At 37.2% G+C, this 72,089-nt stretch overlaps 3 protein-coding genes, 1 long non-coding RNA gene and 2 pseudogenes across 11 annotated transcripts; 5 read left to right on the top strand and 1 right to left on the bottom strand.

Annotated features, from left to right (window-relative positions):
- Positions 1 to 8,562: 8,562 nt before the first annotated feature.
- On the top strand, positions 8,563 to 10,108 carry LOC126602962 (uncharacterized; annotated as a pseudogene).
- A 16,038-nt stretch (positions 10,109 to 26,146) lies between these two features.
- LOC126603336 (uncharacterized) lies at positions 26,147 to 27,027 on the top strand. Of its 2 annotated transcripts, XR_007616245.1 has the most exons (3): positions 26,147 to 26,257; positions 26,440 to 26,582; positions 26,715 to 27,027. It is a non-coding gene; the product is annotated as an uncharacterized LOC126603336 (long non-coding RNA). The 2 variants fall into 2 exon arrangements; XR_007616244.1 differs by having other exon boundaries at positions 26,147 to 26,582.
- Positions 27,028 to 40,978: 13,951 nt separating this feature from the next.
- LOC126603332 (probable receptor-like protein kinase At1g11050) lies at positions 40,979 to 43,222 on the top strand. The gene has a single exon (XM_050270143.1). The coding sequence runs from the start codon at positions 41,082 to 41,084 to the stop codon at positions 42,918 to 42,920; it is 1,839 nt and encodes a 612-aa protein (XP_050126100.1). The 5' UTR covers positions 40,979 to 41,081; the 3' UTR covers positions 42,921 to 43,222.
- Positions 43,223 to 44,224: 1,002 nt separating this feature from the next.
- Positions 44,225 to 47,015, top strand: LOC126603333 (amino acid permease 3-like; annotated as a pseudogene).
- A 1,009-nt stretch (positions 47,016 to 48,024) lies between these two features.
- On the bottom strand, positions 48,025 to 50,496 carry LOC126603335 (uncharacterized). Of its 2 annotated transcripts, none has more exons than XM_050270144.1 (5): positions 50,371 to 50,496; positions 49,846 to 50,011; positions 49,691 to 49,742; positions 48,567 to 48,633; positions 48,025 to 48,310 (listed from the first exon to the last, which is right to left on the bottom strand). In XM_050270144.1, exons 2-5 carry the CDS (start codon positions 49,999 to 50,001, stop codon positions 48,220 to 48,222), a joined length of 366 nt encoding a protein of 121 aa, XP_050126101.1. In that variant the 5' UTR covers positions 50,002 to 50,011; positions 50,371 to 50,496; the 3' UTR covers positions 48,025 to 48,219. The 2 variants fall into 2 exon arrangements, with proteins under 2 accessions (XP_050126101.1, XP_050126102.1); XM_050270145.1 differs by having other exon boundaries at positions 49,846 to 50,007; positions 50,371 to 50,495.
- Positions 50,497 to 50,501: 5 nt separating this feature from the next.
- Positions 50,502 to 55,285, top strand: LOC126603331 (uncharacterized). 6 transcript variants are annotated; one of them, XM_050270141.1, is made up of 7 exons: positions 50,511 to 52,287; positions 52,896 to 52,951; positions 53,402 to 53,661; positions 53,852 to 54,002; positions 54,348 to 54,467; positions 54,589 to 54,717; positions 54,859 to 55,285. In XM_050270141.1, the coding sequence occupies exons 1-7, from the start codon at positions 50,571 to 50,573 to the stop codon at positions 54,877 to 54,879; spliced, it is 2,454 nt and encodes an 817-aa protein (XP_050126098.1). In that variant the 5' UTR covers positions 50,511 to 50,570; the 3' UTR covers positions 54,880 to 55,285. The 6 variants fall into 6 exon arrangements, 4 of the variants coding, with proteins under 4 accessions (XP_050126099.1, XP_050126098.1, XP_050126097.1 ...); XM_050270140.1 differs by having other exon boundaries at positions 53,846 to 54,002; XM_050270139.1 differs by having other exon boundaries at positions 50,514 to 52,287; positions 53,402 to 53,671; positions 53,766 to 54,002.
- The last annotated feature ends 16,804 nt before the right edge of the window (positions 55,286 to 72,089 follow it).

Below are 72,089 nucleotides of genomic sequence, written 5' to 3'. Positions count from 1 at the left end.
TGTCGAGATCTTCATTTTGATATAAAGAACGTTGAAAATAGTGAAGAATTGAGTGAGTTATGGTGATTTGAAAATAACCCAGAAACCGGCGACTTTTCCGTCGCCGACAAAACCAGTCCGGCGTCTGGACGAAGAAGATGACGCGCGTGGGGGCGCGTAGCACCGTGCCCCTCCCGGCGCATGGGGGCACGTGCGACGGTGAAAAATTAATTTAAAAATATCTCGACATTCGTGACGTCGAGTAGGTCACTGTGGTATATTCATATACCCAAATTGAGTATCGTATGAGAAGTTATTACGTATTGTTGGTTATGTGCTTTTAAATAACGTTTTTATAGTTGTTTCGCATATAGGTGAGACCTATCCCGAGGACGAGCGCATTCAAGGGTGTCACGGGGGTTACGACCCTTCGACATACCAGTGAGAGGGCAGTAATTTTCTGTATATACCTATATACTACTGATTTTTCCCAGAAATTGAATTTAAATGATAGTATGTTTTAAAATTCCATGCATATATATTATATGAAATAAATGAGTTAGTATTTAATGCATATATGTTAAATGGTGTTGTGGACGCACAGGTGAGTTTTATGTTGTTCATGTGATTTATGTTGAGAGCTCATAACCTGCACCCCTAGTGTTAGTGCTTATATTATTCACCCCGCACCACACGCTCACCTTGGATCCAAGTAGGTGCATGTCGTACAGATCACTAAAGGTGGTTCCAACATGTCGTACAGACCATTAAAGGTGGTTCCGACTTGTAGGTGACTTTAAATTATTATACAGCTGTTGATGAGAGAAGCACTAGAGCGTATTCTTACACCATTCTTGTCGTACAGACTACTTCAGATAGTTCTGACTTATGTGTAGAGTAGTGTCGTACAGGTCACAGTTGGTGACTCCGGCTGGATTGGATATTGAGCTATAGAATGAGCCATACAGGACAACTGCAGAGTCTCCGGTTGATTCCTTATTTCACCTATTATATTGATGCATCCTTATTATGTTTTGAAGCATAGCATGGCATATTTTTCCTGAAAAGTGTTAAAGACTTGTGATTTGAGTTTTGCTGTTATATATGGTTATATATATACTATTTTTTGGGAAAGTATACAGGTTTTAAAGCGAGGGGTTAGAAGTGTTATTAATTGAAATATTTTCGAAAAGCTTTGTTTTACTGACCCACTCAATCTTATTTTGCGCCCCTCCAGGTTCTAGTTAGCAGTGTTGGTGACTCACGAGGATTTCCACAGCGTTCTGACAGACTACTTAAATGTAGGACTCACCTTCGGGTGTTGTAATTTAGTAATGGTCCTACTTGACTGTACTTAGTACTTATGTTCTGATTATGTGTGTTTCACACTTAAACTCACTCTAGCATGTTAGTTGGATATTATTGCTAGTAGTTGGTTTTTATTCCTTCGTATTTCTTTTACCTTTTTGCTTCCGCGTCACACTTTTGATTACGTCATGCCCACGTGACGGCCAGCACGCCCTGGTTTTAGGGTCGGGGTGTGTCACCGAAACTAGTGCGTTTTTAAATTATTTGTATTAACTTCCTTTTGTTTTTCATATTTTGATTATGTTGTGAAATAGAGTTCGTGTTTTGTATTTTGACTAATATTATGCATAAATTGAAAATTGGTCTTTGTTTCTTGGATTCACGTTTATTAATAAGGAACATCTCAACGAAGAACTCGCGGACCAGCAATCCCAAAATGGGCAGGAAAACAACCTTGTTCATCTAATACATCCGGCAAATGCATTAGTTCAAATTCTGGTGATTTTTCAAAGTATATAGCATATGAGGTTAGAGATCCTAGAAATCTTCCTTTGACGAGGGATTGGCGCTTGGTTAAGGAAAAAGACAAGGATGTATTGTGGGATAGAATAAAGGTATATATATTTTGTTTTACTTAAAAATGGTTGAACTAGTAAATGACTACAAACATAATTAATTAGCTTGTATTTTTTTTATGAATTTAGGGAGGTATTCTTTTTCGAGAAGAAGATTTAGTGAAAATGCCCTTTATCCGCAATATGACGCTTGCTATTTCAGAGCATTCGCATAAAGAATACAGAAATAATATTATTCTAGTTATTAATTAATTATTATTAGTTAATTATTAGGGGTAAGGGATATTTGTCACATCCTGGCCCGGGTCCACCACATCCCAAGCCCGTTCCACCACCGTAGCACGATATTGTCCGCTTTGGGCTTACCATTCCCTCACGGTTTTGTTTTTGGGAACTCACAAGCAACTTCCCAATGGGTCACCCATCCTAGGAGTGCTCTGGCCTCCTTCTCGCTTAACTTTGAAGTTCCTACGGAACCCGAAGCCAGTGAGCTCCCAAAAGGCCTCGTGCTAGGTAGGGATGGGTATATACATTTAAGGATCACTTCCCTGGGTGATGTGGGATGTTACAATCCACCCCCCTTAGGGGCCCGACGTCCTCATCGGCACACTTCAGGCTAGGGATTGGGTCTGATACCATTTGTCACATCCTGGGCCTATTCCACCACCGTAGCACGATATTATCCGTTTTGGGCTTACCATTCCCTTACGGTTTTGTTTTTGGGAACTCACGAGCAATTGCCCAGTGGTTCACCCATCCTGGGAGTGCTCTGGCCTCCTTCTCGCTTAACTTCGAAGTTCCTACAGAACCCGAAGCCAGTGAGCTCCCAGAAGGCCTTGTGCTAGGTAGGGATGAGAATATACATTTAAGGATCACTCACCTGGGTGATGTGGGATGTTACAATATGGATATATAATATTATTTTTAGTTATTAATTAATTATTGTTATATTATATGTATATGGCATATAATTTTTTTAATTATTAATAGTGTTATGTCGTCAGGGGTGACACGATGTTGATTTATTTTGATCAGAATCTTCTCCTGACCCTTAAAAACTGAGCCTGCTGAGCAGGCAATCGTAACCGTTAAAATTTGATCCAACGGTTACAATTATTATAACTTTTAGAGGGCCCCCTGTTTTAAGGATTAGGAGAGGATCCTGATCCGATTTATTTGACGTAATTTATTATTTTATTCAATCAAGAAACTAAAATATATATTTTTTTATTATTCATGGTTAATGGCTTTGGTTATGGGCGACATAATATTTGTTTATTTTATTTATTCAAAATCTTAAATATGTTTTTTTTATATATTTTTTTATTATTAATGGTTAGTGGTGTTGTTTAGGGGTGACACAAATCTACTTTATCCGATAGGCTTTCTTAGTATTTAATGTCGCCTGTATCCAAAACTACTATCAATTTTTTTTTTTTAAACTATCTTGGCAGTTTAAGGGAACTAACCGACAACAGAAGTCTTTTCGTGACGCAAGCAATGCTTTTGGTTCTTTTATCCGCCATTACATGAATTTCTGTCGGATTTTTGCTAATATCTGACATAAATGGTTTTTCTTGTCCTTTTTTTTAAATGACACTACTTGGTGCCTTTGTAGTAGCGTTTTTTTATTTATCCCAATATCTCACCATCTTTACCCACTATGTATAATCCACATTAGGAGGAGGGTTGTAGTGCTCCTCCACTGCTCTTTCAGTATAATATTTTCTTTTTTATTTATTTTTGTATTCTTTGAGTGAATGCTCCGCAATAGCAAGCGTCATGTTGCCGATAAAAGGCATTTTCACTAAATCTTCTTCTCGAAAAAGAATACTTCCTAAATTAAAAAAAAAAAAATTACAAGCTAGTTAATTATTATTGTAGTCATTTACAATTTCCAAGTAAAAACAATTATAAACCTTTATTCTATTCCACAACACATCCTTGTCTTTTTCCTTAACGAAGCGCCAATTCCTAGTCAAAGGAAGATTTCTAGGATCTCCAACCTCTGGCGCTATATATTTAAAAAAATCACCAGAATTTGAACTAATGCATTTGCCGGACGAATTAAATGAACAAGGCTATTTTCCTGTCCATTTTGGGATTGCAAGTCTGCGAGTTCTCCGTTGAGATGTTCCTTATTAATACATAACAAACATTTGTGATGCATATTTAAAAATCAAAGGATACGTAACTCCAAGAAACAAAAACCAATTTTTAATTTAAGCATAATATTCTTACAAAACACAAACTGAAGATAATAAAAATAATTAAAAAAAGAAACAATTTCGTACTCTTCCTTTTAGAATTGTTGCTCCTCAGATTGTTGTTCTTCGAATTGTTCATCCATGGCGAAGGCTGCTAGAAGCAGAAGAAAATGGAGATGGAGAAAGAAAGAACTAAAGAAAAATAAACAGGGGAAGAAGAAAACGGGGAGGAAAAGGGGTGCACAGAGGAAATAGGGGAAGAAAGGTGTTTTTATTAAGGGTGAAAACCTAGCGTCGGTCAAAACTGCCAATAAAAGTAATTATGTCGGCAAAATCCAACACCAACTCTGAAAACTGACAAACCTGCATTATCCGTGCTGGAGAGAATATGAAGGATGTCTCATAAACTCATCCTTAGGACATTCATTTGCGTGCCAGCTCATATGTTCAGCCGTATGCTTCGACATAAAAAAACCACTGCAATCGTGGTTTTAAAGGAAAATATCACATAACCTTAGCTGCAATTGTTTTCCTTGAGCTATCATCTTCGTTGGTAATTTTATATCTTGATTTACCACAAACCGAGCACGCGGTCAACTCCAAATTGTCTTTCCAATTGATTATGCAATTATTGGGACATTCATCAATCTTCACATATGTCGGACCCAAATAAGTTATTTTGCCTTATAACAAGAGTCAAGCAAACAATCGCCTTTAGTCAACATTCTTTTAATTCAAGCAACCTAAAAAATGTCTCCACCTTTTTTGGATGCCCTTCCCCAACAGGGGGTTCAGTAGAAGGCCCAACACCTTCTTCTATTAATGGTTGACAAATACATCATTAAGAAAATCATGCATCCTGTTTCCTCTTCTCCAATTGCCACATTTTGCTTTCCAATGTTAGGCTCACCATGATGTTGCCTCTAAGCTTTTTCGTAATCTTTATCCGTATCATACAATACAAAATGTTCAACAATAGTTTTAGAAGATATCCTTGACACTTCTCTAGTGTTTGCGTGTAGGCACATTGTCGTATCTTGCCAAAAATTTGACAGCGAAGGAGATGTCAAGTTCAGTACATTGCACTAAGTATAATAAAGCGCTAATCACACTTAGTTATGGAACTTCACATCCCAAAATCTTTTCTTCATCCTCCTTAGGACGGAAATGATCTCGTTTAGCATCTAGCAGTCAAACAACCATAGAAGTACTCGAATGCTACGCTTTATCCTCATTAAAATGACCCAACACCTTTAGGTACGTGGCAGTTTTCCCAAGCTCTTCAAGAGTCCCAATGAAATTCATGTCGTCCACATCAACTACAACGATCGCAAATCCGGAATGTGACTTCTTAATAAACATGCAAGGGCATAGTTCATTGTTCACATATCCCTAACATCATCAATGGATCATCAATTATGATCTCACTTCTATTCCAAACATCATCCAAGCCAGCATAATGGACCGAAATCTCTCTATTCGCAGGATGTGTATTCGCCTCTCCTAGGACACTTCCATATTCTAGAATTTTCTCATGTGTAGAATAAAATTAAATAAGCGATGGTCGGGTTTATGGTAGGCTCATTGGCCTGTTTCGTGGTTTTCCTTTTCTGGGGTTGTGAATCCTTTAAACCAATAAGTCTGCCACGAGTCTAGGTTGGAGCTGATGATTGGCTAGCCACCGATGTATGAGAGTCTGCCATAGTGGTGTTCCAACCTTCCGGGATGAAGGTCCGTCATACATTTAGTACATCCATCTTTGTAGGCACATTTGCATCTGGTATATGTGATCTCGTCACTCTCGCTAGATCGGTGAAAGCACCTCGCTTACTCTAAGTAATGCTTTGAGGATCTAGGATGCATCGCACTTCAGTCTCAGACTAAGCGGTGCGAGGATCTAAATGGGAGTGTCCATAATAACTCGCATCGTTCGTTTGGAACATTGACGTTCTTATCTCCCCCTAACGACAAGAATACCGTTTTATAGAAGCAACAATCCGCGAAACGAGCGGTAAAGAGATTGCCTGTCAAATGTTCTAAGTAACAAAGGATAGAAGGAGAATCATAACTGGCATAAATTCCATCCTTCTCTGAGGACCCATTTTAGTACATAAGGACGGAGTAATCGGCACATAGACGACACAACCAAAGACGCACATATTAGACTTGATGATTTCTTACACGACATGTTAACACGACACGTAAATGACATGAAAATAACGAATTTCAGGTCAACACAATAACTTATTGGGTCACACGAAAAGTACCTGTTAAGAACGGGTCCTTAACAAGTTTATACGAGGGTGACACGCGGGTAACACATTTTAACACGTTAAAAAAAAGTTATTTTGATGATTTTAATTTTTTAAACTACTAAAAAAATTTACTATGAAATACAATAACCATAATTTAATGTAAATATTGTAATATTAAATATGTAGAACCTTAGGTCTAATTAATTAAATTAATTAGCTATTTATTGTTTTATTGGACTTCGGGCCAAATTAAGAAAATTGAGAGAATAATATAAAATGAAAACTAATGAAAAGTGCTTGAAAAGTTTTACTTTTAACCAAAAACCATGTTATAAGTTTGTTTAATAGTTAGTACAAGGCCCATATTAGAGCAGTGCTACTAAAAATGGCCCAGCTATAATAAACTATGATTTGTCAATTTTACCCCTAACTTTTTAGGTTGAGTTGTTTTAAATTTGTTCAGTTAGATTTTCTTCAAGGTTTAGCTTTTTTTTGCCGGAGTTGGTTGAAAGCTTTGAGAACCAGACTTTGGAATTCTTATCCATTTGAACATGATCGTCATTTCAACTTTTGAAGTGCTGATCAAATTGAATGTGATCATTGCTTTTCAGATCGTCTGTCATCATTCATACTATATCCGAGGTATTTTTTCTAGATTTTTGTCGTTAATGGTGTTCATCGCTGTTTTGCAGATTTTCTTCTTTTCCTTTGAAAAAAAAAATTAGATCCCCATGCTATTTAATTTATGTTTTGTATTATTTCATTGAAACGTGATTGTCGTCATTATTCATAGTGTATTCGAGGTACTATTTTTCAATTTTTTATCGTCAGTGGAGTTCATCATTTGTTTCTCCATAAAAAAAAATAAAAAAAATAAAAAAAAAGATAAATTTGAGATTTGCATGCTATTCAATTTGTGTTTCTTATTAAATTTTGAGATTTGCATGTTATTCAATTTCGTATTATTTCGTTGATAATTGTATATGAGTTGCAGAAGGTTTTTTTTTCATTTTGCAGATACATTGTTAGCTTTTGGTTCACTTTTATAATGAAATAATGTTAGCTTTTGGTTTAGTTTTTCCAGATACAGTGTTGTTTTTGCTCATTTTTTCATAAACAGTTTTAGTTTTTGTTTAGTTTTCCAAAAACACTGTTATCTTTTGGTTCGATTTTTTCAAAAACAGTTTGGTTTTTGTTCAATTTCTTCATAAACATCATTAGTTTGTTGTTCATTTTTTCAGAGATAATGTTAGTTTTTTTGTTCATTTTTCAGATATAGTGTTAGTTGTTGGTTAAACAGTTTGGTTTTTGTTCAGGTTTCTAGAAATAGTTTGGATTTAGTTTAGTTTTTCATAAATAGTGTTAGATTGTTGTTCATTTTTTTAGACGGTGTTAGCTTTTTGTTTATTTTTCAAAAACAGTGTGAGTTGTTGGTTCACTTTTCAAGAAACAATGTTATTTTTTTGTTCATTTTCACAGACAATGTTTGTTTTTTGTAGTCTTTACATTTTGTTGTAGGTTATTGTTATATATGTTGATTTAATATTTGTGTATTGGTTCTGTTTTTGTTTTCTTTTGTGTTATATAGTTATGGAGAATGGTAAACTAGCTTAGTTTACTTATGGTGGTTTATCCGTCATTAGTTCTATTTCATCAACATATACATTCGATCAGATTTGTGTTGATCTTTGCTCTAGGTTTAAAGGTTTGAGCCTAGGTTGTTTTGAGTTGAGATATTCTTTAAGTGAAGGTTTTACTTGTCTATTGGATTGTGATGCCGATGTTAACAACATGTTGTTAGTTTGTGGTGTTGTTGGAAAACCTCTGGTAGAAATATTGGTTTTTGATAAATTTGCAAGTGCTCTAGTTGAGTTACCTATGGATAGTGTATCTTCTTCGTGCTACACATCAGTTTCTACAACGCTTGTTAGTGAAAATTATCATTTAGGGAAGTATGGTCTTCATGGTAATCATAGCTACATGACTTTTGAATAGAAAAGCTATATTGAATCCGTGGATCAAGTTTTTTTAGGAAGTTGTGCCAATTTTCGTGATATGTTGAAGAAGTTCTCTGTTGAGTATGGGTTTGAGTTGAAATATTTGAAGAATGATAAGAGTCGGATTAGCACTGAGTGTTCTAGGCAACAATCTAACGATTGTGCTTATGAGCATCCAAGTGTTCGATTAATGATTCTTTTTGTTATTCAAAAATTACACAATGTGCATACATGTAAAGGAATGATCCGAAAGAATAAAAACAATGTTGTTGGTCGAAAGTTTGTTTCTTCTCTCATTAAGGACAAGGTTCAGTCAAATCCACTTATCAAACCGAAGGAAATCATTTCAAACCTAAAACAGTTGTACGGACTCGACATTGATCATTCTATTGCATACTTTGGTAAAGAGAAGGCAATTTCTGAGCTAAACAGCGGCGTTGTTAATTCTTACAAGTTGTTGCCTTGGTATATAGAATCTACCCTTGCAAGCAATCCTGGATATGTATTTAAGCTTGAAGTTGTACCAGAGTCCAACAAGTTTCTTCAATTGTTCATCGCTTACAATGCATGGATCAAAGGATTCATTTTTTGTCGGCCAACGTTATTCATTGATGGAACTTTTATCAAAAGCAAATACAAGGCACACTTCTGTCCTGATGTGCAAAAAATTACAAGATGGTGGGTTAATAGTCTGACTTTATATTTGATGTTATATTTTTATGTAAACAAAAATACATAAAAGTTTCATAAACAATTGTATCATATTTTAGGCTACATAAACAATTCAATGACAATTACATAAACAATTTCATTAGAGTAACAGAAACAATTTACACCTGACAGTATTTTATTCCTTTTCTGTTTTTGTAGAGATTTTCGAGGTTTCTTATGCTATTGTTGATTCAGAAATAATAACAAATTGGAGAGGATTTTTGTCAATATGATCTTGTATATTAAGGCCTCAAGAGATGGTGATCATATTTATGTCGGATAGACATGACGGTATTTTAAGGTGTATTCCTGAATTTTTCCCTGAATCTCCACATTCATATTGTATTGTTCATTTAAAACAGAATGTTAGTAGTTTATTTTCAAAGGTGCGAGTGAGGGACTAAAGAAGAAGATGAATTTTTTAGCAAACTGTGCTTATGCATGCACTGCATCTGATTTTGATGATTGCATTACTGAATTTATGGATAACGGGAAAAGGCATGTGAAGTATTTTTAGCTGATTTTCCTGAAGAGAACTATGCTATTACTCACTTTCCTGGTAAGAGATGGGGATCAATGTGTAATACATTTTCAGAGTCTTTTAATGCCATAGTGTCGAATAGCCGTTGTATGCTACTTATGGATATTCTTGAAGACATTAGAGTTTGGTTGATGGTTAGTATGGCTGAGAAGAAATTATTCGATCAGAACATTCATACGATTTTGTGTCCAAAGAAATAAAATGAGTTGAAGCTGCTGTTGAAAAAGGGCATGCATTGGAGGATTAGTCATTTGACATGGATGTTTTTGAAGTTAGGACGGAGTGGAATCATTTTGTTGTTCGTCTAAATGATAGGACATGCTCTTGTGTTCAATGGTAGGATAATCTTTTTCCATGTTCTCATGCATTGCAGGTGTTGCAACATGATAATCGTGATACATTTAAGTATGTTGAAGATTACTGGAAGGCAACTTTTAATCGAGAAACATACCAGTTTGTCATGAATCCAGTTACAGATTTGGATAAACCTAATGTTAATAATTTTACGAATGGTGTGAGGCTCCCCTATTACTAAGATTCTGTTTGGAAGACCAAAGAAGATTAGGATTAAATCTGCTGGTGAAATTAGTGGGACTAAGAAGATTGTGACTTCTAGCAGATGTGGAGGTTCGAGACATAATAAGGTTTCATGTAAAGTTGTTATCCAAGACGGTTGAATTTTTTTTGTTTTTTTTGTTTTATTAGATGGGAGCTATTCGTCATATGTAACATATTTGAATCTTTGGAGATTGCTTTTGTGTTTTCAATTGATGTTTCAGATTATATAATTTTTGGTTTATACCAATGTACTTCTTTCAGTGTTAGTTTGTGGTTTAGTTTTCCAAACACAATTTTAGTTTTTTTGTTAATTGCTCAAGAAACAGTGTTTAGTTTTGGTTCAATTGTTCAGATACAGTGTTCAATTTTGGTTTCTTTTTCAGAAACGGTGTTGGTTTTTAGACAAATCAAATTGTTTGTGGATCCAAATTGTAATATGTGCCACTATTTTCTACAAAGTTACCAAACAATCACATAGTTTGTTGGATCTAGTGTTGGTTTTTTACTCTGTTTTTAGACACAGTGTTATGTTTTGGTTTTTTTTTTTTTAGATACAGTGTAATGTCTTGATTCTATTTTTCCAGCGACACTGTTGGTCTTTACACAATGTAAGTTCACAAATAAAAGTATTATCCTGTTAGTTTGAGGCTTATTTGGAACTTGATTTTAATCTCACTTTGTTTTTTGTAGCTCAAAAGTCGCCACTTTACTCCCTAAAACTCAAAGTTCGGTCCACTTTGCCCCTGAAACTAGGGTTGGGCAAAATACTAATGGTTATGGGTAACCATGGTTACCCGTCCATTTAAAATTTACTGTTACGGTTATGGGTAACCGTTTAGATCAATAAACGGTTATGGGTATAAACGTTTACCCTTGAAATTTAAATGGGTGGCTATGAATATTAACCACTGACTGTTATAAACGGATAACCATTTACCCGTTTATTTTAATATATGTAAGATTAACATAAACCAAGTTCCCTGTCGGACAAAACTTAGATGAATGTTATTGACTATAGTGCATGGTTTATGTACCTAACAACATCAATGTTATTGACTATAGTGCATAGTTTATGTAGCTAATTATAATATAGTTTTCCTTAACCACTGGTCCAATATATATATTATGTTAATGCTTTATATTCTGGGTAAAATAACCCAAGAATACTGTCTTGTTGCATGATGTTTTCATCATATGGATATATATTAATCTAATTACTGCTTACTTAAGTACACATACAAGTTTGATATATATTGAATGCAATTTTAAATATGAATATTGTTTTTGAAGGTTACTTGAGTATAAATGTTCGAAATGTAATTTAGCCAGAGGGTGGATTTATGATTATCTTGGTTGTATGGAAAAAGAAATGAAACTTAGATAATTATCCATGATGTGGGGAGTAAAGTTGGATTGTCGGAAAGAAATTCGGGAATCTAAGGTAGTGACTATTAACTTTTGTGTAGTTGAGCCAAACTCTTAGTAGGTACCAGGTCTCAGGCTAGCCCACAGTGCACAGTTCTTTTAGGGTAATTTGGGACTAGAGACGAAGAGTTTAGGCAAGATGACTAACAAAAGGAGAGTTCTGGGATGTTTATGGATTGGGGTTAGTTCATATACTTAAAAAACTCGGGATCAAGTGGTATAAGTATGGAATGGGACGTACGAGGTATGGGTGTTTAGTTATGTTGATTAACGGGTATAGTCAAGGCGTTTGCATTGCATCCTTATGCATCATTCTTATTATGGTTTTAATTTTGCTATGTTAATTATACTCTATTATTTTAGTAATGAAGGTATAGGTCCCTATTGAGCTTTTTAAGCTCACCCTAACTAAATTTTGCAGGTACGGTACCATAAACCTAGAAGTCTACTTGACTTGTCTGTTGTGTAACTATGTATAAAGAAATAAAAAGATGAGCTTGTTGGCTTTTGCTTTCTTGTTTGAACTACTCTTGTGTGAACTCTGAGTAGTTCATAAGTTTTAATTTTGGTTGAAACTTTCAATATATGTTGTTCAGTTGAATTTTATTCCTATCAAGTTCTACATGCTTTTATTTTCTATTTCATGTCACATTCTTAATTATATTAGCTAAGCTTTATAACTAAGATGTGATTCACGTTCTAAACCGAGGTTTACATTAATCCTTGGGTTGGGGCGTGACAACTACATACCAGTGATATACAAATGCATGATTATATAGATATAAGCTATTAAGAAACATGATACTTGTTGAGTTTGCAATAGTGAGCCAGAAGTAAGCAATCAAAAAGCTATCAGTACTAGGGTTTGCAGTAATGAGTTTACTGCAGAAAAATGGTAAGGATGAAGCATTGTGTTCTTCTCTTCTCTAGGACTCGTGAGGTTCTACAATTGATGGGGATTGTATATAATGAACTAGTATCTGAGAAGAGAGACCATGCAGTAGTTTTGATCATATAACATAATTGCTCCACCCATCGTGGTCGCAATTATGTCACGATGAAGAGAGTTTGTAACCTACTCATCCTCTTGATTTTATGCAGTAGTGACTTCCATTTTAGTAAAGTGAATCCGGCGTGTTGTGTGACCGTCGTATGCCACTGAAGTTCAAGAAATTTTTTTATAGGACGGCAATAAGGCCAACAATGCTTTATGGCACGAAATATTGGGCGGTGAAGTATCAATACGTACATAAAACGGGTGTAGCGGAGATGAGAATGCTTCATTAGATGTGTGGGCACACGAGAAAGGATAAAATTAGGAATGAGGATATCTGAGGTAAAGTAGGAGTAGCCGAACTTGAATGAAAGATGAGAGAAAATCGGTTATGGTTGTTTGGACATGTGAAACAAGGGCCTATTGACGCTCAGATTAGAAGATGTGATTACAGGACAGAGGCTCATGGCCGAATAGGTAATGGAAGACCTAGGAATACTTTAGAAGAGACTCTAAGAAAAGACTTAGAGTACTTGGATCTAACAGAAGACGTGGCACAGAACCGAGCACAATGGTGTTCTAGGATTCATACAGCCGACCCCACTTAGTGGGAAAAGGCTTTGTTGTTGTTGTTGTAGTGAATTCCCTTTTGGTGTTTTGTCATGACTAAAACACATTTTCTAAACCCATTAATAATACAAGTCCATTAGGTTTTCATAACATATACTATAATATGGTTTTTGTTACAACTGACATTATTGAAAAAACCTTACATTCTCCCATATGAGTGTAATTAAAGCCATATGCAAATTATGTTAAGAAAAACAAGGTGATCACTAACTTGTATATACGAATTTCATAATGATTTTTACATCCAATTACCAACTTATCAGTTGAACTCAAGAAAATAATATATAAACATTGTATAAGTACTCTAGAATTACAAACTAATTGAAGTTAACACTGATGTTGTGAGTCAAGGAACTTTAGTAAGGAACTTTAATGGTACCAGCTATCCTCACACATATGGTTGGTCTCCTTTAATACATTTCTTTATCGTTTAGTGTTTCTACATTACCAAATATTTCATGAGTATTATGAAATAACAAAATATGCATACTGTAAGAAATGTTTGCAGCTATACCAAGCACCATTACTTTATAATTATGAATCATCATGAGTAAAAATATCGTACCTTACTCCCACATTTAAACATTATCTAAGCATGTTTGTAAACCCATGCTCATTACATGTCTTTGAAAAGCTGTAACATGTAGAGCCTTGGTTAGAGGATGTGGAATCATGCTGTAAGTACCAAGATTTTCTATTTCAATCATTTTCTCCCTTACTTTATCTTGGACCCTCAAATATTTGAAGTCCATTAACCTTGAAGCTTCTGATCTTCTGTTGTTGTTGGCAAAGAAGACTGCTGCTGCATTGTTACAATATATTTTCAAGGGTTTTTCAATGCTTTTCACCACTTGCATTTCATGGATTAAGTTTCTCAACCAATTGCTTTGTTTCATTGCTTCAAAACAGTCAATATATTCTGATTCCATTGTTGAGACAGCTCGTGTAGTTTGCTTTTTACTTCTCCATGATATTACTCCTCCATATATGATGAAAACATACCCACTGGTTGACATTTTGTCATCTACATGAAGGGAAAACTATGAGATTTCATGTGGGATTTCTAGTGACTAGCATGCATATACAATTCAAAATTTATATACGAAAGCAACGGAAGCATTTCAACATATATTATCAAAGCTTTAGTCATGTAAATCCCCTTCAAGATGCATAGGTTTATGTAAGATGCATCAAAAACAAATTTATATAAGAACAAAGTTTAGGAGTAGTTTTATACCTCTTGATCTAGATCTTAGACCAAGGATGGACCACCTCCAAGCCCTTTGCTTCTTGAACTCCTTGAGCCTAGCCTCCTTCCTTGCCTCCTCCACTTTGTTTAGTATGAGTGCTCCTAGGTTCTCTTCAAGTTTCCAAAATTGAAAACCTCTAAAGATCCTCACCCACTAGTGTAGTGAGAAGGATGAAGGAATAACCAAAGGGGTGAAAAGATGATTAGCTAAATCCACCTATGGTGGCCGGCCCTTTGAGTGTTAGAGAGATATTTTTCTTTTTCTCTTTTGTTCTTTTAACACTTCAAAAAACCCTAATGAAACATTTGCTATAAAGTTCCTTTTATAGCCAAAAAGAAACAAGTCAACATTTGACCTTTCTCTCCCTCCTTTGGCCGGCCCCCTTTGTGTTGTTTGGGCTTTGGGCTTTTATTTATTTCAAGTCATCCAATGCTTGAATAAAACCCAAATGGGTTTAGGCCCAATGGGCCCAATTAAACCCGAACGTTTCTTTAAGCCTAAAACAATCTTATATCGCTTTTATGATTTCTTTAGACTTTCTAATTAATCACAACACTTAATTAATCCAATTAATTATTTCCATCATCCATTAGTTACTCACTACAAGAGTGTATTGGTGAACAATCGTTTTAGGTTCTAATTAGCAAGGTAGTGAGGTGATTGGCACCAATCCAATTGATTATATTTAATCCAATCACTTAGCGAATTAAAACTTACTTTTAATTCACCTTCTTCTTTGACGACTACATTTAATCATCTAGAAGAACTCACAAGCCATGAGTGACATCTAACCATATATCATGGCTACCCAAGCTAATGTAGAAGTTGTTCGGAGAACCTATTCAGTTAGAATTACAATGTAATTCGATCCTTCTCTAAAACAATACTCTCAATCACATCACTAGGGTATGGATATATTATGTCAAACCCCTAATGTGATTATTCCTTCTTATATGATTCAATTGAGTCGTATAGGAACGCTTTCCTTTATTACGCTCGATATTTCGGCCGAAGATTCCAGAATCATATCTTAGAGTATTCATCCTCTCTTAACGAGGATTAGAGATTCCTTGTTGCGCATTCACTTGCCTTCATGACTAAGTGGCTTAACCCCGACTATGCCGTGGACACTCGCGGATGGAGTGACTTTGACATAATCAAAGATCAAGTACTTAACCACAAGACAACGATGATGCCTCAGGTCAAAGGACTACTTACATTATTCCAACTATTAGAGTTACTTGCTTGACATGTGAGTAGACCTCCATACAAGTACTCTCGTTCGATTGTGTTCAGTGAACTCATTCCCTTAATGAGCACCTACATACTTGTCTTAGTGTCACTACACGAATGGGATGAGACTTTCCATCCTTTTAATTGAAGCGGACATAGTATGTGCCAGTCTATGCATTGTCAGTATCCCTCCGACAATCCTATGACCAGGAACCTTTTGGACATGATGGTTATGTGAAGAAGGTCTCTGTAGTCTAACTTCATTAGATTACTTCTTCAATCGATCCATTGTCCATGGATTCACCATTTAGGACATATATCGTTTATACAGATAGTCCTAAATAGTATCTTTGCCATTTGATATATAAGAGTCATCTATACATCCATTTATTGTCCTGAAAGGTTTCTTCCAAAGATTGACTTTCAGGGCATATTTCCAACAATCTCCCACTTGCACTAAAGTCAATCACTAGGGTATCTTATACATGCTAGTTGAGAGAGCTTATGCTCATAGGTTAACTTGGTTATGTATTAATCCTTTTTATTTAAAAGGGATTCACTTATCAAATGTTTCCAAAACATTTGATGATGTCTCTTTCTTGTGTTCGAGTACTTTGATGAGACCTTGATTCCATGGCTTGAGCTATCGCCCCATTACGTCGTAGTGTCCTACTACCGACCTTATGGTTTGGATTCAATCATTGGTTCTAAAAGAACCCCTTCCATTCAAAACACCTTTTGAAGCAGTTTCTAAAACAATATCGTAATATATTTCGTTTGTATACTTTATACAAACTTTGCTCCAACCTTGAGACCATTGTAGTACAATACTTACAATCCATTCATATGATTAGTACTTCATCCATTATGAAGTTCCATTTGTTAAAATGGCTTATTTTCACTTTGGTTTATAACCTAAGTGAATTCACGCTTCCAGAGTCCCACTCTGATGTTCCTTTCTTAAAGGCAATAATACTCTATCAGTTGCTTTGGTTCTAATCCTGGGATATAGTAATATCTTAAAGTGACAACCACTGTGGTTCTTCACTTTTGGATATCTACTCACAAGTCCATACATGTGTCCCTTTTGTGATTTTGTGACACATTCATTATAAGGGTTACGAAAGTGATTTTCTATCATATAGGAAAATGCTTTCTTAAATCTTCAACATTTGAGATTTAATTTCCCCATTTAAACATTCTTGAGATAGCCTTGCTATATCATTAAGTCCAATTTCAAGTCTATACTTCAAAATTAACCGTGTCACAATTTTGTCATTTTTGAGTAACATCTATGTTTTATCAAGTCTATCAAATAGACTTTATTCATATCTTGTTGCTCAAATTATGATATCACTCCCACTGGCCTTGTTGTAACTTAGCATTCATTCAAAAACTTAACAATTATATTTTCTTGATTTGAATGCATATTGCTCCCACTAACTTGTCTTGGATCTATTGACAATCATTAAGATCCATTAGCTTATTGATGATGTCTCAACTATTTTGAGACTATCAACAACTCTAGCTAACACAAGTTATTTAAACGAATCATACACAAAAGAATTCCTTCTCAAGTAATTCCTTTTGAAATGTGTGACTTGCTTTGTCAAGTCTATTCATTTAAATTATATGGTGTCATACACCATACTACAAGTTTTAGTCATACTAAGACCTTTAATGTAGTCATATATGAATTATCCAAGTCTTTAGTGGAAGCATGGCTCCTACTAAGGATATAGAAACTCAACCATTCCTTCTAGGTGGTTGATATAATTCTTTATCAAAACTACATAGAGTGTTATAGTTACATAAGATGTCGAATTTGGATTGTCTTGTTGTTAAACTATATGTTGTGACTCATTTTGAAACTATTCCCTTTTGTTTCATCAAACTTGTCCATGGGCTTTGTTATTAGCTTGTTCTCATAAAAGAGAATGATGGACAACTCCCAACATATAACCATTTTATGTTAGGTTGACGAAACCAACATTCAAAGACTATTCTTTAGAATGTTACACAACATAGAATTTTAACGTTTGAAGAGCTTGAGTCCTTTAACAATTAAAATTACAAACTCTTAATAATAGTCAAGTACTATTATTCTTTAGACAACTATAAACCAATCATATTTAAGTTTATATCCATTTTCACACCTCCCACTATTTCTCATGACTTTAATGAGAAATCACTTCATACATTCAAAATGTATAAACGTGGAGTATACGGGTAGAGGACATTGTGTAGTAGCTTTAAAACCTTTCAAGCTCGTTTGTTTCAATCTTCACTAAGTTAATGTCTTGTTATTAAGTGACTAAAGTCTTTAAACATTTTATAGATTTAGACACTTCTTTCTTGGTTTAATCACTAACACAATTGACATTTTAAAACAATTTAAAGAATGCCCAATTGGTTGTTCAAAAACTACTAATTGAATCAAGAGTGATCTTGATGATTGTGTTTAAGTGATAACCATATAAGAAACGTTTTTCTTATCACTTATATCATTATAATGTGATCTTCCTTTTCTTCAAGAAAGGAATCTCTAGACTTTTGTCAATTCATATAGAACTCTTAGGTAGACAATTGGAACCAAATCTAAAGATTCATTGTATCCTTCTATGTCCAACATGTGAGATCTATCCATAATTGATAAGTCTAAAGTTTGGTTATCACATTACTAAAGTGATATATTTAAATCTTGTATCTCTACTAGGATACAACAAGACAATATTCAATTCATAACACTACTTTAAGGAAATAATATATTAGAAGGCATTCATCACATTACATTAATATGATAATTCAAACATTCATAATGTTTAATACAAAAAGAATTAGCTCTATACATTTAGAGACTAATTAAATACCTTCATACATTTAGGCACTAATAGTGGTCTTCCATCATATGAAGCCACTTAATAAGTTCTTAACAAAATAAGAAAGTTTAAAGACTATCTTTAAATGCCTAACAAACTTCCTAAGTAGTAAGCAAAAACATGGTGGCCGAACCCTTCTCCCCACTTTTCTTTGCTTGTTCCTCTTTTACTTGGCTCCTCCACCTATATACAATTATACAAGTGATTAGCCATTTATATAAAATATAAATTTTAGAAGATCTAACAATTAGAATTGACAATAAGAACATAAACCATACCTTGTGGCTTGTCCTTAAGAGTTGCAAGGTATAACCTGCAATTCCTCTTCCAATGCCCCTCCTTTCCATAGTGGTGGCAAGTCCCCTTGGGCTCCTTTGCCTTCTTTTTCCTCACTCCTCCTTGCGGCTTAGGAGTGGGAGACTTCTTCTCCTTCCCTTTGCCTTTGCCTTGCGGCTTGGCCTTGGAAGATGATGGCTTGTTGTAGGCTACTGCAGCAGTCCCTACAACGTTCTCTTTCTTCATAGTCTTCTCGGCAGTTACTAACATGTTTAGTAACTCAGAGAGAGTACTATCCATCTTATTCATATTGTAGTTCATTACGAACTGCGAGAATGAATCAGAAAGAGAAGCCAATATGAAGTCCTGGGCCAATTCCCCGTCAAGTGGAGTACCTAGGTTCTCCAATTGTTCAATGAGTCATATCATCTTCAGTACATGTTGATGCACTGGAGCCCCCTTGACCATCTTGGTCTTCACAAGTTCACTGACAGTGCTAAAGCGACGGTTGCGCGTCCCTTCACCATATAACTCCGTAAGATGGAGTATGATGGAAGATGCACTGTCCATGCCCTCGTGCTGTCTCTGTAGCTCCTCATTCATGGAAGCCAACAGATAGCACTTGGCTTGTGTATCATCCTCAACGTGCTTGTCATACTTAGCACGTTCATCCTCAGTGGCCTCAGGGCCGAGAGGTATGTGAGGTGGGGCCTTGTCTAGCACGTAAACAATCTTCTCCAATGTTAGGAGAATCTTGACATTACGATACCATGATGGGAAATTGTGCCCCTCTAGGCAATGTTTGTCGAGTATTTTCGCGAGTGTGCTTCCAACCATATCTAAATACATAAACAATAAAATAATTAGTTTGATTGTTGATTAAGTCAAACGATTCAGGTCTTTAAACCGAATGACACCACCCACCATTTTTGGCAAATTCCATATCCCTCAAGATGGAATCCGGGAGATTTCAAAGAAAGCTCCTAGCGGGTTACGGGAGGCTCACTATTACCAAGCCCACCTCACGATGATACGATGTCGGCTAGCAAAAATAATAATGAGAGGGTACACTTACCCATTCACAACAACCTCTTGTGATTACCCATCTATTTGGCCTCTAGAGAACAATGCCTCACGATGAGACGATGTTGGCACCATTTCTCTTAGTTAAGTTTCGATCCACCATGCCGGTTTAGATAAGGGTTCAAGTATGACCTCACGATGATACGATATTGACCACACTCGTTGCCTACCTTCACCTCATCAAATGTTTTAAATAAACTCCTCCTGAGTATAAGCATGCACTTTGCACTCCCCCATGATAGGGTGAAGGCGGTGTACAAGTTATAAACGATTGGAGCCTACCACGGTGGAAGGCCACGAAAAAGTGTTCAAAGCACTCTTACGCTTTCAACTTAATATTGTATGTTGGTTGAGGGATTTTAAGGTCTCATCAATTTTATTTATTTAATCACATTCAAATAAATTGTGTCCTATTATAACTACTAGTCCAAAGTTAATGAAATTAGTAGCATATGATATCCCCACTATTCGTTTTCATAAAACAAATCAATATCAAAACATTTTTCAAAATATTGGAGATATATATCACTACTAATTGTATTCATTATAGTTTAGTAGCGTATGATACTCTCACTATTTGTTTTAAGAAAAACAAATCAATATCAAAAACGAATTTTTCAAATATTGGAAGTAACTACTACTACTACGGTTTTTGCATTCCTTTGAATTTGGACTTTATAGTTATCTTAGGCTCTTGGATGACCATGGACTTATTAGGCTATTGCAACAACGAGCCAACATTGTTGAATAAGAACTCGGGGAGGTTGTGTCAATTTAATTACGTGCTTTTCAATCCAATTAAAACATTTTCATTGAGCCATTAGAAATGAAAGACGATCATTCATTGCTAATTAGGGCGTTTGACCCATTTAATCTTTAATCTCATGTCAAAACCCTCTTTTAATCATGTCACCTTACCAATAGTTAAAGAAACTCTAGTCTAGCACTAGAGGGAATCAACTAACTAAAAGAGATTAAGAAGTAATAAGAATTACAAACCGATTTGTACAAATTCCTACAAATTACACATACTAAGAGGGAGAGATAGATTAATGTCCAACGTGACAAGGTCCAATTGAAATAGTAATTAAAACACATTCCCAAGGTTCAAACAATTTGAGTTTAGCACCTTATCTCATAGCTCAATTATCGTTTAAGGCATAAGTCCATAGTCACCCATTTTTCTTACTACTTAATCACATTAAATAATCAATGGGAATGCAACATAAACAATTAGATTTAGTGCATATGGGCATAATAATATTATGAGTTTAATCAACTAACAAAATTAAAATCAAATATTTTAACTTTTTAGATAGATGGGGCCTATTATGCAAATATGAAAAGTTAGGGGTCAAACCGTAAATACTTGAAAGTAAATATCAACTTTTCAAAAATTACAAAATAGCCCCACAAGTGGGTAATCCACTAGGGTGGCCGGCCACATTAAGGTGAGATGGGAAGTCTCACCCATCATGCATTGAACCAACATAAAGTAGAAAAAAATTAAATTTTGCTTGTCACTTGGTTTTGCTTTAAGGACTTTAGTGAAAAGGGTGATGGAAATTTAACTAGACAAGTCTAGGTTTTATTAAATTTTGAGATGGCTATGGATGGTATGTACATCATCCAAAACCACAAAACAATGCATGAAATACAAATAAAACCATTTTCACCAAAAACCAAACCATGAACACCAAGAACAAAACTATGAACACATTTTCAAGATTTGTATATTCTTGGTGATTTTTCAAACCCAAAAATAAAAGTGACAAGATTTCTACTTTCTAGCTTTAAAGTGTGTGTGTGTGATTCAAAATAAAAACACAAACACTTAGCCAAAAACCCCTTTTTTTGCCGTGCCCTCCCTATGACTCAAAACCCCAAAATTAGTTCTAAACTCATTCTTCATTCATGCATCCAAAACACTTTTTGCATACATATCTTTCTCAACTATTGATTTACATTTTTCAACAATTGAAAAACAAAAGATAAACATACTTTGAATGAAGCAATAATATGTCATACATAAAATTAAAACCCATATGCATAAAATCCAAAAGGACACATCATACATAAACCTTTGGCTCTGATACCACTTGAAGGGAAAACTATGAGATTTCATGTGGGATTTCTAGTGACTAGCATGCATATACAATTCAAAATTTATATACGAAAGCAACGGAAGCATTTCAACATATATTATCAAAGCTTTAGTCATGTAAATCCCCTTCAAGATGCATAGGTTTATGTAAGATGCATCAAAAACAAATTTATATAAGAACAAAGTTTAGGAGTAGTTTTATACCTCTTGATCTAGATCTTAGACCAAGGATGGACCACCTCTAAGCCCTTTGCTCCTTGAACTCCTTGAGCCTAGCCTCCTTCCTTGCCTCCTCCACTTTGTTTAGTATGAGTGCTCCTAGGTTCTCTTCAAGTTTCCAAAATTGAAAACCTCTAAAGATCCTCACCCACTAGTGTAGTGAGAAGGATGAAGGAATAACCAAAAGGGTGAAAAGATGATTAGCTAAATCCACCTATGGTGGCCGGCCCTTTGAGTGTTAGAGAGATATTTTTCTTTTTCTCTTTTGTTCTTTTAACACTTCAAAAAACCCTAATGAAACATTTGCTATAAAGTTCCTTTTATAGCCAAAAAGAAACAAGTCAACATTTGACCTTTCTCTCCCTCCTTTGGCCGGCCCCCTTTGTGTTGTTTGGGCTTTGGGCTTTTATTTATTTCAAGTCATCCAATGCTTGAATAAAACCCCAATGGGTTTAGGCCCAATGGGCCCAATTAAACCCGAACGTTTCTTTAAGCCTAAAACAATCTTATATCGCTTTTATGATTTCTTTAGACTTTCTAATTAATCACAACACTTAATTAATCCAATTAATTATTTCCATCATCCATTAGTTACTCACTACAAGAGTGTATTGGTGAACAATCGTTTTAGGTTCTAATTAGCAAGGCAGTGAGGTGATTGGCACCAATCCAATTGATTATATTTAATCCAATCACTTAGCGAATTAAAACTTACTTTTAATTCACCTTCTTCTTTGACGACTACATTTAATCATCTAGAAGAACTCACAAGCCATGAGTGACATCTAACCATATATCATGGCTACCCAAGCTAATGTAGAAGTTGTTCGGAGAATCTATTCAGTTGGAATTACAATGTAATTCGATCCTTCTTTAAAACAATACTCTCAATCACATCACTAGGGTATGGATATATTATGTCAAACCCCTAATGTGATTATTCCTTCTTATATGATTCAATTGAGTCGTATAGGAACGCTTTCCTTTATTACGCTCGATACTTCGACCGAAGATTCCAGAATCATATCTTAGAGTATTCATCATCTCTTAACGAGGATTAGAGATTCCTTGTTGCGCATTCACTTGCCTTCATGACTAAGTGGCTTAACCCCGACTATGCCGTGGACACCCGCGGATGGAGTGACTTTGACATAATCAAAGATCAAGTACTTAACCACAAGACAACGATGATGCCTCAGGTCAAAGGACTACTTACATTATTCCAACTATTAGAGTTACTTGCTTGACATGTGAGTAGACCTCCATGCAAGTACTCTCGTTCGATTGTGTTCAGTGAACTCATTCCCTTAATGAGCACCTACATACTTGTCTTAGTGCCACTACACGAATGGGATGAGATTTTCCATCCTTCTAATTGAAGCGGACATAGTATGTACCGGTCTATGTATTGTCAGTATCCCTCCGACAATCCTATGACCAGGAACCTTTTGGACATGATGGTTATGTGAAGAAGGTCTCTGTAGTCTAACTTCATTAGATTACTTCTTCAATCGATCCATTGTCCATGGATTCACCATTTAGGACATATATCGTTCATAGAGATAGTCCTAAATAGTATCTTTGCCATTTGATGTATAAGAGTCATCTATACATCCATTTATTGTCCTGAAAGGTTTCTTTCAAAGATTGACTTTCAGGGCATATTTCCAACACTACACAGCCTCCCAAATCAGCATTAGTGTAACATACTAATAAATTCTCCACATGATGAACCCTAGCACATATGCTCAAGTTTTCTTCAAGCATCTCAGCACTTTTTGTCTTACATTCCAATGTGCTACCCCAAGATTCGATTGAAACCTTCTAAGTACACAATGCAAAAACCAAGTCTAGCCTAGTGCATACCTGTGCATACATTGTACTGCCTACAAGTGAAGCATAAGGTTTGTTCTTCATGGCTTCCGCTTCGAAGTCTGTCACTGGACACTGAGCCAAAGAAAGTTTGTCTCCCTTAGCTATAAGGACATCTCCACTACCACAATTGGACATGTTAAACCTTTTGAGTACCTTGTCAATGTAGTTCTTTGAAAGAACAATAGTGCCTTTGGATCGATCTCTCACGATTTCAGTCCCTAAAACAAAGTCTACCTCCCTAAATCCTTTATGTCAAAACTATTTGAAAGCATGCTCTTGGTTTCAACAAAAAGTTGAACACTGTAACTTTCCAAGAGTATGTCATCAACATATAATACCATGAAAATAAACCCTGATCTTGTTGACTTCAGATAAATACAATTGTCAATTTTGTTTTCACTGAAGCCAAATGAAGTTACCACTTGATCAAACTTATTGTACCATTGCTAAAAGCTTGTTTACGCCTATATATAGACGTGTTAAGCTTGCATACAAAACCTTCATTCCCCCTTTCAATGAATCCTTGTGGTTGTTCCATGTAAATTGTTTCATCAAGACTGCAATTCAAGAAGGCAGCCTTAACATCCATCTGATGCAGCTCAAGGTTAAAATGAGATGTAAGGGCAATGATTATCCTCAAAGAATCCTTGGTTGAGATTGGTGAAAATGTTTATGTGTAATCCAAATTTTCATTCTGTGTAAATCTCTTGGCTACTAATCGAGCTTTGTGCCTTTCAATAGTTCCCTTGGAATCTCTTTTGGTCTTAAAAACCCACTTATTCCTAATTGGTTTCATGTCATTGGCTCCTTCAATCAAACTCCAAACTGCATGTTGTGCCATTGAATTCAATTCTTCTTCCATTACAGCATACCATAATGAGGCATGTGAACTATTCATAGCTTCAGTAAAGGTTGTGTGGTCATCATCATCACCAAAATCTTATTCCACTTCATTAAGATATGTCACAGAATCACTTGATAATGCAGGTTTTCTTGTTTTCTATGATTTTCCTCAATTCAGTGGTGGAAGGTACATGTATGAGCCTACAACATTTTGGTTTGAAGTATGCTGCTGTGATGTAGAAGCTTCAATAATTGGGATAAGTGTAGTGTTCTGTGATGGAATTGGTTGATCAATGTTCTGAGCACTTGTTGAGATTGCTAAGTAAATGAAATGTTAGAGAGAATGGTTGTTGACAAGGACAAATTTGTTATGCCATTGTTACCAGATCGCTTCATTTCTTCAAATGCATAGCTGTTCTTTGGGTGAGAATGAAATGAACTACAATCCCCCACAAATTTTGCATTGTTGGTCTTAACCAATCTTGAGTAAGAGTGTGGACACTAAAATTTAAAACCCTTGGATTTTTCAGGATAGCCTACAAAATAACAACTTGTAGTTCTAAGATCCAACTTTCTATCCATTGGATTATATAACCATGCTTCACAAATGCATCCCCAGCTGTGTAAATGTGCAAGATTTGGTCTTCTTCCTATCCATATTTCAAAGGGTGTGGAAGTGATTGCTTTACTTGGCATCCTATTGAGAATATATTTTGCAGTTTTAATTGCTTCACCCCACAAGAATTCTGGAAGTTGTGATTGTGAAAGCATGCTTCTGACCATGTCTTTAAGGGTGCGGTTTCTTTTTTCAGCAACACCATTTTGAGATGGTGTTCCTGGTGTTGTAAACTGTGCTATGTTCCCTTCTTGCTACAAGAACAAAGCAAAGGGTCCCCTTTTGTTGTCCCATTTTTGGATACATTCCAAAATATTCACCTCCCTTATCTGATCTTACTACTTTAATTTGTTTCCCAGGTTGTTTTTCCACTTCTAATTTATAAATTTTAAAATAATTGAGCACTTGAGATTTTTTAGAGATTAAATACAAATTAGTTTACCTAGAGTAGTCATCTATGAAGAGCACAAAGGAACAATTGCGACAAATTGTCCTCATTGGAAATGGAGCACAAGCATCTGTGTAAATGACTTCTAATAGACCGACTTCTAGTGGAATTAGTCTTTTTAATAGATATAGTGGTTTTTTTTTTAACTAATGTTATAGAATCCATGTCCTATTGAGAAATACTAAGATGGAAAAGGTTACGGAAAAATTGTGGGGTAGAAATTTCATTATGAGTTCTCCGGCCGATTTGAGGTGAGTAATAACTTTTATGTTAAATTGATTTGTTTTGGTTTTTTGGGATGCTTAATTTCATCTAGAAACAAGGCTGAGCATCCAAAAGTTTCAGTTTTGTACCCATTATTCAATACTAGCTCAATAATCATAATGTTTCCTCTGATTTTGTTTATGAATTCTGATATATAATCATATTTTAGAGTTTTCTACTAGGAAAACGTTAGGACCCTATTGTCCTACATCGAAAAAATAGTTGCAGCGGATCCTATTTAGAATGAATCTAATTGAAGAGACTAAGGATTAGGCACCTTCTACAAACTGCAGTACTACTACTCTTGCTGAGGTCTATTTCATTTCTCTCTCAATCTTCATAACTTGCTTTTATGTGTATTTTTTGTTTGGTTCTTATTTAAAATGCATCTAATTGAATATTTATAACCAAAAGAATTGATTTTTCTATTGCCCAATTTTGCAGGTTTTGCATCATTGGAACATTAGGCCTATTTCATTGCTTTACCTAAGGTAGTTGAAATGTACATACAATATCTTAGCTTTTAGTTTTTTTCTTCTTTGGCTGCTTAGAGATTATGTGTCATGAGCTTGGCTTTTAATAGTATAGCAAAAATTTGCATCTTTTTGTAAGCTGCGAATTCAGCTTTTGGGTTCCTTGAACTCAGAATTTTTATATGTAACATTTTAAACATATGTTGGAATGAAATTGTAATTCCTCACCTGTCATTACATTTTTTGACAAGGATTTCAGCTCATAAAACATTAAACTGCATAAATCTGCAAAAGTCTACTTTTACAGATGGTAAAATCTTGTATTGCCAATTAAGGATATAGTTGCAATTTGAATTCAGTCTGCTTTCCGTGCACATGTGGTATGTATGTGTGCACTAAAATCTCCAAAATACAAGGGCTTATTTGGTATCCTATTTGAAATTTTTTATAATTTCTCAAAACATTTCTTAAGAATTTTTCTTGAAAACAATTTTCTTTAAGATTCAAAAACTTGTTTGCTATGCAATTTAAAATTTTTAAATCTTACAACTTAAACTGGACAAAAAGATCCATAAAAAGGGGGTCGAGAGAGAAAGAGGAGAGAGAAGGAAAGAAAATAAGAGATGATTGTAGGAAAGAGAAAGAAGTGAGAAGATAGGAGGAGATGGAGAGGAAAATGAGTGAGAGAAAGAACCGAGAGAATGAAGAGAGCAGATTGGAGAAGAGACGAAAAAGGTAAAATAAAAAAGAGAAGAGGGAGTGAGAAAGAAGAAAAGAGAGATAGATTTGGAGTGAGAGGGGAGGAGGGAGAGAAAAGAAAGGAGTGAGTTTAAGTTTAAAAACTCTAAAAACTCACTTTTTGTGTTTTTAGATAATAGACTATATTTTTGAGTTAGTCTTGGGTTCTGTTTTTTAAAATAGTCCTACCAAACAAATTTTTAAGGCCTAAAACTTGAAAATTGTTTTTTAGTTTAAAAAGTTGGATTCAAGTAGAGTACCAAACAGGCTCTAACCTTTCCCCACCAACCTAATCCCGTGAGCCGTTGGAAATGGGTTCCCAATCGGAGACCGAGAGAGAAAACTTGTGGGAAGGGAAAGCTTGCTTGTCTTGTTTTCTTTCTTTGTTTCTTTCCCATCGCAATTTCTTCAAATCGCCAAAACCCAGAAAGGAGAGAAAGCAAAAGAGGAGAGGAGACACAAAGCTCAATCACCGAAAGGTAAAATCATTTCCAATTTTTTTTGTAAACAACTAGTTTTCTAGATCTGGGTCACCATGGTTAATGCTCATTTCTTAAATTTTATCATTTTTTTCTTCTGGAAATTTCAATTCCATGGTTTTCTTCCCATTTTCTCTTTCTCCATTAATGCATAGCTAGCCCAATTTTTTATTTCTTCTATTCTTGGTGAATTTCAAGTGGGTTTTTGGTTTAGATTCAGAAATAATTTTTGTAATTTGAATTTGAATTCTCTTGAATCTTTGGCATGGTTAATTTCTCCATGGGCTTAGAATTTGCATCCCTTCACTATTGACCTTTAATCCAGTTCCAAAATTCTCTCTTAACATTTGAATTTTCTTCCAAAGGTTAGTTTCTTCATTTTCCCTATCTTCCTCATTTCTGTTTGGTTGCTGAGAAAATCATGGGCCAAAAAGAAAATAGGGGTTTTACTGTTTTGATGTTACTCATAGAAAATGGGGATCGGCGTGGGCTCTCATTTTTCTTTCTCAATCTCTGATTGAGACCCATTTCCGGCGACTCACGGGGTTGGGTCGGTGGGGAAAGGTTGGTGGTTCCTGAGTTCTCTCGGAATAGGGAGATAGATAGAGACGAAGATAGAGGAAGGATTTTCATGATGTAAGCAAGAATTTTAATGCACTCTTGAAAAATTTAAAGGTCTGTTTGGTATTCTATTTGAAATTTTTTATCATTTCTTAAGACCATTTCTTGAAAACAATTTTTTTTAAGACAAAAAAATTTGATTGGTTTGCGATTTAAATTTTTTAAATCTTATGACTTAAACTAGACAAATAGGTCTAAGAAGAGGGGGGTTGCAAGAGACGGAGAAAGAGGAGAGAGGAGGAAAGAAAGTAAGGGATAATTGAAGGAAAGAGAAAGAAGAGAGAGGATCGGACGAGATAGAGAGGAAGATGAGTGAGAAAAAGAACCGAGAAAATGAAGAGAGCAGATTGAAGGAAAGTTGAAAAAGGTTAAAAAAAAGAGAGAAGAAGAAAAGAGAGATAGATTTGGAGTGAGAGGGGAGAAGGAAGAGAAAAGAAAGGAGTGAGTTTAAGTTTATAAACTCTAAAAACTCACTTTTTATGTTTTTAGAGAATAGACTATATTTTTGAGTTAGTTTTGAGTCCAGTTTTTTAAAATAGTCCTACCAAACAAGTTTTTAAGGCCTAAAACTTGAAAATTATTTTTGAGTTTAAAAAGTTGGATTCAAGTAGAGTACCAAACAGGCCCTAAAATTCCAGTTTCATTCTCTCCCTTAAGAACGTTATTAATGACGAAATTAAAGAATATTTTCAGTTCAGAGTATGAGTGCTATATGTGTTTCTTTCATTGCTAAAAAGTATGAGACATAATTATGCAAAACTTAATTGATGACCGTATGGAAGCTATGAAAGAACTCTCTGTACAATTCTTTAAATCTGGTTCAGTTTTGTCTTAGATATGCATACAATCATTATTTGTGAGATAATTAGTTGCATGTCTGGCTTTTACCTATTTGTTTGTTGATAATTACATATGGTTCTTAAGGAATTATATATGATTTGTGAGGTTTGAGATCAATATCAATATCCATGGCTGCCACAATCCCTAATTGTACTATATGGGCATAAATTTTGGCAAAATTATGATTTATTCAACCACTACTTTTTGTCTTTGTTAGATTTTCTTTGTTTCACTATGTTTTGTAGCTCATGGAATACTCTTCCCAAACTTAGACTCTTAATCAGTAAGCAAGTGGACGACATAAGTTTCTAAATTAAAGGTTAGTTATCCATTTTTGAAAATCCTGTGCAGAGTAGTTCATCAATTTACATTATTTGAAAGTTCTTATTATTGTGATTGTTTTGTGCTTGCTATGTATTTGTTTAGCTTAATTATAAATTAGAGGTGGTAGAAAAATTAGAAATTTTATTCATGCATGTTTTTTCCTTTCTTCCCATCATTCAATTTGTTGTCCGGGGTTTTAGTTTTATTCATCTTAGCATCATTCACTGTATTTAATCTGGTTTCATTTTTTTAAATAGACTACCATTTTTGACATTGTGTTGTTTGTGCAGAGAGGAGATATCTCATTACAAAGAACTCAATCCAATAGAACATTTACTACTCTTAAAAGCATTATGTGAACTCTCATCGATATTTTTTAGGTACAAGTGAGGTTTGAAAGTTTTGAAGCACCAATTAGAGAAGAAAGATTTACCGCTGATTACTATAAATAGTATAGTTATGCCATGTTTATATGCTTCTAAAAGTTGCAAATATCTCCACCTTCCCTTGCTGAAAGTGATGTTGGTGTTGTATTACGAGGCATGGAACAAAGATTCTGCATACAGTTCTGAAGATTGATTTTGGTTGTTCTTTCATTTTGAATTTTTTAATAATGAGTAGTTAAAGAAATTATATTCTCTATCAAGTACGTTTTATATATAGTTGTGGTTGTTGCATGGAAATGAAATATTTATGCAGATGGTTGATGAGAGCATATTTATGCGATCTTGTTATCTTATTTCTTTGCATTTATGTAGTTAATTTCTATTTATTGTATGAATTTAAGTTATTTTCTTATTATTGTAGGTCAAGTTGGTAAAGATGACAATAAATAACTGAATGGAGCAATTTGGAGCAGTTTTGGACTTGGATTGGATAGCAGGCGTGAATAGCATATGGGCTCGACGTTTTTGGTGTTTAAAAGGTGTTAGACATGTGCTAAAATATGGAGAAATTAAAGTTGAGGCTTGGAAGGTAAGGAATTACACAAGAAAGAGGAATCCTAGTTGGAGAGAAACATTATCTTATCATATATTATCTTATCCTATCTTATCCAACATTATCGTATCTTATCTCCAGCTGCAAGGAGGAATCCTAATCACATTCCAGCATTTTCCACCTGTTTCTTAGAGTCCTAAAATAACACAAAACACCTAATCCCTTTTCCCCTTAGATTCAGTCGTTTCCCCCCCTATATATATGAAATCCTGCAGCGATTTAGGGGGTGCCGCGCCTATCATTCATCCATTGAAGTTGTTGGAATTTTTAGAGTTTTTACTATCTTTGTTTTAAGTTTCAATTTTTATTTTAGATTGTTTTTTAGTTATGATGAACATATGTAAATAAGGTTCTTTTTAACTAGAGGTGAATTCGAAGCCATGATCATATGTTTTATATAAATTGATTACATCCAGTTATTGTTTCATAAAACATGAATGCGATTTACTTCTGCTTTATAGAAAACTTATTCTTGTATGTTTATTAAGGATGCATACTTAGTTTGCATGCAAGGATTTGATGCTAGAATATAAGGGAATTTCACTTAATCGTTATGAACTTATATTTGTAAGTAGTAAAAGTCACTAGTCATAATTGAATTAAGTAAATTCTTTGCAGGAGTATCATGTTTTTCATAGTTACGAATTCTTTGTCAATGCTTATGATTTTCACATAACTTAATGTTCTTTGAGATGTATCTCTATCATGCTTTTCATAGTTAGGGAACTTGAGAATAATAATTTGGTTGCGTCATTGAGTCCAATTCAATGAACTTAGGAAAATTTAAGAGTTAATTAGTGTTGTTCACAGTTGATTTGGGGCATTGTCATTGATGGTTTATAGGAAGAATAACTGGAAATCGACTTGTATGCATATGATTCATGTGTGGAGAAGAATCCTTTAGCTATCATTTCCTCCATATTTCATTCATAACTTAATTTACTTGCTGCCTTTTACTTTTGTTTAAATTAAATTCATCCAAAATCCCCCCAGTCACTGTTTTGTTGTTAGTTTAACTTAGTTTTTAGTTTTATAAGTTTAATTTGTGTTGGTTAGCAACCCTTCTAATCCCCGGAATAGAACGATCCCTACTTACTCATACTACGATTGCATAATTTATACCGTTTAATTTGTTTGTTAGTTTCTACCAAATCAACGATTGGTATTTTAAATATATAGAAATAGAGAATAATTGTAAATGGAACACCTAAGATATTTAACATTGTTTTCTTTTCCATGTAATTTTTCTCATGTTTAACATCTTCTTTTGTTTATGCATATGATTCAAGTGCTTTTTTTATTAGTGTTAACTTTGGGTTGCATATGTAAAAAATTAGTTTTGTTGTTGATGCTGTACATTTAACAATTAATACTTCGTTTGGAATTTGGTTGTTTCTTTAATTTCATGATCACTCATTCTCACAACTTAATCTAAAATGTTCTGCATGTATAAGATTTGTGTTCATCAAGGTGATTTCAAACTGATTTCAAGCTGGGCTGCAGAGATTTGATTCAAATTGGAGGATTTGGGTAAGAAACCTTGATATTTCCTTGTAGTTTTAAGAGCTTAAGTGGTCATGCATGTCCTTTTCTTTGTGAGATATAAGAGATTAATAAATTTTTTGTTTATCACTCTAAACTGGTTTGCAGATTTAATTTGGTTTTGCGTATTTGTGGTTTTTGAAATTATAATTTGTTTTTGGGATTGGAAATTTTAAAGGGAAAATAGAAATTACAAGAAGAACACAACCAGTATAATATAGCTCTATGAATATATATATATATATATTATATACATTGAGTTATCTACAAAAATATGAAAATAATTATATCATTATGGTCGACTCTGTAAAAACATAATCAGTTCGAATAATCAACAAATAACTAACTATGGAATTCTCCCTTTGTGTTTGTTTGATTTTCTTTGTTTCATTGTATTTTGCAGCTCATGAAATTCTCTTCCGAAGTTAGATTCTTAATCAGTAAGAAAGTGAAGGACAAACTTTCTAAATTACAGGTTAGTTATCTATTTTTGAAATTTCTGTGCAAAGTAATTCATAAATATATGATGCTATTTTATAGTTCTTATTGTTATGATTGTATTGTGCTCGTTGTTTATTTGCTTAGCTTAATTATAAATTAGAGGCAGTTAGAAATTAAAAATTTATTCATGCACGTTTTTTCCTTTCTTCCCAGCTATCAATTTGTTGTCTGGGGTTTCAATTTCATTCATCTTAGCATCCTTCTCTTTATTTAATTTGGTTTCATTTTTTTAAATAGACTACCATTTTTGCCATTGTAATGTTTATGCAGAGTAGATATCTCATTACAAGGAACTCAAATCCAACACAACATTTACTACTCTTAAAACCATTCTGTTAACTCCAAGCTCAAGTCGATCCTTAATTTTCATCTACTTTTTATTTCTTTATACCTAGGTGGTTTATATGATTTTTTTTATTTTTAATCTTGGTATATATTATGTTATTTCATAGTTTTGGATGATGTTGGAATGAAAAGCTTTTCTATAAAACTTATGGTTATTTAAAATGTTTTATTCGTTCTTACATTTACTCTCATAAATTATATTTGATTTGTTAATCTCTTACCAAAATAAGCAAATCATTTTGTAAATTTGTTCTTATTCTAGCAGTGTATTCTTATTTTTTCAGCAGTGTAAATCCATTCATATGCAAAACTTATTCCATATCTCTTAACATTCCCTTTTTTTTTCCAATAACACAAACTCTGTTGTCTACAGCTACTGCTCCGAGAAATAAACATTTGGTACTGTACTGAACAATATTCTCATCCATTTTACAAACAAGAACAATGTTCCTTCATACTTTGTGCGTCTAAATAGCCCATCGTAACATCAATTCCCCATTTTTTTTGTATATATAAACAATCTCATCTTTTGAAATGTTTTATCCGCAAGTGGCAGTGTCAATAAAAAACTAGGATATTTACCAATGGGGAAGAGCAGGCTGACCATTTTTGTATGTAAATAGCAAGACATTTGATAATGTTCTGTGTATAAATTTGTTGAGTTTTGGTTTCAATATTTGTTGTATATTTCATTATGAATGTTACAAGAGAGTGAAGGCAACTCTTATAGAGAGCCAAAAGAAAGCTACAATAGATTATAGGATAACTACACAAACACAATCCCTAAAATCTGCCCTAACAAGTGGAAAAGCAAAAACCAAATTACAAGTAAAGAAGCTTTGACAAGCAACTAAGCAAGGTTGATGTAAGGTGAATGACAAGCTATGGAAAGGTTGATGTAAGGTGAATGACAAGCTATGGAAAGTGACTTTAGCCTGTGACCTAGCTAAAGTGAAGATAACAACTCATACATACAACCATCCATACAAACCGGTTTCAATACACCCCCTCAAGCTGGATCAAGGGGATTAATTGATCCAAGCTTGCATAACAAACGCTGAAACTGAGTAGAGTCTAGTGCTTTTGTGAATAAATCAGCAAGTTGATCGTGGCTGCGTGTGAACACGGTGTCTATCACCTTGGATTGAACTTGAGCATGAAGGAAGATTTTGTGAAAACATGTTCATTTAAGCAACATCATATAGCATGCAATTAACAATTAAAGGCGGAATCATGCTAGCATGCACTTAAAAACAAAACATTAACCAAGAAATTCAAAGCCTAGTAGATTGGTGAACCATTAATCAACTCAAAACAAAGTGAGTTGAGATTTATACCTTTGTAGATTCCTCTTTGCATAAGCAAAGGCTAATCACCCAAAGAGAGGGCCTTCATTCCTTGCATCTTAAATCTATATTTTTGGATGGAAGAATAGGTTTCTCCAAGTTCCCAAAGTAGGGAACCTCTAAGTCTCTTCACCAAGGAGAGATTGGAGAAGAAATGAGTGACCTTGGAGTAGTGGGATTGCAAGATGCACCCCCCAAGGGGCCGGCCTCCTAGAGAGAAAATGGAGAGACAAGTTCTCACCAATTTTCTCTAAAAGAAACCCTAATGAATAAAAGGCTATAAAGTCATATTTATACCTTTATTCATTTGAGTGGCAAACTTGTAATTAAAGCAAGTTCACTACCCTTCCTCTAAATGGCCGGCCATGGGGTGTTGTTTGGGCTTTTGGGTCTTAGTGAATCATTATTCATTAAGTTGTCATACAACTTAAGTCAATGGGCTTGACGTTCGAAGCCCATTGGGCCTTAAGGTCCAAAACCTATCCCGAGGTCTTTAACGAACTTATTCGTTTGATTAATTAACATATTAATTAATCCTTACCATAAATAAATGATTAAACCATTTAATCATTCTTACTCATCTCCGTTTAATCTCCAATCTCCACCTCTTATGGTGTGCGATCCATTAGGTTCCTTTTAGCGAGGCAGTGGGCGATTAAAACCATTTCAAATCGATTGTGAATTGAAACTTACTTTCAATTCTCCCTTTAGTGATTACACACGTTTAGGGCTTCCACAAACCATGAGTGACACCTTGCAGCATATCATGGTTTCCCAAGCTAATCAGAAGAGGTAGAGAAAACCTATTCAGTTTGGGATTACAAATGCAATACGGTCTTTCTCTAATCTAATACTCCTGACCACATTGTTTGGTTTGATAGTTTATTTATTCATGTCTACTATCCAATGTGATTCGTGTGCGTATATGATTTCATTGAATGTGATTTAGAACGACTTTTCTAAATCTCATTCATACTCTGGCCAGAGATTCTAAATCATATCATAGAGTATTCTCCCTCAAACGGTTTGAAGGTTAGAGATCCCTTGTTGCGCATTCACTTGCCTCCATGACTAAGTGGCTTAACCCCAACGATGCCGTGGACACCTCGATGGGGTGACTTTGACATAATCAAAGATCAAGGACTTAACCACAAGACAACTGTGATGCCTCAGGTCAAAGGACTAATTTGCATTATCCCAAACATGAGTTCTCATGTGACATGAGTATGAGAACTCTTCGTTGATCACGTTCAGTGAACTCATTCTCTACTGAGCACCTACGTACTTGTCTTGATGTCACACACACCAATGACTCGAGACTAGTCACTCTCCCTGAGAGAAGACATAGCACGTACCGATCTTGACGGACTGTCAATGCCCAATTGGCAATCCTATGATCAGGAACATTTAGGATGTGTCTACGAAAGAATGGTCTCATGAATCTAACTTCATTAGATTACATTCTTCCAATCACATATTCCTTGGACTTTATCGTTTAAGCATATAACATTTATATGAGACGGCTCAAACAATAATCTTTGCCCTTTATATTAAACTAGATTAGTTTAACATGTAAAATGTTCGTAAAGTATCATCATATGATTGGCTTTAGGGCACATTTCCAACAGAGCACGAATATAATGGCAGTCAACTTCAATATGTTTGGTCTTTTCATAGAATACTGGATTAGAGGCAATGTGCATGGCAGCTTGGTTATCACAATACAAGGACATAGTTGCCATGCTTGTGAATTCGAGCTTGGAAAAAAGACCTTTCAACCATATGAGTTCACAGGCTGTTGCTGCCATAGCCCTATACTCAGCTTTGGCACTAGATCAAGCAATAACAGTTTGTTTCTTGCTCTTCCAAGTGACAAGGTTCCCTCCAACAAATGTACAAAAACCTGTTGTGGATTTTCGATCAAGGGCATTTCCAGCCCAGTCAGCATCTGTGTAGGCCAAGATGTGATTTGATCCATTGTTCTTCATAATTATCCCCCTTCCTACTGAGCCCTTGAGATATCGAAGTATTCTCTTGACGATTTCCCAGTGAACTAGAGTAGGAGAGTGCATGAACTGACTGGCTAGGCTAACTGAATATGAGATATCAGGCCTAGTAATGGTGAGATAAATAAGTTTCCCAACCATTCACTGATAAACACTAGGGTCCGAGAGAGGTTCACCTTTTTCATGCCACTGAAGTTTGCTAGCTAAGGGTGTCCGAGCTGGTTTACATTCCATCATGTTAGCTTCATCTAGAAGATCTAGAACACACTTTCTTTGATTCAAGAACAATCCCTTTGAAGAGGTAGCCACCTTAATTCCAAAAAAGTATTTCAAGGGCCCCAAGTCTTTAATGGAAAATTTTTGGTGAAGTGACTGCTTAAGCATCTTGATTTCACTTATATTGTCACCTGTAATAATTAGGTCGTCAACATATATAAGCACAACCAATTTGCCAGCAATACTACTTCAAACAAACAAAGAAAAGTCAGCATGACTCCTTTTGAACCCTGCAGCTTCAAGGACTAAACTAAGCTTCGAATACCAAGCTCGAAGGGACTGTTTGAGACCATCTATGGCTTTGTGAAGTCTGCAGACCTTGTTGGGTTCATTTTCTCTTGGATGACCAGGAGGTAACTTCATGTACACTTCTTCTTCAAGATCCCCATGAAGAAATGCATTCTTCACATCCATTTGGAATAAGGGCCATGCATTATTGACTGCCATAGACAACAATACCCTCACCGTGTTCATTTTGGTAATAGGAGCAAAGGTCTCCTTATAGTCAATGCCATAGGTTTGAGTAAAGCCTTGAGCTACTAACCGTGCCTTATGTCTTTCAATGCTTCCATTGGAGTTGAATTTGGTCTTATATATCCACTTACTTCCCACGACCTTCTTGCCATTTGGAAGATCCACCACACTCCATGTCTGGTTGTCATTCAGAGCTTGAAGCTCTTTAGTCATAGCATCTTGCCACTCAGGCATGCATGTGGCTTCATGAAAATTCCTTGGTTTGAAAGTGTGGGACACTTTGTTAAGGAAAGAAGTATGAGAAGATGAGAATATGTGATAAGAAATGGCTCCAGAGATAGGATGCCTTGCAGTGTAAGTAAAATACTCTTGTAACCTCACTGGTGGATGTCTATCTCGTGTAGGATTTCTTCTTGGTGCACTTATAGCTTGCTAATTTGGTTGAGCTTCTGATGGTTCAGATGAGCTTGGCATTGCATCAGTTACACTCTTAGTGAGTTGAGAATTATCAGTGCTGATATGAGCAGGAGTGACTTCATGAATTTCTGCTGGAATAGGTAGTGGAAATAGGTCTATAAGATCTTCCATTATAGCATTAGTCTCCAACCCTTTTGTGGAAATAAGGTGAATATTCATCAAATCGCACATCTTTAGAGACTGCCAGTTTCCCCGTGTTAGGGTTGTACACTTTGTAACCCTTTTGAGAACTGGCGTATCCCATAAACACACATTTGACAGCTCGAGGGTCGAGTTTGTCACGATGGAGAGCTTGAATGTGCACATAACAAGTACAATCAAAGGTCCTGAGGTGAGACAAGCTTATAGACATGCCCTTCATGACTTTAAAAGGAGATTTAGTATTCAACACCCGAGTTGGCAGTCTATTAATGATGTACGTGGCAGTGAGTAGAGCTTGAGACCAAAATTTCTTAGGAACATTCATTTGAATCATAAGTGATCGAGTCTTCTCCAATAAGTCTCGATTCTTTCTCTCTGCCACACCATTTTGTTTTGGTGTACCAACACAGCTAGTTTGATGCAAAATGCCATGATTGCTCAAGTAATTACTCATGTTATTGGAAGTGTACTCGGTACCATTATCTGATCTTAACATATATAACTTAGATGAAAATTGATTGGTGATTAGGTTGTGAAAGTCCTTAAAAGCATCAAACAAATCACTTTTAAGTTTTAAAAGATACAACTAGGTTACTCTAGAATAGTCATCAATAAATGTAACATAATATGTATACCCATCAAAGGATTCTACACGAGAAGGACCCCAAATATCATAATGAACAAGCTCAAAAAGTTTACTAGTTCTAGAATTAGAGGAAACAAAAGGAAGTCTAGTGGCTTTTGACATTTGACAAGTTTCACACTTCATTGTGTTTTTACAAAAAAATGGAGACAACTTGGTCATCACATGTTCTGATGGATGGGCAAGGCGTTGATGCCAGAGTTGGTGTTCCTGAACTTGACATAAGTTGACACTGAGCTTTTTGACAAAATTGGACTCCTTTAAGAGATAGTAGAGTCCATTCAAGAAGAACCCTTCACCAATCTTCTTCTGAGTAACTCGGTCCTGAAACACAACATTGTGAGGGAAAAATATGGCAAGACAGTCTAAGGTTTTTGTGATTTTTCCTATTGACAAGAGCTGAAAAGGAAAAGAAGGTACATAGAGAGTAGTGGAATCAGTATGCTTACTTAGCAATCTAATTTTTCCTTTCCCTAGAATAGGTTCCCCTTTCCCATTTGCAACAGATACATGAATTGGATCAATAGTTCTTTGAAAATTGTGGAGACTAGAGGGTTTATTAGTTATATGATCAGTGGCACCAGAGTCAATAATCCAAAAATCATGTGTAGCATTTGCATTAAGAGCAGTGGAAATGGCACTGATAATACCTGGAATATTGCCTTTCGATGTGTTCTCCAAGTCAGCCAAGAATCCAGCAAATTTCCTTAGCATTGTAATAGGGTTTTCAGGTGTCATTTCATCAGGTTCAGTGCTTCCTTGCTTTTTTTGAAGAAAAGCAGTTGATCAAGGACACATGATTTGTTGAGAAATTGGCCATCCCATCAGTTGAGGAACAAGCTGAATGAAATACTTTTGGAGTGACTCCACCCTTCCCACCTTTGATCATCCTGCCTTCCCTATCAAAATTAGGCTTTAACTCCGGATGAAGAATCCAACATTTTTCTCTCAAATGTCTATTCATGTTGCAATAAGAACATTTCCAGTCTGCTTTCTTGCCAAGCACCCTATCACCAGTTGCTTTGTGATTTGTCGTGAAAACCCTAGCTTCAGAGTTAGATTTGGGCTCAACGTTCATCATTCTTCGTCGAGTTTCTTCTCTTTGGACTGCATGACACACAGTGGTAAAGGAGGGCAACTCTTGAGTCATTAACAAGTGACTACGCATATCTTCATACTTCGCTCCCAAGCTTGCTAAGATTTGAAAAACCTTGTCTTCATCAGCCCTCTTCAATAGCACAGCGGAATCAGTCGTGTGTGGATGATACATATCGAGTTCATTCCACATGGATTTCATACTTCCAAGGTGCTGAACAAATGAGTGATCACCTTGCTTTAAACTAGCCACACTCTTCTTCAGTTGAAAGATGCGAATTGAGTTGTTTTGGCTGCCATACATGTCTTTGACAAACTCCCATAGGAGAAAGGAAGACTCTATGTAGCTGAAAAGCTCAGACAGTTTTGGCTCCATAGAGTTAAGTAACCAGGACATGACCAGCTGATCAGTAGTATGCCATGCATCGTAAGTTGGTGAAGTGGATTCTGAGGGCTCAGAGCTTCCATTGATAAACCCTAGCTTCGATCTTCCTCCTAGAGCAAGTGACACAGCTTTTGACCAAGGAAGGTAGTTGAACTTGTTCAGTAGCACCAAGCAGAGTCGTTGATTTGGATTGTTCTCAACCCCTTGGGTTAAGTTTGGAGAGGAGGATGAGGCACTGTCGGCACTAGACACATTTTCTTCTGCCATCTTTATCGATGATGAGCAAATGAAGAAGTAAAAAAAAAAAAGAACAGAGTCAGGACCCTATGGTTCCTGCTCTGATACCATGTTGAGTTTTGGTTTCAATATTTGTTGTATATTTCATTATGAATGTTACAAGAGAGTGAAGGCAACTCTTATAGAGAGCCAAAAGAAAGCTACAATAGATTGCAGGATAACTACACAAACACAATCCCTAAAATCTGCCCTAACAAGTGGAAAATCAAAAACCAAATTACAAGTAAAGAAGCTTTTACAAACAACTAAGCAAGTTTGATGTAAGGTGAATGACAAGCTATGGAAAGTGAGGTTGATGTAAGGTGAATGACAAGCTATGGAAAGTGACTTTAGTCTATGACTTAGCTAAAGTGAGGATGACAACTCATACATACAACTCATCCATACAAACCGGTTTCAATAAAATTGTATAAATTTAGACATTACTCTCGCTCTGCAGTCTCCATTTTAATTTCTCTATGTTTGAATATGTGTGTTTGTGTTTACAAGATAATTTAAAGTTGAATTTTCGATCCGTAACTGGTAAAATTTTCTAGTATCTTTCCACATATGAAAAACATGTCGAGTTGTCGACTAATACTAGTCTACTTAAAATGAGGAGTTTGGTCTGCACATTGACCCATCGCCTGCCATTCTTGACTACGCGTTACTCAAACCCCCAAAAACTCTATTTGTTTCACCAACCCCCCCGTTAATCTGTTCTAAATTACTCGAAATAACATTCGAACTCGGGTGTAAATTGACTTAATCCGTTATTAAACATCCAACTGTCCCAACACCACAATTATCAGAAATCACAGGAAATCAAGATGAGTAAGGCCTTCCCATATTCCCTAGTCTTCCTCCTATTCATAATCCCCATCACCTCCTCCTCCACCTCCACCTCCTCCTCCTCCTCTTCATGTCCCATAGATTTCAGCTACGTTGACACTCTACCGTGGGACCATTCAGTGTGCATAGATCCCCTCGGAAAATCCTGCTGCCAAACCCTCCTAAGCTTCGTAGGCATAGGCCTTGCCCAACACCTCAGAGAAACCTCACTCTTCCAACTCCCCAACTCAAACTCCTTATCCTCCTGCCTCTTGAATCTGCAGACCAAACTCGAACCCCTCGCGCTTGCATCTCGAGTCCCCATGTGCTTTAACTCAACACAGTTTGTGGGCAGCCCTTCTCATTGTGCCGGGATAATAACAGTCCAGGACTGGATAGCGAGGGTCGGGCTACTGACCCCCCTGAACACTGCCTGCAAAGGAGACTTGGAGGGACTGACAGAATGTCAATCTTGTGTTGAGGCCGGCAAGTTGGTGGATGAGCAGTTGCATGGTCTCGACCCAAACGGCAAGAAATGCTTTGGCTTCATTGTGTTGTATGCTGCTGGGATTGTTAACCAGTTGGGCCCGAGTGATCGCGGAACGGCTACTTGCATTCTCGGGTTGCCTCTTTATGGCTCCGCGCGCGAAAAGGAGATGAATGAGATGAGCGGGAAGAGTTTGATGATATGGGGTTTTGGGGTGTCGGGTGCTGTCATTGGTGTTTTGGTTTCCGTTGGGATTATAGTTCTGTACAAGAGATGGGATAAGAAGGAGAAGCAAAATGCACTTCATGAGGATTATGTAACTACTTTCAGAGCAAACTATCTGCCCAATTTAGGAGCAAAATGGTTTGCTGTATCCGAGCTTGAAAGAGCCACTGGTGGATTTGCTCAAAAGAACATGATTGGGCAAGGTGGATATGGGGTTGTGTACAAGGGAACACTTTCTGATGGGAGTTTTGTTGCGGTGAAGCATGTTGTTGATTTGGACTCAAAAGGAGATGAAGATTTTTTGAATGAGGTTGAAATCATAAGTAAAATAAGGCACCGGCATCTTCTTTCACTTCGAGGCTGTTGTGTAACAAGTGATGATTTGAAGGGCAAAAGAAGGTTCTTGGTGTATGATCTTATGCCGAATGGGAATCTCAGTGATCAATTGAGCAGCAAGCAGAGATTAAATTGGCCTCAACGAAAGAACATAATCCTAGATGTGGCGAAGGGGCTTGCTTACTTACATTATGGGATCAAGCCTGCCATTTATCACAGAGACATAAAAGCCACAAACATACTATTGGATTCGGAAATGAAGGCGAAAGTTGCGGACTTTGGATTGGCAAAACAAAGTTCAGAGGGACAATCTCATGTCACAACAAGGGTTGCTGGCACGCGTGGCTATTTGGCACCAGAATATGCCCTCTATGGACAGCTGACGGAGAAGAGTGATGTTTATAGCTTCGGCATTGTGATTCTTGAAATCATGAGTGGAAGGAAAGTACTGGACTCACCAAATTCTGATTCAAATTCTTCGTTTATTTTGATCTCAGATTGGGCATGGATGGTTCTGAAATCAGGGAATGTGGATGAAATTTTTGATGAGGCAATAAGGGAGGGTGGACCAAAGGGTGTGATGGAGAGGTTTGTGCTTGTTGGACTTCTTTGTGCTCATGTCATGGTCGCTTTTCGGCCCACAATTTCTGAGGCCCTCAAGATGTTGGAGGGTGATATTGATATTCCCAATTTACCAGACAGACCAATGACACTTGGTAATGAGTCACATAAAACTTCTTTTGGTTTTCTAGGTTCTTGCCAAGTGAAAGATCAAGATGGGAACTTCTAACAAATGAGTAGAGCACTAGGAGTTTGACTCTTACAAATTCCTCAAGTACTCACTGCTCATGGCCGGTGAAAACTATTTTGCATCTCTAGAGGGTCTGTAGTAGCTAGGGCTCAGATGGTTTTGGGCTGCTATGTCGGTTCCCAATCAGGTTTAGCTCTCCTTTATCTTGTGTTACTGTGTTTTGTCTTTCTCAGAATGGTTGAATGCTTCATCGTCTGTAAATCACCGAGGAATGTTCATATTCTTTCTCACTCATACACAATGAATATATACAAATACAAACATTAACATCTTGATCCGAATCCTTTGTTGATTGCTAATTTGGTGTCTAAAGCGACTTGGAATGACATATATGATCAGTGTCATGTTTGCGCTTTAATTTTGAGGCTCATAATGGAAATAAAGGAAATATGCGGATTTTTCATGATAATTTCCAGTTGCCTTTAGTTCCTAGGAAGACTATTTAGGGTTGCCTTTAATTTTGTGGCACATAGGCATGAACCTTATGAAGCCTATAAGCTGAAACCGTTAGAGAGTTCAAACTCGTCTTTGCTGTATAAGCGAAATGTTGATGGTTCGAGAAGAAGTGTTTCAAGTAGAACGGGGGATGGTAATTCTAGGTTCAAATGTGAGAGCTGCTTGAAAAGTAACAGATTAGTCTATATCCAAAAAGTGGGGGATCTGGAGGCGAAGTGAACTTTCAGTCCAATTGGTCAGGACGAGCTGAGGAAGTGAAATTCATGAATTTTAGCCGTTGCAGCAGTGTGGTCAGATGTTGCAGGCAGTGCATGTCCTCCACACCTGAGCTCCAACCTCTTACAACATAAGCTGCTACTGCATAACAGTGCAACTTCTCATGCTTCTATTCGTGTAACAGGTGTTTTTAAGAAGCAAAAGTAGGCTGCATCTTTCGGTTTTAAAGCGATTGAGTTGGATAGTTAAAAGGGCATCATTTACTGAACTGCCATTGATCATTGCTACATGGTTTTGGCATTTAACTGAATGCGTACTGCAATCTGATGAAGTTGTTTGGTTTTGTACGACAGTACAGAATACTGTTAGATTACTAGTAGTATACTAGTATTGCTTATATAGGTATGTATATATGGATCTGCAAATGTAATTAATCTAATCTAAATAAGAAAATGTTTGATTACTAGTAGTATACTAGTATTGCTTATGAGGCACAACCATGCGCTAAATTAGAAGTCAATATTATTTTAGCGTGCGATAATCCGTTCAACTTGTCTACTAACTTGAAGTACTTAGTAGCGACACACTCACTCAGTCAATCACTTGACCTATTTCCAAGGATAAGGCGATTTAGGAGGTAAGCAATATCCCAACATCAATGGATAATATGGTGTAATTTGGAAACACCATATTTGTATCTGTGCGTGTGTATCTATTCATGAAGTTAAACTATATAAATACATATAAATCAGGATAAATAGATAATTACACCACGTGGCAGTATAAGAGACATGCCAAAATATTTTCACGTAATGGATAATGTAGTCAATAAACAGCATATTTTTTTTAGGCGAACAAATAGCATATATTGGTTAGTATCAAATTTATCACGAATACTAATGCCATTGAACGTTAAACTACACTTGGATGCATTAAAGAATAACACTAAAGAATTGTTTGGCACTGAGACTTGCATAATTGCATTTTAATTTTATGGGTGACAACACTGCCGCAAGGAAGCAGCTGCACCTTCATCACAACCCAGTTATTGATGTCTCACTCAATGTGCAAGGAGGCTCCAACTACATCGATGACGATGGCCGTCCCAAACGAACCGGTAAATTACACTTGTCTAGTTGTTTTTTTCTTTTCTTTTTTTGTTCATGTTGAATTGTTAGTCATTTTAATTTTGCGTTGTTTGTGGTACAAGGAACTGTCTGGACTGCAAGTTCACACATAATCACTGCTGTGGTTGGGTCTGGAGTTCTGTCCTTGACTTGGGCCATAGCTCAGCTAGGATGGATTGCTGGTCCTGTTGTGATGGTCATGTTCTCCATCATCACCTACCACACTTCAACTCTTCTCGTTTCCTGCTATCGGGATCCCGTCACTGGGAAGAGAAACTGCACCTACTCGGATGCTGTTCGATCCCACCTTGGTGAATTTTGCGTAATACTTTGATTTTTTTGGACATATGAAACAAGTGATTTTCTTTTCCTCCTTTTCTCCAAAGGTCTTTATCCCCATTTTGTTTGTGTTAATTTGAATTTCTCAGGTAAACTTGGGAGTCAAAATGTGTGGCTTTATTCAGCAATTGACCCTTTTTGGAGCTACTACTGGCTATACTGTAACAGCCTCTATAAGCATGGTGTAAGTCTCGAGTGTTTAAACTCAATTAAGAAATTGATAATGTTTGATCACATAATATTTGCTGGGTTCATGAGTTTCGTGTTGATTAAACAGGGCAATAAAGAGGTCTAATTGCTTCCACAATAGTGGTGGAAAAGATCCATGTCATGCCAGCTACTATCCCTATATGCTAGCATTTGGAATCCCAGAAATTATATTGTCTCAAATTCCAAACTTTGATAAGTTGTCTTGGTTCTCCATTGTTGCTGCAGTCATGTCCTTCACTTACTCAGGAATTGGACTAGCCCTTGGAGTTGCTAAAGTAGCTGGTACACATAGTTTCCTCTATTACTGCTACGTTGAATGGAGAAATGTTCTCGCCATCACCAGGTGATGAAGAAATGCATGGTCACTCACTTTTAAATTTGATATCAATAGTTGAGATTAATACATTAAAATCGCCTCCATTTATTCTCCCTGCTTGATATCAAATTCAAATGTGAGTTACCGTAAACTCTAGGTCGACATGAGACTCGAATGTCAAACGATGCCTTAAAATTTGAACTTGGTTTTCAGGATTAAAATGGTTCTTGTAAATTTAGTTCAGTCTTATTTTTTGTGCATGTACCAGAAAATGGAAAAATCAAGGGAAGTATGACTGGAATGAGTACTGGGGCCGTGACTCCTGCCCAGAAGATGTGGAGGACCTTCCAAGCACTTGGTAACATAGCTTTTGCATACTCTTACTCAATCATCCTCATTGAAATTCAGGTTTATATCTTCTTCAAATTAAATTATCAATGTTTAAACTTTCGTGATGATTTCGTGTAATTAATCCAACCATATAAATGTAACAAAACACAGTTAAATCCCCGCCATCTGAAATGAAGACAATGAAGAAGGCCACTCGATTTAGTTTGGCAGTGACATCCATTTTCTACATTCTATGTGGCTGCACGGGCTACGCTGCTTTCGGAGACATAGCTCCCGGAAACCTCCTCACTGACAGAGGCTTATCTAAACCCATTGTGGCTCATCGACGTAGCCAACGCCGCCATTGTGATCCACCTTGTTGGTGCATACCAAGTTTTCGCCCAACCCATTTTCGCGTTAGTCTAAAATACAGCAGCAAAAAAGTTTCCCAAACACAACTTGTAGAACCCTAATTGTGTTCACTGCAATGGATGTTGAAAGTTTGAAACAAAATTTGAGTGAGATTATCATCTTTCTGGAAAATTGATGGAAAAAGAAAACAATTCCGTTTCGGATTGCTTCCATATATAGTAGAGAAGGAGCAAGGATTTTTCTGTTAAAGTGACGACCGAAATAGCTGTGTGTATTCCAGGACGGGAGAACTCCGCTGGATCTGGGTTTAAGTTATGGCAAAAGCTTCAAGTCCTATGACCTCACCAAGCTACTGAAGACGGCGCCAATGGACAGAGAGTTTTAGAATAAACGGTCGATTGCCTGTTTTCAATATGTGGAGCTACTACGTTCCAACTCTCCTTCACATGGATGAAATATTTGTGGACGTAGATGGAGATGGATATGTTGGATGCAGAGTACTCATAGGCATATATGCATTTCAGTATAGGGCGTAGGGGTAATAGATGCATCCCCTGATTTTAAGGTTTATCTCTTGTATGAGACTACAGGAGGCTACGAGTAAATTTCCCTCTGCACGATATTGCATTATTGTATCGAGACATCACGCATTTCTGTTTTATGCATCTTCTCTCTCTCGTAAATGAGCAAATTCAAGTTGAATACTAATGTACATTCTTCCAAGACCGCAAATTTGCAACAGGGGCAAAATGGCATGTGGGGTTATCTCAAACGACATCCAAGTATCCAGTTCGTACGCCGCGTTTCATAGGTCGAGAAGCTGAGAAATACTCACAGCGCCTGGAAGCCAGCACTCAACTCGCAGTGCCTGGAGCTGTCCCGCCAAAACGCCGACATCTACACTACTTCCAAGCAACTCACACAACTTTCAAAGTACGTTTGCTTAGCGCTTTATACGTTTGCTTGCTGAGTGCTTTGTGTAAGTCTAAGAATGTGAGAACGCTCAGGAGGTTTCTGATAAGATGAAGGGTCGGTTTGAGCCAGACACAAAGACTTGAAGTATATTGATTGACGGATGGGGGAGGGATCCGAACTTGCCTAAGGCGAGGGAGGTTTTTAGAGAAAAGATTGATGTGGATTGTAATCCTGATATAGTAACTTATGGTATCGTGGTTGAAGTTCTTTGCAAGGCAGGGAGGGTGAAGATGCTGTTGATGCATTCTTGAAGATGGAAGAAATGGAGTCAGGGCTAATGTGGTTGTGTACAATGCCTTGATCGACGCTTTTTGTAAGGCTAACAAGTTCAAGAACGTCCATAGGGTCTCAAACGATACGAATTCTAAAGGTTTACCCCAGGAGACTGAGGAGGTATTTAGTGTCTTTCATAAAGTCTGGAAGTACATGAAGTTGAAGCAGTTTGTACCGAGCATGCACACGTCAAAGTATTGGTGAATTTTCATGCAGCAAGTGTTTGCTGTCTGTTGTTGAGAAACTAGATGGTCTTAGGGTTTCACACAATTGCACAATTGCACAATTGCACAATTGTGAGATGATTAAACCATCCCTACTGAAAAGTGAAAAACACATGCTTGTTTGAAATTTTTTTGTTGACAACATGCAGACAGATAAAACTACGAGAAATATATGGAACACTAGCTTATGTAATTCGACGAAGAAACCATAAGGCATAAAGCAGAAAAGTAACCAAGCAAGGAAGTGATGGTAGGTGGATGATCCTGTAACAAGCAGCTAAGCAACAGATAACATCTTTCGGGTTTGTAGGGTAGAAAAATATCTGAAACATATCAAAATGATACTCCTTTTTGCTCTCTCAAAATTATACCTCATTAGGAAAGTAAACAACAAAATTCCAGAACGGCAGACCATCATATCCTAAACTGTAGAATTCCGCTTAGTACCTTTTCGTTTTAGATTCACTTTTGGTTAGCATTATCCCTGAAAGCTTGTTGACCTCATAGAGTAAGCCGGCAGAAAACAAGAAACTGCATGGTAAAATTGGATCGTTAGCATTGTCGTCAATATACATCTCCAAGACAACTTAACGGCATGTCCAAGAGTCTAGACACTCAAAAAAGTTGTGCAGTCAATCATATGGCACGTTGGCTTTGGTGTCAAATATTTTGAATTCAAATCCCCCCTCTTTCTTTTTGTTTTTTTTTTGGTTTGAAAATGCACTCAGGATCAGGAGTACAAGACGCAAGAATATTTTTCACAGAATACTTGATTACATGCCCTTACCATGTTGTGATGCAAACTCGATGCACAGTGCCAGCAGCAATAAGAGCAATTACTTCTGCTATAATGACTGCAGAAAGGAAAAATAAATAATTTTGGTGAATACATTCTGATTAGAAACTCGGGCACTGAGATTCATGCACAGATACACTTCTCAGAAGCTACTACAAATACATTAAATAGAAATAACGCAAAGATTGAGTTTGAAAACTTTAATACTCATACGTGCTACGCTTGCACAACCAACTGAAGCGAGGTCAGATTATTTATGATCATTACAACAAAAATCATTTACAAAACTTCAATATGAAACATTTTGAGTCTTGCAAGAAACTTTCATGCAGCTTTATGTTTCATCCATCTCCTTTTTCCTTCCTCACAACGAAAGCCAAACACTAGAAAATTGGTATAATAGGTTCCTAGAATAAAAGAGTTGCATTATCGCTGTAATTTTGATTTTAATTTTCCCCAACACTAGAAAATCCTTTTTCTTTTTCCTTCGTCCTACAAACTTCAAAGAAACATGTAATAAGTGTTGGGTTTTCCACCCTATGATGAGTTGTCCTAAGTGTATTAGGATTTATAGTGTTAGAGAATTAACTTGTTTTTCCAATTGGGGTTTTCCTAATTGGTCTTGGTTTCTCAATTGGAGAATGATTCATAACTAAATTCCAATTAGGATGAGTATTCCTTAATGAAGACGACCTTAATTATGTCTATAAGTTGTATTGAAGCAAAACAATAAGTTGTATGCCACTCAAGGAGTACCGAGAGAAAATAAAAGAGATAAGAGTGTATTTCTTGTTCTTGTTCTTTCAGGTTTTATATTGTCAAGTACTAATCCTAGAGGCTTGGCAACCTAGAGATGTCATGGAGCAAGCCATTATGAGAGTTGACAAATAGGTTACCAAGATGCAGAAACCTAGGTTGTGCGCAAAGTTCTGTGTGTCCCCGGTGGCTCATTTACATAAAAAATTCAATGTGTTTCAACAACTTTAGATATGTTGTCAAATCCAACAAACTGCAAGCATGAATCTTCCTTGACATGTACAGAATTTCAGAAGATTCCAGTTCACATCGACTCTCAAAGAATTAAATAAATAAAAACGAAATGAACAGACACTCACCGGCACCCCAGCCAGTCCTTATACCACTTGTTTCTTGGAAATTGCCAATGAACTGCAATAGCAGAAACCAACGCCGATAAGTATAACTGTATAAACTTGACATATAAGAGAACAAATCATACAATCTCTTTGAAACGATGAGGTTTAGAACTTACGGTGAGCAGCGCAAGAAATAGGAGAGAACTAATGAAACCCCCAAGAATGGTAAACAACTCCGTTGATGCTAACTTCCCTCTGTACATCTGTTGAAGTGATAGAATCACAGTAAACAGAAGGATGGAATACAGCATCGAACTGCCGGACCCCGCCATGGCCTCCTAGCTGCCCACATGAAACAATATCAACAGCACCACCAACAAAAACCCCAGAAATGCTCAATTGCAGAAATATAAATAAATAAATGAAAAAAAAAATTCACATAATTCAAAAGAAAGGGAAAAAGGGTTTGCAACCCACCAGATCTCTTTGCTTTGTATACTTAAGGATCAAATCTTCACCGTTAAAATCGAATAAAATTACTGAATTTTCGATCCCAAAACAATAATTTGAGTACAGATTTCTAAAGTATGTCAGAATTTCCGATGTGATCCACCAGAAGTTGAAAAAAAAAAAAGAAATAAATAATCAACGCTCGTTTGGGCGCGAATTAAATTTTCTCGGCAACCAAACAGAAAACGTACCTCGGACTTCCTTACAAAAGCGTAGCTACTGCTGAGCTCTTTAGATCCCCCTTCCGTCACGACGCGAACAGCAGACACGAGTTTGTGCGGAGAGAGATATTTATATATGTGTGAAGGGTAGTTTCGATAATATGACAAAACTAAGAGGAATAAAAGGTCCAACAAAAAGAAAAATCCAAACGTGTAATAATCTCGAAACGATGTCGTTGGCTTGTGGAGGAGACATGGAGTCGATGGAGTCGCCGGAGTTGCCGGAGTGTCCGGTGTGTTTGCAGAACTACGACAGCGAGTCCACAATTCCGCGCGTACTCGCGTGCGGCCACTCGGCGTGCGAGGCCTGCTTGGTCAGGCTGCCCGAGCGGTACCCCGAGACGATTCGCTGCCCGGCGTGCACCCAGCTCGTCAAGTACCCTCCGCAGGGACCCACAGCTCTGCCCAAGAACATCGACCTCCTCTCTTTCTCCCTCTCACTACACCCTAACCCTAATTCCGGTATTTCCCAAACACCCCATAAACAATCGGCCGATGGAGTTGGTAGTTTCTTGCCGTGCATTTGGTCCGACGAGTTTTACATCAAGTGGAAGGACTGGGTGCTTCCAAGCGACGCCGTTTCGGTGGAAACCGAGGTTGATGATGGAACGAGAGATGAGCTTTGTACTGTGTTGAAAGGAAGAACTGGTTCTGGTTTCGGGTCGGGTCGGGTTTGGTTTAGAGAGGACGAGAGTGTCAGCCTTTTTCGGGTCGGTTCGTTACCGGGTTCGGATAGTTCTGGGTTTGAATTCAGTTACACTGCAAGGGTTTTGAAGTGTTTGAGTGGAATGAGAGAGGAAGAGAGGAACGAAATGGGATTGCTGCTGAGAGTTTCTTTGAGGCATTGTAGGAGAGTGTGTAAAGTTTATGGCTTTTGGGGAAATTTGGAAGATGGGTTTCTGTATTTGGGGTGTGAGAGGCGAAATCGGAGTTTTTCGGGGAAGTTGGGAGCTGGGGAGGATGGTTTTACTAAAGATGGGTTGCCTGCATTTGCAATGATTGCTATGGAGGTGTGTGAGGTGGTGTCTGGTTTGAATTCAGAGGGGTTTGTTGCTGGATGTTTTGGTTTTTCGTGCTTTAGTTTCGATGATTTTGGTCACGTTGAGGTGGATTTGAATGAGGTGATAGTGACAGGAAGGAAGGTATGGAGAAGTGTTGTAGATTCTGTTTCTGGTGGAATAGGAACTGAATCAACTGATGCTGAAGTATTGAAACTGGCATTTTGGAATTTGTTTAAAGATGGTGATTTTGTTAGCCCGGAGGTGCTGATTGAGCTGTTGCAGAAACAGGGCTTTGCAGTAGAATGTGATAGCTCGAGATATCCGGTTGGATGTGGCTCGGATGTTTGGTCATTAGCCTGTGTGTTTCTAAGACTGTTACTTGGAAAAGAGTTTGATGAAGAGCTTGTGAAGAATTGTGGAATCTCTTTTTTTGACCATGTAACTTATGCAAGCTGGATTGAAAGAGTCCGTGCTTTGATCGAAGGGAGATTGGGTCAGGAATATGCATCCCTAAGGGAAAACCTCTGCAAATGTTTGAATTATGATCCAGCAAGTCGCCCACTTGTGATGGACCTGATGAAATGCATCAGGGAACTGATTATTAAGCCTCAATGTGATATCATGGCCAGTTTGGAGGGGGTGATTAAGGAAGATGGTAGAAGCTTTTGCTTGATTCTGGGGCAACTCTGTGGGACAAGCAAGGAAATATTAGAAACACCGAAAGAAAATGGACTGCAAGGAAGTGAAATCAGTGGAGGATCAGATTTTGATCAAGTTGGGGATGAGAGGGCTGACAGTGATTTTGTTGATGGCCTAGCAGGGGGAAAGGTCAAGTTTAAAATTCTGCAGGGTCATCGCGACGCTATTACAGCGTTAGCTGTTGGAGGTATAATCATTACACAGTACTTTTTAGATAGCACATCTCATGTTGTTTTGGTTAAGCAGTGTTTATGCTGCAGTAGAGTCTGCCCATTTTGTTTATTAGGTTCTAAGAATTCCAACAGACGGCTGAAACTAAAATAGAAGCATTCCCTTTTTGGGTGACACAAGGTGAGGGAAATATCAACCAGTAAGGTGGAGGGGGCGTTGTTCGATTAGGGAAGAAAGAATTTGTGGATATGACTTGTAAAACGAAGAATGATGGAAGGGCAGGTTTGAGACTAAAATGTTCAATAAACTTATCAAACAATTAAATTTTAACAAAAGCAAACAAAATGTGTGTGTGCGTGTATGTATATATCTTTTTATCTAAAAAACATCTTAAGATGATTAAACAAGCCTAAAGCATCTTAGAACTTACGTTAAGATGTGTTAAGTGATTTGTGTGAAACAACAAACATCCCCTCAGTTTGGCATCTTCCTTTTCCAATGGTGCATAACTCTCCGACAGCCAAGAGAAGAATATGTAAACTGAACATTAGTCATGCTCAATGCGTACTTTTTTCTATACATTAAGTATGTGAGATTTAATATGGATTTTACTTCTTTTTGTAGGGGACTTTCTATTTAGCTCCTCATTCGATAAAACTATCCACGTATGGTCGTTGCAGGTACAGACTGAAATGGTTGTCTTTTATGGAGTTAGTCTTTTCATGTAATTAATTGTGTGTGTGCGTGTGCACGTGAGAGCACATGGATGAGTGTATTAGCATTTTACCTTCACTGTTGCTAATAATAATTTTGTTTGAAATGCACAAACATGAGTGCCTGCTACCACATCTACCATATAATTTCTTCTGATGTCATAACTTATAAATGCAGCTTTGTTTCGATTAATCTGTTTATTGCATGCTTGATATCATAAATGATTTGACGAGCGGGCACTGTTGATTATGTTGTTTGTGTCTTCCTAATATTCACACAAGAAGCCAACCTTTTGGAGTTTGGCCTCTCCAGAGAATAAGTTGGACTTCATATAGTTTGAATTTGGTGGTTTATATCAATTTAATTTTCTCCATGTTTCCCTTTCGCTAAGTTTTGTCGGTGCAACTTTCATGTAGGACTTCTCTCATGTACATACATTTAAAGGTCATGAACATACCATCAAGGCTCTAATTTATGTAGATGAAGAGCAACCCTTGTGCATTAGTGGTGACAGTGGAGGTGGTATATTTGTCTGGGGCACATGTACCCCTCTCCGGCAAGAGCCTTTAAAGACATTCCACGAGGATAAAGATTGGCGCTTTAGTGGCATTCATGCCTTGGCCTGCCGAAATGGATATGTCTATACTGGCAGCGGAGATAGAACAGTAAAGGCATGGTCAGTGCGGGTGAGGGGTTTGCATTATTTATGTTGTCTGTTATTTTCTACTGGCATGCATCTCTTTTTTATGTGGAAGAAACTCTCTTTTGAAAAAAATTCAGGATGGCACCTTGTCATGCACTATGTCTGGTCATAGATCAGTAGTTTCAACGCTTGCAGTTTGTGATGGTGTTCTTTATAGCGGCAGTTGGGATGGAACCATCAGATTATGGAGTCTTAGCGATCACAGTCCTTTGACAGTACTAGGCGAAGACACATCAGGAACCGTGGCCTCTGTCTTATCTCTTGCTGTTGACAGGCACATGCTTATTGCAACTCATGACAATGGATGTGTAAAGGTGTTCTTTTTACCCCTATTCTTACTTGATCCGGGCTAGAATTATGTGTTCATTTGGGCATTTAAGGATCGCATCTCAAGTCAGTCTTTTGATATCCTACCACGTATAGTTAAGATATGACTCCTGCTGTATGGGGTAAATTCCATGCTGAGGATGAACATACATGAATCCATTCAGGACCCTAAAACCAGTTAAGGTTATATACTAAGTTTTGTCCCTAAGGTTTTGATCGCCGTAGCATTCAAGTTTTCAAGTTGGCATTGTAGAATGGACTAATCAACCTGACCATTGTCATTCTGATGAACTTTTCTTTTAAATTGCCTTTTCTTTTTTGGATCTCTTCAGGTCTGGAGGAATGATGTGTTCATGAAATCCATTAAAATGCACAACGGTGCGGTATTTGCTTCTGGCATTGAGGGAAAATGGCTTTTCACAGGAGGGTTGGATAAAACTGTCAATGTACAGGTACATGTGCAAAATATGGTTTCATCCTATTTTATTTTATTTCCAGTATTTTTATGTGATGAAGCTGGTTTGCTATGTTATCAAACTTTTGAACTCATGCAAATTCATTTGCGTGTCACAGGAATTGTCTGGCGACGAGTTTCAAATAGATTCGAGGCTTATTGGATCCATCCCCTGTGATTCTGTCATAACAACTTTGTTAGGTTGGCAAGGAAAGATTTTTGTTGGATGTGCTAATAGGAATATCGTGGTATGTTTCATATTTTTCCATTGCGGTAACCAGTTACACAATATGCTCTCTTCTTATCACTTCTTTTTCAACGATGATTATGTTCCATTCCCTTTTTATTTATGACACGGTAAATTGGATATCTTAATTTGGTTGCTACAGGTATCTTACTATGGTAAATGACCAACCATGGGTATGCTGTCGTGCTGGGTTTGTTTTCGTCTGTGGAAAGCTTAGCCATAGCCAATGCCAAGTGCTTGTTGAGCCAGGAAATCTAACACCGGATTTGTGTATCCTCGATGGTACAAGTTTAAAGTCCCACCCAGAGAGTGGCATGGAGTCATATACAAGCATTGTGCTACTAAGAATGTTTGCAGCTTTGCACCCTAGCAGTCCAGCAGATACACAATTTCGTGTAGAGCGTGACACAATATATTTGTCAAAATGTTGGTCATATAAATACGATACAAGAGTTCACGACAGAGAAACATTTGATACAAATATGATTATATATGTATAGTTTTCTGATAAGAAGAAATGATGATTGTACATACTAATACGAGTCGTAACGATGCGAGTTTTGCCTGAAGTATTGCACCTTGTTTACCTACATGATTAAACGATGGACATGTAAGAAATTCCTGACGTCCCGTTAAGAATTAGGGCTGGGTCGACATCCAAAACAACCGTGCAAACCGGTCAACCTGAACCAATTTGGTGGTTTTGTATATCAGTTCAATTTGAGACTGAATTGATATTCTATACTATACTGAACCAATTTAAATCGTAGTGATGAGATTCGAATATAATTATATAAGGGAGCATGTGTGCTTTAACCAATGCAATTACGCTAACGTTTGATCTCAAATTGTTTATATGTTCAAGCATACAATTTGAGGCCTAAAACCCACCAACTTGAACTCAAATATGATTTTTTTTTTATTTTTTTTTTATTTTTACAGATTTGGCTATTGTTGGGGTACTTTTAGGTTAAGGTGGACTTGAGCTTTGAGAATGTCCTCTTATCTCCTTAGGTACGGTTTCGTAACAAGTTCCGGGATATCTTGAACGAGTTAGCTTGTCTTAGGAAATACTCGAGTAACATCAACAGCTCGAAGATAGCATGAAAGATCAAGATAATGACTTGCTCAAGTGAAGCGTGGTGTGGAAGTTAGAAGATTAATAGTTTACATGAGAGAGAGGAGGTTGGCATGGTTGCATGAATGGTTGAGATGTTTGATAGAAGGCTTGTGGAAATTGTCAAGGTTGCATGAATGGTGATGTCCGAGACTTGAAGTATGCTTCTGGACTAAAATAGACCTTTCTGGGCTTCTTCCTGGGTGGTTCTCTCTCACTACATTTTCTCTATCTCCTCCTATGTTAATCTGAATCCCCTTCTAATGGCTTATCTCCCTCCTTATGTACGTAAAGGCTTATTCTCTAGGTTTCAAGGGAATATCCCTCTCTAGCTAATAGGAGCATATTTATGCGACTTAGTTAGCTTGTTTTCTTGCATTTTCATAGCTAGTTTCTACTTATTATAGTGTTTTAAGCTATTTTTGTGCGTTTATAGGTCCAAATGATAAAGTTGGCAAGAAAGTGCATTTTGGAGCATTTTAGAGCAGTTTTGGGCTGGAATTGATAGCTTACATATGGAGCACAAGGAATGGACGAATTTGAAGAAATTAATTCAAGACATTGAAAATAAGGAATCAGCTCAAAAGAAGGAGATATTATCAAAACTGCCTTATCTTATCCAAAACCTTATCCAACCTTATCTCATCCAAAACCTTATCCAACCTTATCTCATCCAAACTAACATTATCTTATCTTATCATATCCTAATCCTATCCTACCTTAATTCAAGTTGCGAGGGGGACTCCTTATCACATTAGAATACATAATATCTGATTCTAGAAGCCCTGAAACAATGCAAATAACCTGATCATTTTCCCCTAGAAATCTGACGAATTTAATCCCTTTCTAGAAGCTTTGTGCTGAATTTCCTAGTCCTATTCCTCTAGGATTGTGTAATCCTTCTCCTCCACTACTTTGAACAAAACCCTAGCCTATAAATACATATTTTCTGCCACAATTCAAACCACCACCCTCTACCATCAGATCACCACACCATCCACCACAAATTCATCCCATTGTGCTGTAGCTGTGCAAGGAAAGAGAAGAAGGAGCCACCTAGAGCCGTGTTTGCCATTCAAGACGTTGGATTGTTTGGAGAGCTCTTAGCAGTTTTCTATCTTTTATTTTCAATGTCTAATTTAAGTTATCTTTGTTTAATTGCGAACATGAGGAACTAATTTCTTTTTAGTTAGAGGTGAATTCGAAACCATGATTATATGCTTTATATGAATTGATTACATCCAATTATTGTTTCTTGAGTCTTTAATGTTGTTGATGCACAAAACCGGAGGTCTTGGAACAACGTAAATCCGACCGTGAATCTGCAAGTAATGTAAATAACACAAGGTATATCGTGGTTCACCCCAAGGTTTGGGCTACGTCCACACTGATTATATTTCTGAGGGAGAGAGAGAGAGAGCTCTGAGAATGAGAGCTTGAGGGGGGTTAAGAGCCTTAGGAATTGGCCTCCTCTAATTCTGAGGGTGAGGGGTCCTTTTATAGAATAAGGACTCCTTACTTATTACATATTTGCCCCTTCCTTTATCACATAATTACATTTAAGTCTCCTTTATCACATAATTACATATTTGCCCCTTCCTTACTATGGCAGCTAAAGCTTATTCCTCGACCGAGAAGATCAAGAGGTTGGGTTCCAAGCTCGTTGTTTTGAAGGGGTCTAATATTTCTGCCCCCATTTCTCTGTAGCTTGAGACCGCTCGCCAAGATATTATTGACTTGAAGACTAAGCTTGACGCGATCTAAGTTAAGTATGAAAGTGTAGAGAATGAGATTGGATGTTTATGAAAGTGTAGAGAATGAGATTGGATGTTACATACTGTTGATGTACAAAACCAGAGGTCTTGGAACAACGTAAATCCGACCGTGAATCTGCAAATAATATAAATAACACAAGGTATATCGTGGTTCACCCTAAGGTTTGGGCTACGTCCACACTGATTATATTTCTGAGGGAGAGAGAGAAAGCTCTGAGAGTGAGAGCCTGAAGAGGGGTTAGGAGCCTTAGGAATTGGCCTCCTCTAATTGTGAGGGTGAGGGGTCCTTTTATAGAATAAGGACTCCTCACTTATTACATATTTGCCCCTTTCTTTATCACATAATTACATTTAAGTCCCCCGAGTATTTGTACGAGATCTAAATATGAGGCCCTAAATATGGTATAAACAATAGTCCCCCAAGTCTTCAGTCAAGAGAGTCTTTTGGCTGGAGACTTGAAATTCAGTCCATGTGTAGGCCGAAGTAACTAGATGTTATCTTGAACTGATGCTCAACTAGAAGTAACACATGCTGCGAGGCTGCTCGGCTCATGGCTTATGTTGCCTTGGTTGGCTCGGCTTGCGGCGTTAAAGGCGAGGGAGTCCCTTTTATATAATAAGGGCTCACTCCTCAATACATGAATGATGGGCTAGAGTTGATGCTCTCTAATGATGGTGAGGGAGTCCCTTTTATAAAATAAGGGCTCGCTCCTCAGTACATAAATAATGGGTTAGGAGTGATTGATATGAGCATATTTATACAACTTAGTTAGCTTGTTCTTGTGCATTTGTGTTGTTATTTCTTAGTTAATTATGTATTTTAAGCTATTTTCGTGTGTTTATAGGTCATAATAACAAAGTTGGCAAGAAAGTGCATTTTGGAGCATTTTAGAACATTTTTTAGCCAAGATTGGATAGTGCAAGCATGGAGACATGAGAATGGACGTTTTTGAAGATTTGAGGGCTAGAAATCAACATGTGTGTGTGCAAGTGTGTTGACCTACAACTCCAAACATCCATCCATTACACCCATTACATCCACTCATTACCAAACATCCACCCACTACACCCATTACATCCACTCATTACCAAACACTCATCCACTACACCCATTACATCCACTCATTACCAAACATCCACCCACTACACCCATTACATCCATTCATTACTACAACACTCACCCACTACACCCATTACATCCACTCATTACAAACATTCATCCACTACACCCATTACATCCACTCATTACCAAACATCCACCCACTACACCCATTACATCCACTCATTACCACAACACTCACCCACTACACCCATTACATCCACTCATTACAACTCCATACACTCATCTCCCTAGCCTATAAATACATTCACCCTTCACCATAATTTGGGGGCCATCATCCAAAGAAGCTACATTCACAAACACTTTCATCCCTTTCCTTGCCATGACCTCCATCCATTCATCTAACCATCATCCAAAGACACCACATCATCTACACAACTCTCCACCCTTCACCATAACTCACCTATATCCATCCACCACCACAAGAGACCATCCATTCACCACTCACACCTTGGTGCCGTATATTTGCAAGGAAGGAGGATTGCTTGGAGTTGTGCTAGTCATTCAATTTGGATTGCTGGAGCATTCCAGGTGTATTCTACTTTGGTTTTCAATGTTTAATTTCAATTGTTTCTGTTTAATTGCAACTATGAGGAACTAAACCTCTTTTGGCTAGAGGAGAATTCGAAACCATGAATATATTTGCAATTTGAATTGATTTCTTCCAATTGTGATTTGATAAGTTGTGATTGCAATTCAATTATCTATTTTATTCATAACTAATTTGTGTATGGTTATTAAGGATGCATACTTAGCTTTCATACATGAATTTGATGCTAGGATATAAATAAGTTTCACCTAATCGTTACAAGTTTATATTCATGAGTAGTGAAGGTTGCTTGTCACAATCGCGTTAATTGAATTCTTGGCAAACGTATCATGCATTCATAGTTACAATTGCCTCGTCAACGCTTATGATTTTCATGGAACATAATGATTTTTAATTGTATCTCTATTATGCATTCATATAAGGGACTTTTAGAGAATGATTTGGGTTGTCGCATGCATTCATCCAATTCAATGAGTAAAGGAAAATCTGAGGGTTAATTTGTGCATCACGGTTAATCTAGGGTGTTGAGCATCATAGTTTATTGAAAAGCAATTGGAGATTGATTTGTATGCAAGTGTGTCATGTGTGGAGAAAGACCTTCTAGCTAGCCCATCATCCATCCAAAACAACCAATTTCGTGCAAATCTGTTTAGTTCTAGTTTCTGTTTTGTTTTACTTTATTTTCATCCAAAACCCAATCCCCCTTTACTTTAGTGTGTCTAATTAGTTAGAATTTGTTTTAGTTTGTGTTTTTAAGTGTTTTGAGTCTATAGAGTCTAGTTAAGTGTTTTTAAGTTTCTTTTTGTAAGTCAGTTTAGTTTAGATTAGCAATCCCTCCTAATCCCCGACCCAGAACGATCCCTACTTATACATATACTACAATTGTCAAAAGAGGGTTTAATTTGAGTGCTTAACTTTCATCGCATCAGTGATGCTCGTGGTGAGGCGGTTGCTCAGCTGGTAGCGATGCTCTCTAACGAAGGTGAGGGAATGCCTTTTATAGAATAACGGCTCGCTCCTTAGTACATAGATAATGGGCTAAGTCCCCCAAGTATTTTTCATAAGGCCCAGTTAAGGCCCAATATATGGTACATAATGTAGTCCCCCAAGTCTTCGGTTAATAGAGTATGTTGGCTGGAGACTTCAAATTGAATCCATGTATGGGCCGAAGTGGCGGTGGTTCGGAGGCGGTATTTGTATACCCTGCATTGAAGCTTTGTAGGTAAAGCTTTGCAAGTGAAACTTTGAAACTGGAGCTCTATAAATGAAGCTTTTGAAGCTAAAGATTTGTAAATGAAGCTTTTGAAGCTAGAGCTCTGTAAGGTAAAGCTTTGCAAGTGAAGCTTTGAAACTGGAGCTCTATAAATGAAGCTTTTGAAGCTAGAGATTTGTAAATGAAGCTTTTGAAGCTAGAGCTCTGTAAATGAAGCTTTTGAAGCTAGAGCTTTTGTAAATGAAGCTTTTGAAGCTGATTGACATGAGTGATGCTCATGAATGTTTATGTTGAGTGATGCTCATGGATGTTGACATGAGTGATGCTCATGGGTGTTGTTGATGCACAAAACCAGAGGTCTTGAAACAACGTAAATATGACCATGAATCTGCAACTAATGTAAATAACACAAGGTATATCGTGGTTCACCCCAAGGTTTGGGCTACGTCCACACTGATTATATTTCTGAATGAGAGAGAGAGACCTTTGAGAGTCAGAGCTTGAGGGGGGGGGTTAGGAGCCTTAGGAATTGGCTTCCTCTAATTATGAGGGTGAGGGGTTCTTTTATAGAATAATGACTCTTCACTTATTACATATTTGCCCCTTCTTTTATCACATAATTACATTTAAGTCCTCCGAGTATTTGTATGAGATCTAAATACGAGGCCCTAAATATGGTATAAACAGTAGTCCCCCAAGTCTTCAGTCAAGAGAGTCTTTTGGCAACTAGTCATTCATGCCACCAACCAGGTGATGAAATGTACAACCCATACTCTCCTTCATGCCACCAACTAGGTGATCAAAAGTACACCCAGTACTCCAAATTATACATGAGCATTACTTATGTCATTCATACATAAACATTCATGAACATCAACTCTAGCCTATCATTCATGTATTGAGGAGCGAGCCTTTATTCTATAAAAGGGACTCCCTTACCTTCAACGCCACAAATCGAGCCAACCAAGGCAACATAAGCCATGAGCCGAGTAGCCTCGCAGCATGTGCTACTTCTAGTTGAGCATCAGTTCAAGACAACATCTAGTTACTTCGGCCCACACATAGACTGAATTTCAAGTCTCCAGCTAAAAGACTCTCTTGACTGAAGACTTGGGGGACTATTGTTTATACCATATTTAGGGCCTCATATTTAGATCTCGTACAAATACTCGGGGGACTTAAATGTAATTATGTGATAAAGAAAGGGGCAAATATGTAATAAGTGAGGAGTCCTTATTCTATAAAAGGACCCCTCACCCTCACAATTAGAGGAGGCCAATTCCTAAGGCTCCTAACCCCTCTTCAGGCTCTCACTCTCAGAGCTTTCTCTCTCTCCCTCAGAAATATAATCAGTGTGGACGTAGCCCAAACCTTAGGGTGAACCACAATATACCTTGTGTTATTTATATTATTTGCAGATTCACGGTCGGATTTACGTTGTTCCAAGACCTCTGGTTTTGTACATCAACAGTATGTAACATCCAATCTCATTCTCTACACTTTCATAAACATCCAATCTCATTCTCTACACTTTCATACTTAACTTAGATCGCGTCAAGCTTAGTCTTCAAGTCAATAATATCTTGGCGAGCGGTCTCAAGCTACAGAGAAATGGGGGCAGAAATATTAGACCCCTTCAAAACAACGAGCTTGGAACCCAACCTCTTGATCTTCTCGGTCGAGGAATAAGCTTTAGCTGCCATAGTCTTCGCCACCTCTTTAGCAACCTTGCTTTATCTGCATCATAGCAAGCAGAGCAGTCATTCTATATTGGGCAAAGAAACTTTTCTAAACGCCATTAACAAACTTGGTGGATTTCTCACAGCATATCTGGTTTCAAGAGAACACAGATCTTAGAAGCCTTCCCAGAAGCAGGCTTAGTGGATTTCTCACAACTACCTACGCGAGCAGTCTCCTCCTTCCCAGCAGGCGAATCAGTCTTAGCAACAGAGGAAGTGAGCCTTAGCATCACTTTAGCAGCAGAGTCCACCTTATCGCTCTTTATAATAACAAGCCTTTCCGAATGCGAATCAGACTTTGCTCCCAACGGATGTCTTGGCACAGACTTCGGCACGGGGGGCATGACAAGACCTCTATACTGAGCAATACTATTAACAATCATACAGGCCATAATCGACATGGCAGGCGCCACATGTGAAGGAAATTTTGTGAAAAACATGTTCATTTGAGCAACATCTATGGCATGCAATTAACATTTAAAGGCGGAATCATGCTTGTATGCACTCAAAACAAAACATTACCCATGAAATTCAAAGCCTAGTAGAAAGGTGAACCAAGACTCAACTCAAGAACAAAGTGAGTTGAGAGATTTTATACTTTTGTTGATTCCTCTTTGCATAAGCAAAGGCTAATTAGCCAAGGAAAGGGCCTTCATTCCTTGCGTCTTAGATCCATGGGATTTCTTGGATGAGGATGGTTGAAAGGATTCTCCAAGTTCCCAAAATTGAGAACCTCTAATTTTTCCACACCAAGGAAAGACTTGAAGAAGAGATGAGTGACCTTGGAGGATGAGAGATTGCTAGCTAATCTTCTCCAAGGGGGCCAGCCTCTTAGAGAGAAAGGGAGAGACATTGTGTTCTCATCTTTTCTCTAAAAGAAACCCTAATGAAGAAAAGGCTATAAAGTCATATTTATACCTACCTTCATTGGAGTGGCAAACTTGTAATAAGTCCAAAACCCACTCCTTCATCAATATGGCCGGCCATAGGGTGTTATTGGGCTGTTTGGGCTTTTGTGAATATTTAGTCATTAAGTTGTCATACAACTTAAGTCAATGGGCTTGACGTTCGAAGCCCATTAGGCCTTGAGGCCCAAAACTAACCCAAGGTCTTTAACGAACTTTATTCGTTTGATTAATTAACATATTAATTAATCCTTGCCACAAATAATTAAACCATTTAATTATCCTTACTCATCTCCGTTGTTTCTTCAATCTTTACCTTACACGGTGTACGATCCATTAGGTTCCTTTTAGCGAGGCAGTGGGCGATTAGAACTCTTTCAAATCGATTGTGAATTGAAACTTACTTTCAATTCTCCCTTTAGTGATTATACACGTTTAGGGCTTCCACAAACCATGAGTGACACCTAGCAGTATGTCATGGTTACCCAAGCTAATCAGAAGAGGTGGAGAACCTATTTAGTTTAGGATTACAATGCAATACGGTCTTTCTCTAATACAATACTCTTGACCATATTGTTTGGTTTGATAGTTTATTCATGTCTACTATCCAATGTGATTCATTTACTTATATAATTACTTTGAATGTGATATGGAACAACTTCCTAAATCTCATTCATACTCTGGCCAGAGATTCTTAATCATATCATAGAGTATTCTCCCTCAAGCGGTTTGAAGGTTAGAGATCCTTTGTTGCGCATTCACTTGCCTCCATGGCTAAGTGGCTTAACCCCAACTATGTTGTGGACACCCTCTGACAGAGTGACTTTAACATAGTCAAAGATCAAGGACTTAACCATAAGACAACTATGATGCCTCAGGTCAAATGACTACTTTGCATTATCCCAACCATGAGTTCTCATGTGACATGAGTATGAAAACTCCTCGTTGATCGTGTTCAGTTGACTCATTCTCTATTGATCACCTACATGCTTGTCTTGGTGTCAATCACACCAATGACTCGAGACCAGTCACTCTCCCTGAGAGAAGACACAGCACGTACTGATCTTAACGGACTGTCAATGCCCAATTGGCAATCCTATGATCAGGAATGTTTAGGATATGTATACGAAAGAGAATGGTCTCATGAATCTAACTTCTTTAAATTACATTCTCCTAATTACATATTCCTTGGACTTATCATTTAAGCATATAACATTTATATGAGACGGCTTAAAACAATAATCTATGCCCTTGATATTAAACTAGATTAGTTTAACATGTGAAATGAACGTAAAGTATCATCATATGATTGGTTTTAGGGCACATTTCCAACAACATGCTCAGATCTAGCAGCTTTATTTTTCTTCCTATTAGAATAAGTCATGTCAATCATAGGACTTTCGGCAACAGGCGAACCCTCACAAGAAGCGGAGGAAGTTTTCATTTTTCTCAACTAGTATCTCTTGAGCAGGCGAGGAAGATCTTTTCTTTCCACCTTCATTCATAATAGGCTCCACGACAGCGATCAGACGAGCCAATGCATCCATTTCGAACCTCTTTACCTTTTCTCTCGGGAGCAGCCCACCCTTTTCCCGATGAAGAGAACTAAGCAGTCAACGTCATTCATGGTACTCAACAGGGAAGCTCAACCCATACTGGCTTTTCCCTCATTTTTTCTCTCGGACCAGCAGGCATGAAGCCTGCATGTTCATCATCCTAGCAGCCCATGAAGCCTGCAACCTTTTCATTTCTCTCAATCGCTGGCCTAGCCTGCATCAGGACCAAGAGCCCAAAAAGAACTATGCGACTCACCTAGCACTGCACCCCAGTGCCTCAATCCGCAGCCCAGCAACACAAGCTGCCTTTGACACTAGCCAAGCCAAGAGGCCCAAGCAATGGTCCCTGCCATAACACCTCATTGGCCTATGCCGAGCCGACTCCTAGCCTTTGCCAGCCGACCTGCCTCACCACCCCGATGACTGCCCCGTGACAGCACTATCCAAGAAGAAAACAAGGAAAATTAAATTTTTCTTACTTCGGTGCGACGTGGAGAAGACGAAGAAAGCAACAAAAGACGGTCCTTTGCACGGGCAAGATGTAAAAGATTGCTAGAGGAGAGGGAACAAATATCCTCTAAGCTCTATCTCTCTTGTAGGGTAGAATAAATTGCTCTCCAAAGTTAATTTAATAACCCACTTAAGATGGACTTAAATAGGCTTTGAGAGAAATTTATTTCCCTTTCCTAGAAGGATCTAATTTCCAATTAAAAAGGGAATCAACATCAAAATAGGAAACAATCTTATGTCTCCTCAAGCAAGAAGATCTCTACACCTGCTGCCCTTTCTTGCGAGCAGCCCAACAGGTGTGGGGGCATTTGTGGAGCCAAAAATAATCAAGAGGCGACACGTGGATTTTTGGGGTTAAAAGGACAAAATTACCCTTCATGCACATCGGGATTCCTATGCACGAGCAGTGGACAACCATCATTCAATCAAGTCAAAAATGCCCAAAATAGGTAACAAATTCAAAGTTATTTCATCCATCCTCATCCTATATTTTCCACAAGGTAATTATTTCATAACCTTCAAAACATTCCATATAAATTGAGTTAATTGGCTAATTAATGGATTTATTCCTAATTAATCCATTAATTACCAATTAAATCACTCATTTCACACAAAAATTAATGCTTACGCATGTCATCAATTTGGGGTTTTGATCCTTGTTTTTGCTAATTTTGGAGGCTCTTGAAGCCCACAATCCTGCCGAAGCAAAACAAAATGCCAGGTTTGCTCCCCATCGTCTCCGACATGGTTATCTCGAATGCACAGACCAAAGAATGCCTCAAGCTCAAGGAAATCTATGAGGATGCTCACGAACAAAGCTGTAAGCCTGTAATTAATTTGGATGAAATGTTACGGAAAAAAAAAGGGTTAACGGGTTGAAACAGATGACCCGTTAACTTAACGAGTTGGGTTCGGGTCACCCGTTAGCTTAACGGGTTGGGTTCAGATGACCCATTAAATTAACGGGTTGGGTTGAACTCGACCCAAACCCAGTAAAACCGACTCGTTTACAGGTCACACTCATAAGTAGGTAAACTATAATATAATAATACTTTTGAAAGAAAATACCCACCCCCTAGTAAGCTGCAGTGTCGTAGCCGTCTGATAAGAGCATATTTATGCGATTGAGTTAGCTTGTTCTCATGTATTTATGTTGTTATTTCTTAGTTAATTATGTATTTTAAGCTATTTTCGTGTGTTTGTAGGTCCATAGGCCTTATGAAGCAATAAGATGCATTTTGGTGCATTTTGGAGCAGTTTTGGGCTTGGAATGAATAGCACATGCATGGAGCAAGGTGGATGGACGAAATTGAAGACTAAAGAGGCTAGGAATGTGTTAAAGAGAAAGAAGAATTAATGTAAAAAGGACAAAGAGCTCAGCCACAAAGGGGTGTCACTCCACCATTCACCTTTCCATCATTGCCGTGCACCACCATTGCACTCCCTTTGGATTCCTATGCCGTGCATCATCATCCATGTTCCCTCCATTGACTCATTTGTTGCATCATTCCACCTCCCTTTCCTTTCTATACCATGTGCACAATCATTCATGTTCCCTAGCTGTAACACCACTCCATTTTACCCCCATGCTTTGAATCATCACTTCACTTTCACCTTTGAATCATTTCAAACACCACTCATTGCACTTAATTGCTACACCATTCCTTGTTCCCTCCATCATTTCAGATTTCATGCATCATTACATTGAATCATTGCACTCAATTGCTACACCACTCCATGTTCCCCTCCATTGCCATGCACTTCCTCTATAAAAGGAAGTGTGTGTAACATAAATTGAGTACATACTTGGTTAGATCATTCACTCCCATTTCAACACAACCTTCATCCAAACACATCCATTCATCTTCACATCCATGAAGGGAAAACTATGAGATTCTAGCATGGGATTTCATAATGACTATCATGCATATCCAAATCATATTTAATATACGAAAGCATCAGAAGCATTTATAACATATTATCAAAGCTATAGTCATGCAAATCCCATTCAAGGTTCATAGGTTTATATATAATGCATCAAAACAATTTATAGAATCAAGAACAAAGTGAAGGTTAGTCTTATACCTCTTGATCTAGACTTGAGACCAAGGATAGACCACCTCCAAGCCCTTTGCTCCTTGAAATCCTTGAGCCTAGCTTCCCTCCTTGCCTCCTCCACTTTGAAAGAATGAGTGCTCCTAGGTTCTCTTCAAGTTTCCAAAGTAGGAAACCTCTAAAGATCCTCACCCACTAGTGTAGTGAGAAGGATGAAGGAATAACCAAAAGGGTGAAAGATTGTTAGCTAAAACACCCCATTGGTGGCCGGCCCTTTGATGTGTTAGAGAGCTTTTTTTCTTTTGCCTCTTTGTTGTTTAAACACTTCAAAAAACCCTAATGAACTTTATCACTATAAAGTTCCTTATATAGACAAAAGAAAACCTAATCAACACTTGACTAAATATCTCTCCTTCCCCACATAATATGGCCGGCCCTATTTGTGTTGTTTGGGCTTTGGGCTTTCATTTATTTCAAGTCATCCAATGCTTGAATAAAAGCCCAATGTGTTTAGGCCCAATGGGCCCAATTAAACCCGAACGTTGCTTTAAGCCCAAAACGATCTTTATCGCTTTTATGATTTCTTTAGACTTTTCTAAATTAATCACAACACATAATTAATCCAATTAATTGTTTCCATCATCCATTAGTTACTCACCACAATAGTGTTTTGGTGAACAATCTTTTAGGTTCTAATTAGCAAGGCAGTGAGGTGATTGGCATCAATCCAATTGCTTATATTTAATTCAATCACTTAGTGAATTAAAACTTCATTTTAATTCACCTTTCTTCTTTGACGACTACATTTAATCATCTAGAAGAACTCACAAGCTATGAGTGACATCTAACTGATAGGAGCATATTTATGCGACTTAATTGGCTTGTTCTTGTGCGTTTACGTTGTGTTTCTTTAGTTATTTTAGTGTTTAAAGCCATTTTCATTTGTTTGTAGGTCTTAATAACAACCTTGGCAAGAAAAGTGCATTTTGGTGCATGTTGGATCAATATTGGGCTCAAATGGATTGCATGCATGAGGATGGACGTTTTGGGCATATGTGTGTGCAAGTGTGTGTGTGTAATTGCAAGGATAAACAATGACAACTCATACACATGCAAAGAAGCCCACATGCAAAGTGAAAGACTCTAAGTACAAAGTATGCAAGAAGATGCATTTTGGAGGCCTTTGGAGCATGTTTCGGGCTTGGAATGGATAGCAAATGCATGGGCCAAAGTGGATGGACGAATTTGAGAACTAAAGAGGCCAAGAATGTGAAGAATTAGTGTCCAAAAGATAAAGAATTCAGCCCAAAAATTTGTCACTCCAAGTTGCACACTCCTTGCCATGCAAAACACATAGAATTCCCTTTGGATTCCCATGCCATGCTTGATCACTCTTGTCCCCTACATAATTTCTGATTTCATTCTTTAATTCATTTAATTATTTCACTCAATTGCTTGATACCTCTTGTTCCCTTCACCCATTAGATTTTAGACAACCTTTACATCCATTACATGCACCAATTGATCCATCATTCACATTTGGAATCCAATGGCATGTGTCACACATGTTGTTGCACCTTTGACCCATTTGTTGACACATTTCACCTCCCTTTCCATCTCTATGCAATGTACACAATCATTCATGCTCCCTAGCTGCAACACCACTCCATTTTACCCTTCACACTTTGCATCATCACTTCATTTTCACCCTTGGACCATTGCACACCACACACACCAACTTGCCATGCATTTCATCCCTAGTCTAACCTGATTTTCTAAGGTTTTTGGGGCCTATAAGTACATGTTTACACCCCTTGGCCAAAGAATAATCCCCCATATTCATCATTTTATCACAGAAATTCGTCCATACACACCCTAGGAAGCAAAACACCCCAAAAACACCATTCTAGTGCCTAGAAAACATAACAGCCACTCCACCTTCTTCCACCCTCTTTGCCTAGTTCTCCACCACCTTCCAACCATCAAACACTCTTCCACACTCACCCTAAACCCCTCCATATCATTCCCCATCCATTCTACACCATAAATCCACCCAAAAATCTGTCCACAAGCTTCATGCCGCAACAAGGAGGAAGGGAGATCCATTGATGCACTTGCTTTCCAAGTTGGAGCATTTTAGGTGTTTTCTTTCCTTTGATTTTAATGTCTAATTTTATGTATCTTTGTATTGCAAGAATGAGGAACTAAACCCCCTTAGTTGGGGGGTGATTCGAAACCATGTACATGCTTGCAATATGATTTGATTACATTCAGTTGTTATTTCATAAGTTGCGGATTCAATTCGTTCATCTACTTGATTGATAACTTATTTGTGTATGTTGATTGAGAGTGCACGCTTAGTTTTCATGCATGAATATGATGCTAGATTATGAGGGAGTTTCACCTAATAGTTACAATCTTATAATCACAAGTAGTGAAGGTCGCTTGAAAACGATCGCGTTGAATGAATTCTTGGCACTAGTTTCATGCTCATCATAGTAACGAATGCCTCGTCAACACTTATAGTTCTCATTGTGCTTCATGATTCTTGATTGTATCTTTATTGTGCTCATCACGTAAGGAACCTTTGAGGAATGCTTTGACTAGTTGTATGCGCTTTTCCATCCAATTCATTAACTTAAGGAGAACTTGAAGGTTAATTTAAGCGTATCTAATTAACTTGGGGTGTTGAGTTTCATAATTTATTGAAAGAACAACTGAAAATCATTTTGTTTGCAAGTGTGTCATGTGTGGAGAAGAACCTCCTAACTAGCCTTTTATCCATCCTTTTCATCCAAAAACGTTTTACAATCTGTTTTGTTTTAAAGTTTCTGTTTTGTTTTCAATTTTCGTCCAAAACAAATCCCCCTTTATTTTGAAGTCTTAGATTAGTTAGAAAGTGTTTTGATTTGTGTTTCTAAGTGTTTTGATTCAAGTTTTCATCCAACTTCGTCCAAGTTCTTGTTAGGTTCTCAAAACTGCCCAGAAAGTGGTTTTTAGGCAGTTTTGAGTCATTAGGTTGCTGTTTTGAGTTTTATGTTTGTTTAAGTATTTTAAAGTGTAGTTTTGCATTCTTTGAGTCTAGTTTAGTGTTTTAAATTTTGTTTTTATGTTTTTAAGTCAGTTTTCAAGTGTTTAGCAATCCCTCCTAATCCCCGGCCTAGAACGATCCCTACTTACATACTTTACTACATTTGATAAAAAGAGGGTTTAATTTTGTGTGTTAACTTATTTTACGCATCACTAACCATATGTCATAGCTACCCAAGCTAATGTAGAAGTTTATTCGAAGAACCTAGTCAGTTGGAATTACAATGTAATTCAATCCTTCTCCAATACAATACTCTCAATCACATCATTAGGGTATGGATATATCATGTCAAACCCCTAATGTGATTATTCCTTCATATATGATTCATTTGAGTCGTATAGGAACACTTTCCAATCAATACGCTCGATACTTCGGCCGAAGATTCCCGAATCATATCTTAGAGTATTCTTCCTCTCTTATCGAGGATTAGAGATTCCTTGTTGCGCATACACTTGCCTTCATGACTAAGTGGCTTAACCCCAATTATGCCGTGGACACCCTCGAATGGGGAGACATTGACATAATCAAAGATTAAGTACTTAACCACAAGACAACGACGATGTCTCAGGTCTAAGGATTACTTACATCTTTCCAACCATTAGAGTTACTTGCTTGACATGTGAGTAGACCTCCATGCAAGTACTCTCGTTCGATTGTGTTCAGTGAGCTCATTCCCCTAATGAGCACCTACATACTTGTCTTAGTGTCACAACACGAATGGGATGAGACTTTCCATCCTTCCAATTGAAGTAGACATAGTATGTACCGGTCTACGCATTGTCCGTATCCCTCCGACAATCCAACGACCAGGAACCTTTTGGACACAATGGTTATGTGAAGAAGGTCTCTGTAGTCTAACATCATTAGATTACTTCTTCAATCGATCCATTGTCCATGGATACACTATTTAGGACATATATCGTTAATTGAGATAGTCCTAATTCATGTCTTTGTCATTTGATGTATAAGAATCATCCATACATCGATTCATTTGTCCTGAAAGATTTCTTCCAAAGATTGACTTTCAGGGCATATTTCCAACAATCTCCCACTTGCACTAAAGTCAATCACTAGTGTATCTTATACATCTTGTCGAGAGAGTTTATGCTCGTAGGTTAACTTGGTTATGTATTAATCTCTTTTATATTTAAAAGGGATTTACTTATCAAATGTTTCCAAGACATTTGATGATGTCTCTTTAATGTGTTCGAATACTTTGATGAGACCTTGATTCCATGGCTTGAGCTATCGCCCCATTACGTCGTAGTACTCTACTAACGACCTTATGGTTTGGATTCAATCATGGGTTCTAAAAGAACCCCTTTCATTCAAAACACCTTTTTGAAGCAATTTCTAAAACTATATATCTACATATATTTCGTTTGTATACTTTATACAAACTTTGCTCCAAGCTTGAGACCATTGTAGTACAATACTAACAATTCATTCATATGATTAGTACTTCATCCATTATGAAGTTCCATTTGTTAAAATGGTTTATTTTCACTTTGGTTAACAACCTAAGTGAATGCACGCTTCCAGAGTCCCACTCTGATGTTTCTTTCTCAAAGGCAATAATACTCTATCAGTTGCTTTGGTTCTGATCCTGGGATATAGTAATATCTTAAAGTAATAAACTCAGTGGTTTCTTCACCTTTGGATATCTACTTCACAAGTCAATACATGTGTCCCTTTTGTGATTTTATGACACATTCATTATAAGGGTTTTGAAAGTGATTTCC

This window comes from Malus sylvestris, chromosome 15, assembly GCF_916048215.2.
Source record: "Malus sylvestris chromosome 15, drMalSylv7.2, whole genome shotgun sequence".
Classification (NCBI taxonomy): domain Eukaryota; kingdom Viridiplantae; phylum Streptophyta; class Magnoliopsida; order Rosales; family Rosaceae; genus Malus; species Malus sylvestris.
The sequence above is the reverse complement of the archived record's forward strand: the minus strand, read 5'-3'. Positions and strand labels throughout refer to the sequence as shown.

Excerpts from the sequence above, each read along its gene's own strand:
- LOC126603331 (XM_050270139.1), top strand. The coding sequence starts at position 50,571 with ATGTCGTTGGCTTGTGGAGGAGACATGGAGTCGATGGAGTCGCCGGAG. Across the intron at positions 54,003-54,347 it reads ATGACAATGGATGTGTAAAG|GTCTGGAGGAATGATGTGTT; the intron begins GTGTTCTTTTTA and ends GGATCTCTTCAG. Across the intron at positions 54,468-54,588 it reads ATAAAACTGTCAATGTACAG|GAATTGTCTGGCGACGAGTT; the intron begins GTACATGTGCAA and ends TGCGTGTCACAG.
- LOC126603332 (XM_050270143.1), top strand. The coding sequence starts at position 41,082 with ATGAGTAAGGCCTTCCCATATTCCCTAGTCTTCCTCCTATTCATAATC.
- LOC126603335 (XM_050270144.1), bottom strand. The coding sequence starts at position 50,001 with ATGGCGGGGTCCGGCAGTTCGATGCTGTATTCCATCCTTCTGTTTACT. Across the intron at positions 49,743-49,845 it reads TATTTCTTGCGCTGCTCACC|TTCATTGGCAATTTCCAAGA; the intron begins GTAAGTTCTAAA and ends CTGCTATTGCAG. Across the intron at positions 48,634-49,690 it reads AAGGACTGGCTGGGGTGCCG|TCATTATAGCAGAAGTAATT; the intron begins GTGAGTGTCTGT and ends TCCTTTCTGCAG.